The 64,827-nt window shown below is 43.0% G+C and overlaps 1 protein-coding gene and 3 long non-coding RNA genes across 4 annotated transcripts; 2 read left to right on the top strand and 2 right to left on the bottom strand.

Annotated features, from left to right (window-relative positions):
• The first annotated feature begins 20,459 nt into the window (after positions 1-20,459).
• LOC134201432 (uncharacterized) lies at positions 20,460-22,302 on the top strand. Its single transcript, XR_009976723.1, has 2 exons — positions 20,460-20,819; positions 21,153-22,302. It is a non-coding gene; the product is annotated as an uncharacterized LOC134201432 (long non-coding RNA).
• A 10,361-nt stretch (positions 22,303-32,663) lies between these two features.
• FIBH (silk fibroin heavy chain) lies at positions 32,664-49,732 on the bottom strand. Its single transcript, NM_001113262.1, is given in 6 exon segments — positions 32,664-39,734; positions 39,737-39,743; positions 39,745-41,293; positions 41,558-46,165; positions 46,226-48,719; positions 49,691-49,732. Coding segments are annotated over 6 exon segments (15,771 nt in total).
• Positions 49,733-51,198: 1,466 nt separating this feature from the next.
• LOC134201425 (uncharacterized) lies at positions 51,199-52,326 on the top strand. Its single transcript, XR_009976710.1, has 2 exons — positions 51,199-51,888; positions 52,043-52,326. It is a non-coding gene; the product is annotated as an uncharacterized LOC134201425 (long non-coding RNA).
• A 10,096-nt stretch (positions 52,327-62,422) lies between these two features.
• Positions 62,423-62,984, bottom strand: LOC134201430 (uncharacterized). Its single transcript, XR_009976717.1, has 2 exons — positions 62,776-62,984; positions 62,423-62,599 (listed from the first exon to the last, which is right to left on the bottom strand). It is a non-coding gene; the product is annotated as an uncharacterized LOC134201430 (long non-coding RNA).
• Positions 62,985-64,827: the final 1,843 nt, after the last annotated feature.

A 64,827-nucleotide genomic window follows, 5' to 3' on the forward strand; every position in this document is an offset into this window, starting at 1 on the left:
AATTCGGGTCTTGGAGGGTCCGCACTCACACTAGTTTTAGTTGGATCTATTGATTTACATAAGTACACGCTGAGGGAAAGCAAAATGATGAGCGTAATTTATGTAGTTTTGAATTTAGTCTCTATTAAACAAATTTTAATGAAATTTTCGATCATAATCGCATGCAAAAACTTAAGCCTTAGCTTAAGGTGTAATTTCGTGGGACTTCAATTTGTCTTTTTATCATTCCTTATATACCTATTATAGCTGGAAATTAAAGCAGAAATAGTTTTTTTTTCTAATGATTTAGGCGACTTACCTAAACGGAGCGTAAACTTTTACAAGAATATCATCGGCAAGCTTGGCGTCAAAAACAGCCTGCTGGATATTACGCATACGTAATTATATAATATTATTTCAATATAGCATATTATCTATACAAATAAATAAAATTGGGATGTATGGTTGTAATAATAAAATAACTACTTTTTTCTAGATGCGTAAGTATGTATACCACAGTACATATACCAAAATAATTTCTTTTTTATTTTTGTCCGTCTGTCTGTTTGTCGGTCACTCTATTCGTCGGTTTGTTCCGGCTAATCTCTGGAGCGGCTAGACCGATTTTGACGAGACTTTCACTGATATAGGTAGCTGATGATATAAGAAGTAACTTAGGCTACATTTTTTAGACTAGTTTCGCCCCGTGGAGTCACGGTTATTGTCGTACCGCGGGTAGCATCGCGGGACTCAGCTAGTATATTAGGTATATATTCAATAGGACATCCTCCACATTAATAGTAGGTTAAGTAGTATAATTGTTTAATGTATAATATATTGTGAGTAAAATTATTTACTTAAATAATAAATTAGATTAGTTTTCGTTATCCTGTTATTTTGTCGTATAGTTCTAAGGATCATTGTGTACAAATTCACCACTTTGTCGTGCTTAGTCGTTTTTTTTTTTTTTTTTTTTTTTTATTTTTTTTATGATTGAAAGTTTACTGGTGGCCCGAAGGCCTTTCCAGTTTCACCAGGACAGGTGGGCGAGCAAAGGCTCAGCCAAGAGGGGTGGGATTTGCTAACAACTGCCCGAGCGCCTCCGAAGGAGACCTAACAACTCAAGAGCAATTGTTTCGCGAATGAATCTACTACCGGATCGGAATCGCGACCCGCTGAGAAGATCCGGCGAGAAACTCAGCGGGCTGATGCATGGGTTAGGTTGCACGTCGACCTCTTTGTCGAGTTCGACGAGTACGGTTACCGGGGTCCCTAAGCCTGCCCCTAGTATTAGAGCTGAAGGCATCTAATGCAAAGGTTATTGGATCTGATGGATCCGTAAGGACGTGTCTAGGGCGTCGACGGTGACTGGCTCCTGCATGATCAGGATTCGGGGAGTAGTCAGCGGCGGCAACGATAAGGCGATTATCATGACGCATAGCCTTATCGAAGTATCGTTCCGACGCTGACTTCATGTATTTCCGAATTGATTCGAGGCCCAGGTCGTCGTGTAGGTCAAGCTTAGTCGTGCGCACATACATGGCTTTTGTTGCAAGCCAGATTTTGTTTATTTTTACTTGTTGTTATTTTTTATGTATCTTTTTAGCTTGTTATCTGTATTGTGTGCATAATAAACAAAAAAAAAAAATATAGCGTCTATAAAGAAAAGAACGTGTGAACCAAGAGTTTTCAATCACAGCATTAATATCTAATTGAGTGGTGGTTAATACAGTAGTTAGCACTCCGAACTGCCGGACTGAGGGGTCTTAAATTCATTTGCAACATCTATAAGAGTTTGGTCTTGTAAATTGTTTAATATTAAACTTTCGGTAGGCAGCGGCTTGGCTCTGCCCCTGGCATTGCTGATGTCCATGAGCGACAGTAACCACTTACTACCAGGTGGGCCGTACGTTGATATGCATGCTCGGGCAATAAAAAAAAACTTAGCATACAAAGTAGGTAGTAACTTTTTCGAATAAATCAATTCAGGATACTAATCCGTGCCACGGTTTAAAAGAAACAAAATGGCTTTCGCACTAATACTATTTTATTTATTTTAAAACGTATGACGATCCTACGTATGATTATAAACGTATGATTAACCTATCTTTCACTTAATTAAAACCATTTTTACGGTTTAATTTCGCGTTTTTTGTTGTCAGTTTATTATTTCCAACGCTTCGAATACTCTGATAAAATGTTGAAGAAAATACTACACCTTTCACAATACAATCCCGAGTATTAATTAGATACAAAACAACCAATTTTCGCTATAGAGTGAAAACTAAACAGCCATTTTGGAAATTAACGAATTCCCTTTTACAATGGCGTGTGTGAAACAATGCGGTGAAATACTTAGTCCTCGGGTATCGAATCGACTTAAAATTATCGTTTGCGAGCAGACGATGTTAGATTTTAAATTAATGTAGTTAAAGCGCATTTTAACTTGTAAATGATGTTTTTTTGTTTGAAGATTAGCAAAGGCTAACACGTATTAGGGAGCTAATGAATGCCACAAGTCAACGTTGCATTCGTCGAATAAAAATGAGGTACAATCTTTTGCGATTGTCTGTACTTAAAAATACTCAGTATTAATATTTAGTTATTTTTCACACTAAAAATTAAAATAGAGGGTTTTTTTTTATTGCTTAGGCGGGTGGACGAGCTCACAGCCCACCTGGTTGTTAAGTGGTTACTGGAACCCATAGACATCTACGACGTAAATGCGCCACCCACCTTGAGATATAACTTCTAAGATATCAAATATAGTTAGAGTTTACTTTTTGCAGTTTGTCGTTTCAAACAGCTGAAGTTTCATCGTATTTAATTCTACGCTAAAACAGAATGTAGGTTTTTTGTTTGTAAATCCATTTTAGTATGTAATGATTTCTTTGTCGTGTTTAATTTTGTCACAAAACCATATATGTACATGTATCTAAGTGTGAATTGATGTGCAGATACAAAAGGGTGTAGCGTGAAAATTCCACGGATCCTATTAACCAAAATTCTCAGGCGTGGTTGAAGTTTGTTGTATTTTCAAGGTGATTATAAAAATAATTATACAATACAATGTGTATTAGGTACGTATAAACCACGGACACAGCCCACTGAGTTTCTTGCCGGATCTTCTCAGTGGGTCGCGTTTCCGACCCGGTGGTGGATTCTGCGATGCACTGCTCTTGCTAGGGCCAGCGCTAGCACCACTCCGGTTTGAGCCCCGTGAGCTCACCTATATGTTAGGGCGAAGCTGAAATAGCCTCTGAAGGCTATCAGCATAGGTAAAAAACCGACCTGACCAGACCAATGCAAACACCGTGATTTGGTCTCGCTAATCATATTAGGCATAGTCAGCAGTTCCTGAATGACGGCTTTTTCTTTCATCCTTAATCTACCATTTACCCTCTTTTAAGGCTTATAGACCTTATATTTCTTGTCCTTGTTGAGTGTTAGTGTCCAAAACTCACAGTCGTACGTTAAAACTGCCCTTAGTACGGTTTTATAAATTCGCAATTTATATTTGAAGCAACCTTAGAGCACAGATAAAATATTTCTGTGACAGGCTTAAGACTACATGTTCCCTTCGCACAACTTACTAACATTGTAACTGACTGAGTTTAAGCAAATTGTATTCATTCTATCAATTACCTTTAAGATTTTATGTTACTTCGTTACGTAATTAATTAATTTAAAAAAGTTTTAATTCTGGTATAACCTATAAAAATAGTAATTTAACCAAAGCGTTTTTGCGGTTGCTATGTACCGTCTGCATTTAAATTTGTTACCATTATGTATGATTTTTTTTTATTGCCCTTGTAGGCAGACGAGCATACGGCCCACCTGATGGTGAGTGGTTACCGTCGCCCATGGACTTCAGCAATGCCAGGGGCAGAGCTAAGCCGCTGCCTACTGCTTAATACTCTCCACAAGCCTCGTTTGAAGAAGGACATATCATAGCGCTCGGGAAACACCGTGGAGGGGAGCTCATTCCATAGCCGGATGGTACGTGGCAAAAAAGATCTCTGGAAACGCACTGTGGATGACCGCAGTGGCTCCAGGTAGTATGGATGAACTCTACTCCGGTGGCGGGCGGTGCGATGGTAAAAACGAGATGCCGGTATCATCTCGAACAATTCCTCAGAGCACTCCCCATGGAACATACGGTACAGAATACAGAGGGAACCGAAGTCCCTCCGCAGATTCCAAACGATCCGTGAGAATGTACTAGTAACTGCGCCCAATTTAATAGTAAATAGCAACTAAACGTCCACAATTGTAATAACAACAAACTGAAACGGCTCAACTTCTCTCTGCTTAGGTAATTGTTATACGTACCGTGCCCGGTTTTTCCCGCTACATTACTCGCGCGGCTCGCGAAAGTTGGCAACTGACTACGGAACTACGGTTCTAGAACTTTCTAGACTACATGCCGGCCACAAAGGTGCGCTGCATCTGTTATCAGAACATCAGCTCTATCTGCTTTTCAATGCAAATGAGTTGGAAAAGTTCGCCCGACCAAGAAAACAAGTGAAGTTGTGATCGCGATAAAATAGCGCTTCCAGTATGAAAATACGTTCGTTTTGTACGTTTTTCTATTAAAATATGAAGCGGCTGTCAGGTATGTGAGCTATGAGATCGAGATTTTTAATTTCTTGTACACGGCTGGCTCGCGATCACTGTACAGACACAGTAGTTAGTGTAGTCGAGAAATTTCGCGGTAGCTAACATAATATCGAAATATCGACGAATACTGGTGCTAGGACCTCTTGAGAACTGGTGGTAGGACCTCTTGAGAGTCCGCGCGGGTAGGTACCACCACCCTGCTTATTTCTGCCGTGAAGCAGTCATGCGTTTCGGTTTGAAGGGTGAGGCAACCGTTGTAACTATACCTGAGACCTTAGAACTTATGTCTCAAGGTGGGTGGCGCATTAACGTTGCAGATGTCTATGGGCTCCAGTAACCACTTAGCACCAGGTGGACTGTGAGCTCGTCCACCCATCTAAGCAATAAAAAATAAAAAAATAAAAGAATAAGATTTTAGTCATCCACAAAAACTGAAAAGTATTCGTAACACTGGAAAAATAAAGGTTAGTTTAAGTCGTAAAAATAGTTTAGTAGGTAATAAAACATTGTAACAAACTATATAAAACAGTTTAACTCATAGAATAAACCAAACTATTTCTACAAACAGATAAACTAATCGTTTGGAAACTATTAAAACAATACAGTAAACTTAGTTTTAAAATGAATATTATTTCCCACAGGCAAATCGATTTTGACAACTTTTCGAGTAGGTATTTGAATATTTATTATTAATTGAAATTTATAAATGTGTACCTTATCAGGGTTCGTACAAATAAATGAATTATTTTATTAAATAATTTATTTATTTTAAATGAGAGAATATAAATATAATATAAGACACAATATAATAAAAATAAAAAAACGAGATTAAATCCTAAAAGTAATTTTATTTATGTAGACATAATTAATTATTTCTACGACTTGTAAATAAAGAAAATATTTAAATAAATTTCAATGCGCTTAAATAAAAAAAAAAAGCTTTCAGTTGAATTCACCTAATGCAACTATTGGTTTATTTTAAACATTGAATACATTTACCGTAGGGTTCATCAACGCACGTTAGGGAATGTCTATAAAAACACATTAAAATAAAGGAGACTGCAGACTGTAGTTCAGAGAATATTGAGCTGTGTATATTCGCGGATCTCCCGAGAGGTGTCAGAGGTACTCGCAATAAGGGGTGGAGCGCGATTGAAAGTCGGACGATAGTTTTGTATAGTAGCACCGCCCACGAGTGAACTTCTATAGTGCGTGTTAAAATTAAATGTTTGTTTAATCATGAGCCGGTCTGTGTAAAAATGGTGAACGCATGGCGTTATGCTTACGAACTTTTTTTATTGGGAAGACGAGATGATGTAGATGGGTGTAGGCAACGGCTTAGCTCTGCCCCTGGCATTGCTGAAGTTCTTGGGCGACGGTAACCACTCAGCATCAGGTGGGCCGTATGTTGGTCTGCCTACAAGGGCAATAAAAAAAAAGAGCTCACGGCCAACCCGGTGTTAACCGGAGCCCATAGACAACTACAGCGTAGATGCTGCCACCTACTTTGAGACATGAGTTCTAATGTCTCAGTTTTTACAGCTGCTGCCCCACCCTTCGAACCGAAACGCATTACTGCTTCACGGCAGATATAGGCAGGTTGAAATCTACCTGCGCGGACTCACAAAACGTCTTACAACCAGTAATAATTCATAGAGCACTCTGTGTCTTTTGAAACTTGAAGTCGAATTCTCAAATATAAAACACCTTTTGGAGAAAAAAAAAATCGGAATCTTAATAAACTTTAAGGCTGTAATGAAGATTTTTCTTTTTACAATAAAAATGCTATGAACCGAAATTCAAAACTCGAAAAAGCTCGCAACGATCTTACCGGCCCATCTTTCGAGTGCACTGACCCCTGGGCCCTTCACGATTAATGTCCAAGGGTGGAAGGACCAAGACTACTAATACGGAGAAATTAAGACGACCCTTCTCCGCCATGTGTGACCCCCGCCCTTTTGGCTATTTCGCAAAATGGACGCGCGACGTGACTATTGTTATTTGGTTAATTATTCCGGCGGGACCTACGTGAATGCGAAATATTCAATATTGTGAAACAGCGGATTCTTTAACGGACCTTTTAAATAATAAACATTTTCATTCAACGTTATGAGATTAACAGCAATTAGCTTTCAATTCTGTCGCGTAGATTTTACGAAGCGCGTCCGAAGGCAACTTGTGTGATGTCCCAGTTGTATATTAAAACCGCTTTTTCAACCTATGAACCAATGAAAGACTGTTTTTCAGCAAAAACAATAATGATAAATAATTAGCCGTATGTATCATCGAAGTAATCGCCGCTACCCACCTTGAAACATGAGTTCTAAGTCGCAGTATTACAATACAACGGCTGTTCTGCCTTTCAAACCTAAACGCATTACTGCTTCACGGCAGAAATGGGCAGGGTGGTGATAATAACTTGGGCGGGCTCATTAGACTTCCTAACATCAGTAGCTAAATTGGCCTGCCCGAAAAATAGAATTCCCTATGAAAAGAGATCGACATATAAATACGTATATACGTTTTGATTAGTAGTCGTCGTGGCCTAACGGATAAGACATCCGGTGCATTCGTGTTGAAGCGATGCACCGGTGTTCGAATCCCGCAGGCGGGTACCAATTTTTCTAATGAAATTCGTACTCAACAAATGTTTACGATTGACTTCCACGGTGAAGGAATAACATCGTGTAATAAAAATGAAACCCGCAAAATTATAATTTGCGTAATTACTGGTGGTAGGACCTCTTGTGAGTCCGCGCGGATAGGTACCACCACCCTGCCTATTTCTGCCGTGAAGCAGTAATGCGTTTCGGTTTGAAGGGTGGGGCAGCCGTTGTAACTATACTTGAGACCTTAGAACTTGTATCTCAAGGTGGGTGGCGCATTTACGTTGTGGATGTCTATGGGCTCCAGTAACCACTTAACACCAGGTGGGGATATGAGTTCGTCCACCCAACTAAGCAATAAAAAAAAATTAAAAAAAAATCATCATATACATCTATAGATATTGAACATATTTTACATCATTTGAGCTGTTTGATTATCTGCGCTTCTAGAGGAAAAAATAGTATAGTAATTTAAAAACTCATAGTTTAAATTACTTGGTGCAACAAAATTTAGCAGTTTCGCGTTCATTGGTAGATATTCTCCGTTCGCCATTGGCCAGATTGCTTTTCTAACTAAAATTAGATTCCATCTGCCCCTTCGAAGCCGAAATTAGAATTCCCGAGGCATTTGAGTGTACTGGAGTTTGTGGTTAGTCAGTTTATTACGAACATAAGTGTAAAAACAATTGATTTCAAATTATTAACTAAATTGTATCTTGTAAATAACTAAGCTTCGACGTTTACATAAACTTATAGGCTTTGCGGGTGATTAACTGGTGCGTAGCTGCATGACTTAGTCCATAGGTTCTTGCAAACACTAAACACCTAAAAAACTTCCATAAAACTTTCACTGCTCGCACATAAGCAACGTTAGTTTATCATTTGGAAAAGATCTTAGACAGAAGGCAGGGGCCCAGCTATGCTCCTGGCAGTGGTCACGTCCACGAGTATACGTGATCACACACCATTTGATATGCGATTTATCTTGGCCCATTGCCTTCGCCTATCCTTGCCTATTAAAGCAATGAAAACAAGAAAAAAAACACGCTTTACTGTTAACTTGATCGAGATTCTCGCCAGACCTACTCAGTGGGTCGCGATTCCGATCCGGTAGTAGATTCTGCGAAGCACTGCTCTTGCTAGGGCTAGTGATTGCAAATTCTCTAAGGTTGGGGCCGCGAGTCCACGTAGCTGAAATAGGTCCTTAGGCTACAAACGAATAGGCAGGGGGAAAAAGTTGATTATGCACACGGCTAGCTACTACAGAATTGTGTAGATTAGGATTCATGATATCTTTGGAAAACAATTAAACACAGATGAATCATGTGCCTAGCTTTTATAATGCTTAGATTTTCATAAAAATGAAATAGTAGTAAGTAGGTAAGTAAGGTAGACAGTAATTTTCAAGCACCGCACGAGTCCGTTAACCCCGTGCGTCAACTAGCCTGTCTTGTATGTAGTACACTGCTTGTTTTGTAACCTCTCACCGTATTGACTTGATTGATTTTTACTGGTGGTAGGACATCTTGTGAGTCCGCGCGGGTGGGTACCACCACCCTGCCTATTTCTGCCGTGAAGCAGTAATGCGTTTCGGTTTGAAGGGTGGGGCAGCCGTTGTAACTATACTTGAGACCTTAGAACTTGTATGTCAAGGTGGGTGGCGCATTTACGTTGTGGATGTCTATGGGCTCCAGTAACCACTTAACAACAAGTGGGCTGTGAGCTCGTCCACCCATCTAAGCAATTTAAAAAAAAAAAAAATTGACACTAAATCGTGTTACATAACAAGAAAGTATCCGATACAGACCGAGCTAATCAAAACACAAACAAATTAAAATATATAGTTTAGTTCTAACATGTAAAACCCATCACCACATGATTTATATTGAAAAAAATTAAAAAGAAACTATACGAAAGCACGCATTGAAGTAATATTATGAACATAGGAGCCCAAATAGTGTGCTCAAGTTGATTGCTAGCGCGAAGTGTAGCAATTAAAACTTCTTTGTGCGGGTGTACAGTGGTAGGGGTGGCCCTCGCCTCAGCGACGTAATTGGAAAAGTTTATGTTCGCCGCCACTGATGATAAAGGTTGCTTGTGTCAATTCATTAAGCCGGTGTCTTCGGGCGAGAATAAGCTAATGACACAGTAGCTGAGTACAATTATATGATTTTACTTTTAAAAAAACACCACATCAACACACAGCCCACCTAGTGTTAAGTGGTTACTGGAGCCCATAGACGTTTACAACGTAAATACGCCACCCACCTAGAGATATATAAGTTCTAATGTCTCAATAAAGTTACAACGGCTGCCCCTTCAAACCGAAACACATTACTGTTTCATGATGGTACCTACCCGTGCGGACTCACAAGAGGTCCTACCACCAGTACCTAATTACGCAAATTATAATTTTACGGGTTTCATTTTTATTACACGATGTTATACCTTCACCGTGAAAGTCAATCGTGAATATTTGTTTAGTACGTATTTCATTACAAAAAATTGTACCCGCCTGCAGGATTCGAACATCGTTGCATCGCTACATACGAATGCACCGGACGTCTTATCCTTTGGGCCACGACGACTTCAAACAACACTTTCAGAATGTTGCAATTCCGAAGGCACCTTTAATCCTCCCGCTCAAAAATCGTATTATATATGAGTCGTCTATTATCAAAGGTGGCAATCTGTGCATTTGGACAAAAAAAAATTATTGATATGTCAATACAGATTGATTTGAATATAATCGTCTCCTTCAAAGAATACGGTTCAAAACCTGCATTAAATAAAGGTTAATAGTTAACCTGTTATTTATCTAAGATGTCGTTCCGAAGAGTTTTGTGACTGCCAATGGAATACAAAGTCAATAATTCGTTTTTCTGATTTACCAATCATTGTCCAAAAGTCAGATTGCCGGCTTTGATAATAGTCAACTCATATTATGTATTATGTATAACGCCTAAACATTTTCTTTTTGAAGCCATCGCTTGCAACTTGAGGATGCTATTGAACTATTGTGACCACGCCTTTTGTTATTAGAAAAGGACTGTTCTATTCGTAGGTACTTGTAGTTTAATTATGTTGGCTATTCAGAACACAGCTTTGTCTCCCAGCATCGTTCATTGGTTGGCAACTATTGTCTTAGAACATTGTGGGGGGCTTTTAAACGGCTTCTCGTCTCTTACTTGTTTGCTTACGGCTTTGTTAAATATATAAACAGCCCGTAGTCGGTTTGCGATACTGAAAATTATATCGACCGTTTTCGCTTCAAAAACCCACTGGACATTAGATTGTTCGAAGACAGCAGTCGAAATGTACAGTTATAAAGAAATCTATATATTAATACGTGAAGCAAAAACTTTGTACCTACCCCTTTTTACGAAAATTGCGCGGACGGAGGAGTATGAAATTTCTCACACTTATAGAGAATATAGAGAAGGTGTGCAGAATGTTAATAATTTTTTTAAATTATGCATAAAAATACATTAAAGCAAATTAAAAAAAAACATTACACACACTACATACCATGTATTTGACGCACACACGCATGCATACTATTTGTTTATTGGCAAACTTTTCTTAATGCCTTCAAGTGGTCAAATTGAGAATAGAATAAATATTGTTTGTCTTCACTACACAGTATAAAACAATGACGCTTTCTCTGTCCCTATATCCCTATGTATGCTTAAATCTTTAAAACTACGCAACGGATTTTGATGCGGTTTTTTTAATAGATAGAGTGATTGACGAGGACTGTTTATATGTATAATAACATCCATTAAATAGTGGAGAAATCAATAATAAATTACAGTTTCCGAAGCGAAGCGAGGGCGGGTCGCTAGTTATTAATATTTGTCTAAAGTGTAGTATTGGCGAAATCTGTTATTATTGAAGTATCATAAATAGTCTTTGACAATAGAACCAATAAGAATGTTCAAACTTATAATTTCAATTAATAATAGTCGAATTTCGACTACTGCGGGGACCACTAGTATATGATAATTACATGATTTGCTAGCTTTCTATTAGTCTGTCTAAACCTGCTCTTAATTTACCGAGTAATTTCGACATATGCGTGTAGTGAACGTAAACAACGGTCTAGTTTTGGGATTACGAAAGCTGTAAAGTATTTTGAACATTAAAGTAAACGTTGGAAATATTATAATGCAATAAGCGCAAGATTAAGGCGTAAAAGTCGATGATTTTAATTTTATACCTACCTAGTAACTATACTGGTGGTAGGACTTCTTGAGTCCGCACGGGTAGGTACCACCGCCCTGCCTATTTCTGCCGTGAAGCAGTAATGCGTTTCGGTTTGAAGGACGGGGCAGCCGTTGTAACTATATTGAGACCTTAGAACTTATATATCAAGGTGGGTGGCGCATTTAAGTTGTAGATGTCTATGGGCTCCAGTAACCACTTAACACCAGGTGGGCTGTGAGCTCATCCACCCATATAAGCAATAAAAAAAAACAAAAAAAAACTCATACGAAACTGTTAAATAACCGAAACGTCGGAAATAATAAATAAGATGATAAGATATATATAAATAACGCGAGAATAAGCCTTAAAAGTGTTAATTATGTCTGCGACTTACTAATACCTCAGAAAAACCTAACCTATGTTATATCGTATTTATCATTATCACATCTAACAGTGAAAGATAATGTATAATTTCCAAAAATTACTTGAACAAGGAAATAGGTAGGTATATAGTAATTTTGTTTTATTGCACTTTCTGAATCAATATTCCACGATTTGCATAGTAGTCTTGAAAAAGAGAAATATAACCACAGTGAAACAAAAGCGTTAAATTTAGAAGAACGCCATTTGTTTTAAAATTTTCATAGTATTTAAGTCCCTGTCTTGAGATGATCCAGAAACAATGCCGCTCTTTTGAAAACTAAAATAGTTGCTTTTTATAAAAAAAACTTAGACCACAATGTCATATCTTTAAGCGGCAAGATATTCAGGTAACCATTTAACATCAAGCCGGCTCTGTATTTGTTACAATCAACCAAGATACAATTAATTATTTCGACAACCAATTATGGCTATACGTTTTTGTTTGACCAATAGGTTTAATAAAATACATCACAATTATTCCTACGGAAGTAACCCAGAGGCAATTGTGTTCTAATCGTTCCACATAAGCTCATTGCTCTTACATTTTTCTGTTCTTAATCCAGACAAGTTCTATGTTTACAGATAAGTACAAAAACATTGCTTAATATACAAATGTCGAACAATAAATAAACGGCTTCAGATTTGCAAACATTACGTAATATATTAATAAAAGCAGTCCAGACGTATCCTTAAAGCCGAGCCCTGTGAATAAACACAATGTATATACTACATAACAAAACATAAAATGTACATTCTCGAAATTAATCCCAGCAACCCTCGTTAAACTACGCCTCGAAACTAGCAAATTAATTATAAAATACGTCAAAACAACGCGCAAAGTTAGAGCGACCCATCTGAGATATAGGACAAAGGGTCTTTTGCACCCTCGTGGGCGCTGTATCCCTCTTCATCGATCTTAATACGAAGTAAGGGTAACTTGACCCCTAACGGGTGGGATGAAAGAAAATTGTGAGGGTAGTTAGAGGATCGTGCGGGCCTTCCAAGCTTAACGACGAAAGGGTAGTTTTTGTTTGTCACGTTTTGGTTTAGGAATTACAAGGAGTTTTGTCGATGTAACGGAAAATTAACAAAAGAATTCGCTGTTAAAAATTGTACCGAGTAATACTTTCGACAACTGATCTTCGTTGTATCGCATAGATCTTAACAAAAGTAAAAATAAAATGCGGCACTAAAAATTTAATTAAAACTAGAGGTCGCCCAGTAGGCGAAATTCGAACATAATTAATAATTTATATTATAAGTTTGAACATTATTATGGTTCTATTGTCAAAGACTTTATACTTCTATATTCACAGATTTCGGTAAGACTACACACTATATAAAAATAATATTAAAGACAAAAAATATCTATTCTCAATTTAACCACAGACTTTAACAATAAACAAAAGAGTATAACTATATATGCGTGCGTATGTCAAATACATGGTAGTGTGTGTATGTTCTTTTTTATTGATTATTGATTTAATGTATTTTTTATGCATAATTAAAAAAAAACATCAGCTTTCTGCACTCCTCTATATTCTTTATAAGTGTGGGAAATTTCAAACTCCTCCAATTGCAATTTTCGTGCTTCAAAGGGCTTCAAAGTTTTTGCTTCGCGTATTCATTAAATAGATTATATAGATAAAAACAAGGTAAATAATATATACAGTACAAAGGAAAAACCTCTCAAAGTACTTGTACATATTTGGCGTGTAAGTTCGCAAAACATCATCGTGACTCAACGAACATCTAATATCAAAATTCCGAGGCGAGTCACGAATGTATGTACGAAAATTGTCCAATATAACTGGAGACATCTTAGTGTGGGTGGGCAGAGGGGTGGATGAGGAGGGTTTTATTATAGGGCCGCGGAACGGTTGGGCAGGAGGCGGACTTCTTACGGCAATTGATGCTAGGGCTGCTAGCTGTGTATTCACTCAACATTTTTAATTTAAAAAAAATCCCTACCTATTTGCTAGTAGCCTAAGAGGCTATTTCAGCTACGCCCGTACGGGTAGGTGAGTTCACGGGCTCAACCTGAGAGAATTTGCTAACACTGACCCTAGCAAGAGCAGTGCTTCGCAGAATCTACCACCGGATCGGAATCGCGACCCACTGAGAAGATCCGGCGAGAAACTCAGTGGGCTGTGTCTGTGGGTTAATTCGCTCGTCAATCTCTTCGTCGTAATCGATAAGTTCGACGAGGACGGTGACCGTTGAATTCAATCATACATATACAATAGCATATATGACGTAACTTTAATGTTCTATTCTTATTTGTTATTTATTTATTTATGTACACACAAAAAGGAAGACATAGTACAGAGTAATAGGAAAATTATGTACAAAGGCACTGCTTATTTCTATAAGAAATCTCTTCCAGCAGACCTGCGAGAGGATTATGAGAATAATAATTAAAAGTGATGAGTGTGTGTGTGTGTAGAACAGCTAAAATAACAAATACAACATGAGAATTATAGTAATGCACATACACATAGCAAATATTGTTAAACTTGAATACAAAATATTTTAAGTAACACAGTATATACGAAGAGTATTGAACTATGATCATTCGGTTGATGAGAGATAGAATTGTTTGACCTTGTATTTAAAAACAGAAACAGACTTGCAAACTCGGATGTCAGCCGGCAACGAATCTGACCGCGTGCAAAGGAGTGAGAATAGAAATTGCTTTTGTGGGAAGGGAATAACAAGACAGAACATTATTTATGGGGAAACAGGAGTATCATTGAAACATTGAAACATTGGTGAGGAAACTACATCACTATGGTATTAGGGATGGTGCATTGGAACTTATTACTTCCTATTTATCAGGACGGATACAAACAGTAGATGTGAAAGGTAATAGATCTTCAGGCACCTTGTTGAAAATGGGTGTACCTCAGGGTTCCATTTTGGGTCCTTTTTTATTTCTAATATATATAAACGATTTACCTAGTTTTATTGAGTCCCGACACGAGGTCGTATTATTCGCAGATGATACATCTTTATTATTTAAAATTAAACGACAACTACAAGTCTATGACGAAGTGAATGATGCGATTTCGTGTGTGGTTCATTGGTTCCGTATCAATAACCTATTATTGAATAGTAAGAAAACTAAATGTATTAAATTTACTTTAAAATGTATTAAACCATCTTTAAATGTGAGACAAGTGGATAGTGATGTAATTGTTTCTGAGGAATCATTGGAGCTTGTTGAGTCAACCGTATTTCTTGGTATAACAGTGGACTCCAAACTGCAGTGGGGACCTCATATTCATAAATTGGCGAGTAAGCTCAGCTCTGCAGCATACGCAGTAAAAAAAATTAGAATGTTAACAAACGCGGACACGGCTCGTTTAGTTTACTTTAGTTACTTCCACAGTGTCATGTCCTATGGCATTTTGCTATGGGGCAATGCGGCCGATGTAGAAATGATATTTATTCTGCAGAAAAGAGCTCTACGTGCTATTTATAACATGCACTCAAGGGAATCCCTGAGGGAGAAATTTAAAGAAATTAAAGTTCTCACTATGCCATCCCAGTACATTTTTGAAAATTTGATGTATGTTCGTAAACATATTGAGGAGTTTCCTAAACAGTCGGACATACATAATAGAAATACTAGGAACAAACACAAGCTTGTTGTGCCGATGAGTAGGTTACATAAGATACGAAATTCATTCGGGTGTTTGTCTGTGCGCCTGTACAACAAAATCCCACATGATGTTCAGAACCTACATATACATAGGTTTAAGAAAACTATTAAAGAACATCTGTGCAATAAAGCTTACTATAAAGTCAATGATTATCTAGAAGATTGCACAAAGTGGGAATGAGTTGCTCGCTCCAGGCATTTCAATATTGTAGTAATTGTTACGTTATAATACTCAGTGTAAAAAATTCATATTTAAAAAAATAATAATATTAAAAAATAAATAAATAATAATTCTATATGTAAAAAAAAAGACATGCCCGCTGAGTTTCTTGCCAATTCTTCTCAGGACGGAGGCTAGTTCTTGTGAATTGGCGGTAGTTCTTTTGACGTTCAACAAGTATGTACTTTCATTTATGTTGAATAAAAATTTTTTGATTTGAAAAATTTTTTGATTTGAAAAAAAAAAAAAAAAATTTTTTGATTTTGATTTGATCTATACCACCTGTTTATTTATTTTTTCAGATATTTCTGAACGCTTTCGGTTAATAAATTCGTAATGTCAGTAGTATGAAAATGCGACATACCAAGATGTTGTTTTAGAAATAACGCATTTTGATTTCATGAAACTATTACAAAAAAATATAGGATTAATCCAGATAAGGTATTTTTTTTGAGACAATCTCAACCTCTTTCGAGAAGTAGTTTAATAGTATTTGTTTAATGCGGATATGTTACTAAAATATATAATTAATAATAATGTAAATATTAAAATAAGACGTATTAAAATAACATAAAGGTACATTTTGAAAGTAGACTTTTTAATCTTTTTTCACAAAATAACAACAGTTTATGTGCATATAAGTAATCTTAAATATTTTGTTATTAAAATTCTAGATTTAGAATTTAAAAAGCTAGGTATGAATCTGAATAATAATATGTTCTTGTATCGAAAATCAACAAAAAAACGTTCAACTTACAGCCCTACGGTTGCCTCCCGATATGAAATCCTCCCACAGCGGGCACAAGAAATTACACACTTTAATCTTATCTACCGAATAAAATGGAATATGTAATCGTCCCGCAGAAAAACCAGGGACCGTACTAAACAACGTCACAGAACGTACTCATTCGATTTGAAAAAGTGGACGCGCCATTGCGGACAAGAATTACGGTTGTTCCCTCGGGAATTCAAATTAAGATTTCTGAGGAGAAACTAGAATTGTGCATGAATTAAAATTTCAATGTTATACAGACGAGACGGTCCAGCGAAATCACAGGCGTAAGCGCTAATAGAATGGACCGTGGACGATAATTTACATAGCCCTTGTATTTTTAAAAATTAATTCGGTATCTATCACGCACCCTTAAATTTAAATTCTATTATGAATTCATAAAAAAACGTATATTAAAATTGTTTCTCAAGTTTTATTTTAACTTGAGATACATAACTACATCTCACGTGATGTTAAGGTCATCATGTCACCTTAGTTCACAACGTGATTACTACTGTCCTATCACTACATAGTATAAAACAAAGTCGCTTTCTCTGTCTCTATATCCCTATGTATGCTTAAATCTTTAAAACTACGCAACGGATTTTGATGCGGTTTTTTTTAATAGATAGAGTGATTGAAGAGGAAGGTTGATATGTATAATAACATCCATTAAATAGTGGAGAAATCAATAATAAATTACAGTTTCCGAAGCGAAGCGAGGCCGCGAGGGCGGGTCGCTAGTATTATTATAATATAAAATTGCAGTACCACTGATAAAAAGACTATCACACTCTTTAACCAGAACTCATGATTCCTTCCTTGAAATAAGCATGGTAGTGGTAGCAGCTCGTTCAGACCTACTACCTACATCTACAACGTAAATGCGTCACCCACCTTGAGACATAAGTTCTAAGGTCTCAAGTATAGCTGCAACGGCTGCCCCACCCTTCAAACCGAAACGCATTACTGCTTCACGGCCGAAATAGGCAGGGCGGTGGTACCTACCCGCGCGGACTCACAAGAGGTCTAACCACCAGTACTAATAATAATGTCATTTTTACTAGTCTTTCAAGGAGAGATAATTTTTTTTTTTTTCACTGTTGATAAAAACATATTTTGTTACTATGCGGCTTCCATTCACTACTTCGACCTACTAATTTTCATTACTCTACGAAGGAATGAGTTTTTTTTAACTTTTTTTTTAGTTTATTGTTGCACAAAACAAATCACAATCATTACGGTAGGTACATTACATATGAACTAAATCGTACTGCTTTGATAAAAGTGCTTGTTACTGTGTCGCTACCATCTACTACTTCGATCTTCTATTAATATTCATTAATCTTGGAAAGATTTAGAATTTTCGGTTCGATTTTTTTCACTACTGATAAAAATGCTTTTTCATAATGCTTTGTCGCGTCCGTCCACTAATTTCAAGCGATATCCTTATTATTTTACATGGCTTCATAAACATCATCACTGGAGACCTACAATTACGCACACATTCGCGACTCCTATCTTTTGGTGCCGCATCGCACAAATACATCTAAGTGTCAGGGGTTCGGTCGCTCCTTATCCTGTCCCCCTTTCACTATGAACCCTCCGTTCCCCCCTTAAAGCCCCTCATAAACACTGCTAAACATCGACGGACAAAATTGTAAAATTTGGACATACCTAACTGATTTTGTCTCTGTGTAGCCGAGCGTCAATTTGTTAAGATAATATTGTTACGAAGGCCGGTTATTTACGATTGGTAAATTAATTTAAAGTTAGTAATTTGGGGTGGAAGCTCCGATCCCGTTACGTTATCCACGTGTATTATTAGTAGCTATGTCTAGTAATTTACTTTGGTAATTGTTGTTTCGAGGTGTTTTTAGTTTTATTTTGACGACATTAATTTGAGACTTTTAATATATTTATCAACGATGAGAGATCCTCAATAATAATTAATTTGCATATTATTCAGGTTTAGTGTGAGTGTTCCGTCGGTAGCATCGGCAATTGCACCTATTATCTTACTCATTATTTTGATTAATCCTATATAACTGACAATCGGACGTGCAAGCCCTGCCTATATTTGTTGTAAATGAAACTCTTCTACCGACAATATCCTCATTGTTTGATTGTATTTGAAAGTCTTATGACTCAGAATTATCGGCATTCATATTGTGCCCTGTTTGGTAATTGATTAAAGGATTCTGTGAATAACCGAAATTACAATTTCGTTTTACGTATTTTGGAAATTATATACCTACCTATCTACAAACTCTTTTAGAACGGTGTAGTGAAGATACGAAGGAAAATAAAACAAACACGAATTCTTCACGGATTCAAACCCAATTTTTTTTCTACCTAGTCTGATGGTCTAGAGTATAAAGATACCATATCAGCGTCACTGGGCTAGTAGGTGAGCTTACGGGGCTCAAACCTGACGATGTTGCTAACACGAACCCTAGCAAGAGCAATGCTTCGCAGAATCTACCACCGGATCGGAAACGCGATCCACTGAGAAGATCCGGCGAGAAACTCAGTGGGCTGTGTCTGCGGGTTAATTTACTCGCCGAGCCATTCGTCGCAAGCGACGGGTTCGACGAGCACGATTACCGGTGCATGTGGTACTTAAAAGCACCGTTAGTAGATCAGGAGTGTCCGAGATGATGTGTTTTTAACATTACACTACATAATAATATCACAATGCTTACTCCGCGGTTCAATTTATCATGGAGTTGAATCGATCCGCGGTTCGAATCGCATAGATTGGATTCAATCTTCGAAAATTCTGTATACTGCTTGATTAACATAATCTCTATTTATATTACCTTTTATCAATTTACATTCATAGATGATGTTTAAAATATTTTGGTAACGGTTAAAGCGGCGTATACGACGGCACAATTGCGGTAACAGTGCTGCCATCTAGTTAGAATTGTATTAACAATTGTGAAGAAAGAGATAACTAAAGGGGATGCCCATTTCAAGCCCAAAGCGGACAATAGATTAGAAAAAAAAATACTTATATAGTGCATTAATTTTTTCATAAATAAATATGCATTTACTTTCTTCCAAATAAGCGTCACTACAGTTTACAATAAGTAGTTTAAAAAAAGTAACTGTATTGAAAAAACCAAGGTTTTTTTTATTTTTGCGGGAAAAATATTGCCAGCATCAAAACTTTTTACGTATTAAGTAAACATTTTATATTTTATTTTAGTATATAAATAAAACATATAAATAAATCATTTTAAGTATTATCATTAATCAATCGATTTTAATGGATTATAAACACATAAAATAACATCAAAGTCATACCCACTGGACTTCAACTTGTAACTATACTTGAGACCTTAGAACTTATATCTCAAGATGGGTGGCGCATTTACGTTGTAGATGTCTGTGGGCTCCAGTAACCACTTTACACCAGGGTGGCTGTGAGCTCGTTCACCTATCTAAGCAATAAAAAAAAACTTTACTAGTATTGTTATTTAAATATATTCAACTAAAAAAAACATAAAAAATAAAAAATAATGTGTACTCGTAAAAAAAAGATTAAGAATTAAATCAATTATCGATTTTATAAAAAAATAATTGATATATGAATTTCATGTAATTATTTTTCTTTATACTGACAACACTGAATTTAATCTGACTGACTGAGACTTTTTGGCGGGAACGCGAGGAGTGAAGTTGTGTGATTTATTTTATTTTGTCTAATTAGTGTTTCTTCAGGTTTAAATGTGTAATAACGGTGGTTTATTAACTGTTTAGTACCTATCTGTGTAAGTGCACAAATGTGGGAAAATGAAACAAAGCCACTGAACGTAACTTCTCGGCATCTTCTAAAAAGTCCACTGAAAAAATCTCAATAAATGACCACCATTTTACTGAGATTATATTTCATCCCATATCATCTCATCTCATTTCATTTCATTTCGTTTTCATTTCACTTCATGCCATGTTTCATAATAATCAACTTCATTTCATTTCATAATATCATTTTCATATAAACAAGTTACGTGTATCATTAAAATAAGACTTGACCTAAAGGTCTTAGTTACCAGGTCATCAAATCCCTTAAAAAAAACTGACTGACTGACACTTCGCTTCGCTTGCTTGCTGCTTGTGTTGTGCTTGCGTTCAAAATTGTTGTGTTTTGATTTTTCTTCGATTTATTTTACTTTTATCAATAACGTTTCGTACTACGACTGAAAAACATTGTGTGAATTGTGATTTAACTTGACCGAGATTTAAAACCGTGTATTCTTGTGCTATTTTTAGATGATTTACTAATTGTGTATGAAGATGAAAAAAATATAGATATTTAAAGAAGTATGTGTGTGTTTTTATACCCGAATAACTACAAACTACAATTGGATAAAAATACATTAGGAACATCTTAAACATTAAGAAAAGAAAAGTTCTTAAAGTATCTCACAATCTGACACTTATTTATATAGAAAATTAACCTCAAAACAAAACTTTTTTATTTTTATTATATTTTTTATAATAGTGCCGTCAATTTCAATATATTTTTTAGATATCCAATACATTTAAGATTTTGAATCAGTCCAGTTTTATAGTAATTTTGATGTCCATCTTGGGCCCAGCACACATTGAGAGTGGGCGTTTCCCTTATTAATATTTTTTTTTTTCATTTCACAGCGCGATGGACGAGCTCACGACCTCTCTTGTTGTGAAGCGATTATAGGAGTCCATAGACAACAACATGACTACCGCAACTCATCCTAAGATTGTCGTCTATGTCTAATTGTGTTTGTATATTTTTACACGATTTTTTTTTTGGTGTACCTGCTGACGGCCCATCTGGTGCTAAGTGGTTATGGGAACTCATAGACATCAATAACATAAATGGGTACTTACGTATTAACGAGACCGCGGCAAAAATTCTATTAAAAAGCCGATAAAAAGCAATATTTATGTTTTTATGTAATAGCCTATCTTTTGGTTTTCTTATTGTTTGCTGATTTTTGAGCTTAAGTTTGAATCCGCCTTATCTCCGGCGCTGCGGCAAGAGCAGCCCTTCCGCACTCCCTCCGCGCCTCCGGTTTTTATATACACGCCAGGGGTAGGACAGACAAGACCAGGTGGAAAGTGGAGTGCTCTGATTCGCTTTTCCATATTTTTCGAATATTTATGCAATTTTATTACCAAAACACGAGCAATTTTACTATTGCTAACCATGAAATTTTTGGCGCGGTGGCATTAATACGTAAGTACCCGTAAATGCCGCAACCCACCTTGTTACATCGGTATTAAGACTTAGTTTTGTAGTACAGCGGCTGCCGCACCCTTCAAGCCGAAACGCATTACTGCTTCACGGCAGAAACATTCAAGATGGTGGTACCTACACGTGCGGGCCCACGAGACGCCCTACCACAAGTCAAAATTGTCGATTACAGATGTTATCAACAATAATATTATTCCATGATAAAGCAATAAGATCAGTTACTACTTCACCGTGGAAGTTTTTCGTGAACATTAACTTTCGTTAAGTAAGTCAAGTAATCAAACCATTACAAAAATTGTTACCTATCTGCGGAATTTGAAGACCGGCATAGTCATATCCATCGATACGTGTACACCGGGAATCTTACCTTTTAGGGCAACTCGACCTAAATATTTACAATATTTAAACAACTAATTTATTTTAGAAAAAAAATTAAACTGTAATTAATCAGTTACTAAACTAACTACTATATTGATTTTTTTATTCATTATTAGTGTTTCCGATAAAAAAATATGATTATTAACTAAACAAATAAATAAAATGTCTTCAAACTGTTTGTTGTAATTACGAATAGTATTATTTTATATTATTCTCGTAGTTTTAGTGACCAAACAACAGACTATATTCGTAACGAAAGTTGTAGATTTAATTTTTGTATAATTATAAAAATATGTATAAAATAACTTACTACAGTTTACTACGTAATAGAAGTTCAAATAAAGGACTCTTTGTCATCGTTGTAGCGAAGAATTGTTCCTTACTTAATGAATGCATTTTATCTATCTATCTATCTCTTAGGTTTATGGCGTTTCCTTTTAGATTTCGCCAATGTCAAGTGTATTTAATACTCTACTTTCTATAGCGGGATTCGTGAACGAGCAAGGTCACAGATATTCACTAAGAATTAAGTGAGTAGCTAAGAATGTATTTTTTCTGTTCTTTTGACAATGTTTATTTATTAATTCAACGTCAAACGTCAATTCAAAGACAATAACAACGCCAAAGTCAATATAAACGTCCTAACACCAGTAAAAATGTAACTCGAAAAACGTTACCATTTTTCGAAATCTCATAACCATTAGATTAAGTCGGACCATTAAAATTGTAGCGCAACGCAGGAGAGGAGGCCGAGGGGATAGTCCACTGTCCATAAAAGCCGACGAAAGGGTATCCAACATCCACGTTCTGGGTGTAACTAATTTTTAAACTGCTTTTTACTACTTCAAATGAGCAGCTTTTTTTATTGCATAGAAGGACGGACGAGCTCACAGCCCATCTGGTGTTAAGTGGTTACCGGAGCCCATAGACATCTACAGCGTAAATGCCGCCACCCAGCTTGATATATGAGTTCTTAGGTCTCAGTATAGATACAACGGCCGCCCCACCCTTCAAAGCGAAACGCATTACTGCTTTACGGCAGAAATGGGCAGGGTGGTGGTGCGGACTCGTGCGACCCGTGCGGACTCACAAGAAGTTCTACCACAAGTAATTACGCAAATTATAATTTAGCAGGTTTGATTTGATTACACGATGTTATTCCTCCACCGCGGAAGTCAATCGTGAAAATTTGTTAAGTACGTATTCCATTAGAAAAGTTGGTACCCGCCTGCGGGATCCGAACACCTTTGCATCGCAAGATACGAATGCACCGGAAGTCTTATCCTTTAGGCCACGACGACTTCTTCCATGGGGTTCCAACATCCACGTTGTAAATCAAACTAATTTTTAAACTACTTTTTACCGCTTCAAATGGGCAGCCGAGCTCACGGCCAACCTGATGTTAAGTCGATATTGAAAACAAGAGAAAACAGAACGAAAGCGGATGCATCGCTATTAATCATAGAAAATGACGGAGCGCATTGTGCCCGACCAACTCAAAATTGTGAAAACCTCTCCCTGGTAGTGCAGGCCGACTAATAACACAGCGCTCACACTTCTGAAAATGCCTGCAAGGGGGGTACCGTGTGCAGAAAAATACCAAATATGCACAATTAACAAAAATAAGCCTCATTGAAAATGTTCTTTATGCGGCTCGCCGAACGTTATTACATTAAAATTGAATTAAGTTTCCACTTGTAAAATTCGGTTACACTTCGCTGTTAGTAATCTAAACGTATATGAAATATGAAAAGGGCATCTTGTAAGTCACGTATACGTGATCCCATCTTACCTATTCCAGAAGCGAAGCAGCAACGTGTTCCGATTTGAAGGGCGGGATAGCCCTTGCACTACATAACTGGGACTCATAAGTCCTGAAGTCGTCGTAACTTAAAGGACGTCCGGTGCAGTCGTATCAAGCGATGCAACTTAATGATGCGACTAAGCGATACTTAACAAATGTTCACGATCGACTTCCACGGTGAAGGAATAAAATCGTCTAATAATAATCAGACCCGCAAAATTATAATTTGCGTAATTACTGGTGGTAGAATGTGTTGTGAGACCGCACGGGTAGGTACCGCCGCCCTGCCTGTTTCTGTCGTGAAGCAGTAATGCGTTTCGGTTTGAAGGGTAGGGCATCCGTTAGAACTCATTTCTCGAAGTTGGTGCCGGCATTTGCGTTGTTGATGTGTTCTGGCAACCAAAAATAAAAAAACAATAAAAAATATTTTATTTAAAATAAATTTTTAATAAAAAAACTGTCCTTTGCAATTACGAACATTAAGAAGAAAAATCTGTAATTTTAAACATTGTTCATATAAGTCATACGGACTGTCTTCTAGAATAGTCTAGAACATTGTTAACTCTAAAGCAAGACGATTCGTGATTTAAAGAACAAAAAAATATTTTAAGGAAAAAAAAACGATTTTCTGTTTTTTTTTTCATTTGTTTTTTAATGTCGGTACAGTTCGTGGAGCTTGACGATGACGCGGTCTGTAAGTGTGCGTGTTGACCGTTGTGTGTGTGTGTGTGTGTGCGACGCGCGTGACACTCTGCAACCGACGCGGACGTGATATATTGAGAACACTAAAAATCACCTAGGCATATATATGTACGTTAATAATACTAACCACGAATTACATAATGCGGCCTGAGTTTTTCGTTTGTGGACGATTTGATGTTCATCGTAACATCGGTGACCACGAAAACTAGTAATTGTTCGATTCTTTTCTTTTAGATCTTCTCTTTGTCGGAGTATTTATTATCTATTTAAAGTACATACATATTTAAACATAATATGTACTTAAGTATGTTTCTCAGTCTCTGGTGGCTATCCACATAACACAGGGAATCCTAAATTGGGGCCAGATGACCGTAAATGATTTATTATTATACAATTTTCATCGAAATCAAACAAACATAAAAAAAAAAGAATTCAGGATTTGCGATTACATTTTTTTGCCCACATAATATGTCTGAGTGTAGCCTCGAGGGGCTATTCTGGCTCCACGTTGACTGGTGGACGAGCTCACAGGGCTCATTTCGAGATGTCAGAAACAATACGGTCAAAATAATAAACCCCAAATTAAACAGTAAAAGTAGTTTGAATTAGTTGAGTACACCCGAAGAAGGTCATGAAGATGATTATGTATCTCATAGTACGTTTAGTTTTTGTTAATATTTCTTTTTGAATTGATGTAAAGAAATTAAAATCCACAAATAAAGGAATCAAAACTTGTTACGCGTCAACCTAAAAAAAAAAATACATTTTCTCGTGATTCAATTTATATGTAAAATAAACCTAGAAACCATATAGACTTATTTAGTAGGTTGATCCTTGATTTTTCTAAACTAACCCAAAAATATTTAATTTCTCTGCTTCGTCAGCCTCTGATCTGTTTCCTATTCATTACAATTGCACTATTTAAAACTTTGAATCAGATCGACAGTATTTTTGAAGACATCAGAACTGACAATTTTACGATGAGCGACGGTTTGATTTGTTTGCAGACTTTTTAACTTTGATCAGAATGAACTATAAGTTTTCCCGTCCCAGCCGGAATAGCCCCCTGGGCTACCGGTAATTAGGTAGGGTAAAAACATAAGTTTGTGTGTGTTAGCTAAAATCAATTAAATTTTGAAGTGAATTTGTCTGACATTTTTCTCATTAATAGGGTTACTTAAATAAGGAATACCTAATACTTTCGAATCCTTATTATAGAACTTTTTTTTTATGATTGATTGATTACTGGTTTCCCAGAGGCCTCTCCAATTTCACCAGGACAGGTGGGCGACAGCAAAGGCTCAGCCAGGAGGGGTCGGATTAGCTAATAGCTGCCCGAGCGCCTCCAAAGGAAACCTAACAACTCAAGAGTAGCTACTACGTGAATGAATCTACCACCGGATCGGAATCGCGACCCGCTAAGAAGATCCGGCGAGAAACTCATTGGGCTGATGTGTAGGTTAGGTCGCACGTCGAACTCTTTGCCGAGTTCGACGAGTACGGTTACCGGGGTTTCTAAGCCTGCGCCTAGTGTTAGAGCTGAAGGCGTCTAAGGCAGAGGTTATTGGATCTGATGTATCCGTAAGGATATGAGAACATAATTAAAGACCATTGTAAGGTACTGTGAGCCTATTAAAGCGTAATAGAAGTCACAAGACAAACAGTATTTTTTTAATACCTTTTTTTTTTTTTATTGCTTAGATGCGTGGACGAGCTCACAGCCCACCTGGTGTTAAGTGGTTACTGGAGCCCATAGACATCCACAACCGTAAATGCGCCACCCACCTTGAGATACAAGTTCTAAGGTCTCAGTATAGTTACAACGGCTGCCCCACCCTGCAAACTGAAACGCGTAACTGCTTCATGGCAGAATTGGCAGGGTGGCGGTACCTACCCGCGCGCACTCATGAGGTCCTACGTCTAATTTCAAGTCAATTAACTTTTCGCTAAACTTATACCGGTATTTTCATTTCGCATATAGATTTCGTCTCCCCGACCTATTGAAAGAAATGAAAGCATCACCTTACTTTGTCATTTAAAAATAAACCGCATTTGTACTACAGGGGACTAAAGAGAACGAGTACCCGACTTTGTTGGGGCGCAAAGAACAAAATATGATTGTTTTAAAATTTTAAGTTTTCCTATTCTAATATGCTCAAAACTGAATAAGCAGAATCGACCGGAAACATTAATCGTGAAATCATTTGTATAATACACAACTGCGCACGCCATCTCTGTGGCGCATAGAGGAGAGAAATAACGCAACCATGTACCTACATACGTATATTTTCGAATTTTACGCGTCCAATATACTACCCCTTGCCTCTTTCTGTGTGCGTGTAGTTTTTGCCGCGGCCGTGTCTCTGTCCGATTTAGTTTGGTACGTCAATATGCTTATGGGCTGCGGGATTGTGGACTCGTTCCGAGCTCAAGTGGTGGTGGTCGGTCGCATTGTGGAATGATAGTGCGGTCCACCCGCGGCCGCGTCATCGTACCGACTATCGCGTGTGTGTTAGAATCGTTCAAACTCCGACCCCCTTGACGATTACTGGCGGCCATTTTATTTTTCCATTGAATAATTTTTTATTTTGAAAATTAGCTCTAAATTGTTTAAGGGAGCCTTTTTACTCAATCCAAATTAATTTAGATCTGCTCCAGCAACTAAACTAGATTAACTCCGTTAGATCGTAACTACAAGCTCTTTTGTGAACTACATACAATAAACTATTATAAACTAGAAATAGGTACTCGGTTTTTCCAAAAAATTATGTTCCGCTTAATTAATTAATTACTAATTAGTACTATCTTTGTTTCATTATTTTTAACAAACATTTAGGGTGAGTGGGGGGAAGATGAAAAACGGGGTAACACAAAAAGGCATCAATAAAGACAGATTTTGTGTAATTTATCCAATGCAGGCAACATTCATAAGACATGCATTTTGTTACGTCCCACACCTCAATCGGCGCTTGTCCTTTTGAGGGATTGGTTGTGTGTTATAAGGGAATATCTACGCTATGAATTTTACGCGAGCAAGTCGGGTGTTTTAAGCTTACCCGGTGTCGTGTAACTTCATTTACGAGGTAGGTAGGTACGAGTTTTTGATGTGAAACATCTATAGCCGCACGTAAAACCGATTTCTGGCGTGGCGACGCATGCCGTGGCGACACGTCGCCATGCATATTTTATCATTATGACATATTTAGTTTCTATCACAATCTGTTCTTTTCTGCATATTACTTTTACAAAATAATGTCGATGTTTCACATCAGCTGTCAGTCACATTTTTTATTTGTATACATACTTATTATTTTTAACTGGTAGTTATGTTGCTATGTCTAAATATCGTTACATTTTGTGTTTTAGGATTTATTGTAACATTCCGTCTTTACCAGCCAATAATTGACGGGGTTATGATAAACATATATAAGTTTCCATCTTGCCCGTTTTTCAAAAGTCATACTAATGGTCTAATGTTCTCAAAATGTACTCGAAAAAATATTTTCTTTTGTTACAGCCATTATATAAATTGTCAGCGGCACAATTTCAGCTACTAGGTTTTTATGTTAATTTCATTCTTCTAATGAAATATGTACTCAACAAATGTTCACGATTGACTTCCACGGTGAAGGAATAACATCGTGTAATAAAAATGAAACCCGCAAAATTATAATTTGCGTAATTAGTTGTGGTAGGATCTGTTGTGAGTCCGCGCGGGTGGGTACCACCGCCTTGCCTATTTCTGTCGTGAAGCAGTAATGCGTTTCGGTTTGAAGGGTGGGGTAGCCGTTGTAACTATACTGAGACCTTAGAACTTATACCTCAAGGCGGGTGGCACATTTACGTTGTGGAGGTCTATGGGCTCCAGTAACCACTTAACAACAGGTGGGCTGTGAGCTCGTCCACCCATCTAAGCAATAAATAAAATATTTTTGTATATTATAAGAGAGGAAAAAAGAGCAAGCGGGTCACCTGATGGTTAAGTGATTTCACCGCTACCCATAGACACAAGAAACAACATGAGTGTTACTTGTGCGTTGTATAAGAACAGGGTTCATAGGAATGGGAGTAAGTAGGAACTTAAAGAAAGGGGAAATACCACCAGACACTCGCTAGTAAACGCAACATCACAGCATCTAAAACAATGCAACGTCACATCGGTCTATCTATCAAACGTCAACATTCGGCCTTAAGGAAAAGGAAAGTGCATCCGGAACTCTCACTTACCAGACGAAACATGGCGGCCACTAAGAAGCTAACCACTTCACGCTGATTTTCTGCGAGACGGTATGTGTTACAGTGAACTGTAGACGTGGATCTACTACCAATTTTTTATTTATTAATGTAGGTATATATATGTTAGGGCGGCCCGAAATAAACGATTATTTATTTTATATATATATATATATATATAAAAATTATTATCTTAAAATTATCTTGGCATTAACAATAAAAGATTTGATATGACTGATATCTTTCATTTTCTATATAATCTTATCTGAGTAAAGTGAAACGTTTGAGAGCCTCTGGTTCAATCTTTCCCCGGCGAGGCAAGATTGAAATTATAAAAAACAAATAATTTATGTTGTCTGTGTTATTTGAAGGTATTTTGATATTATAGACAGTTCTGAAGTGTTTGGAGAGTTAAAATTGTAGCCTACTTACTGACTGTCAATATCGTCTGACATTAATTCGAACAATTTTAGAAATTACTTCGATCTTTGACCACCACCCTTTCATCTTTCCCCCTGTTTTTTTCTCTCGATATTGTATTTTTTTTTTATTTCATATAAATATAACAGGGATTTATAGATATGACATAAAAATATGCTCTTTGGACTTTATTCACTATAGATAATGATGAATATCTTTTAGCTTAAGTTAATAATATGTACTTTTCTACAATACTTCAAACACATCACTGCTCATTTCATCAAAAAACCGTTCGATCTCCCACTCATCCTAATGAAATTCGTAACATCTTCCAAAAACCATACGCATCATACAATTGGAGAGACAGCGCAGTGAATATAAAAAAAACAATTGCTTTCTTTATGTATTCATATTATATGTAAAAATTACAAATTCAAATTCAAAATCATTTATTTCAACTTAGATGTCAGTTTAACACACTTGTTGAATGTTAAAATATAAATAACAATGCTAACTCTACAACCGGTTCCAAAAAAAGCTACAGTCCTGAGAAGAACCGGCGAAACAAACTGAGCGGGCTTTCTTTTTCTTTTGTTTTTTCTCAATTTTTTTTTTAAATAAGTAAATATATTTACAATAAACGAAAAAACAAGTTAAAAAATGCAATTAAAAATAATAATAATAATAAAGAAAAATGAAAAGGCCAGGAGCGAACGCCTCATTCCCACGTAGTGCCATCTAGTAAATAATCCTTAACTTTATAATATGCTTTGTTGCACAAACGTTCCTTGACAGTTTTTTTATATCTATGAACAGGTAGTAATTGAACGTTTTGTGGGATCTTGTTGAAAAGTTGTACACCCAGCCCCCTAAAAGGGTTGCTTATTTTCTTAATTCGAGCCGCCGGCAACGCAAGCCTATGTTTGTTCCTAGTGTTCACATTGTGCAAATCGCAGACTCTGGGGAATTCTTCAATGTTTTTACGCACGTACAATTAATTTTCAAAAATGTATGGGACGCTAAAGATAGAATTTTGATTTCTTTTTAAGCCTGTCCCTCAAGGATTTCTTCGGGTGCATATTATAAATAGCACGAATAGCCCTCTTCTGCAGGATGAAAATCGTTTCGACATCGGCAGCATTGCCCCATAGCAAAATGCCATAGGACCAAAAAGCTTTTATCAGAATACAAATTAAAATCGCCTAAATGTGTGAACAAGCTCATGGCCCGTCTGGTGCTATGTGGTTACTCACTAAGTGAATGCCGCCACCAATCTTGAGACATAAGGTCAGATTTCCAAATGTACTATTTATTAGTTATCATCATTCAAATCGTAATACATGGCTGCTATGCGGCAAAAAAGGCTGGATGTACCATTTTGGTACCACAAAAAAATCCCAAGCAAGATCTGGTAAATACCCTAGTCTTTTACGATATCAACACGAACCTATCACAACAATCTTACGAATACGGAGAGCGAGCAATCAATTGCGAAAAGAAACAAAAATGAACTCACTGTACAGAATTTACCATCGCGGTAAAGACGCTGAATAATGATTTATCGATATTGTCCCGTTGGAGTAATTCGCATGAATTTAGGTTTTTATTTTTTATTGCTTAGATGGGTGGACGAGCTCACAACCCACCTGGTGTTAAGTGATTACTGGAGCCCATAGACATCCACAACGTAAATGCGCCACCCACCTTGAGATATAAGTTCTAAGGTCTCAAGTATAGTTACAACGGCTGCCCTACCCTTCAAACCGATACGCATTACTGCTTCACGGCAGAAATAGGCAGAGTGGTGGTACCCACCCGCGCAGACTCACAAGAGGTCCTACCACTAGTAATTACGCAAATTATATATTTGTGAGTTTCATTTTTATTACACGATGTTATTCCTTCACCGTGGAAGTCAATCGTGAACATTTGTTGAGTACGTATTTCATTACAAAAATTGGTACCCGCCTGAGATTCGAGCACCGTTGCATCGCTCAACACGAATGCACCGGACGTTTTATCTGTTAGCCCATGACGACTTCAAAAAGTTGAACCCGTCGAAAACACAGGACATTGTTGTCAGTAATTCAAGAATGTGTTCGAAAATTAAATAGTCGCAGCTTCCGGTTATTTTATTTGACGGCGTACAAATTCCTATCAGTGATACTGTGAAAAATTTGGGAATCTCAATTCATAAAAACTTATTGTGGAACGCACAGATAAAAGGGGTTAGTCGGAAGGTGTTTCCATCAGCTGAATCTTTAAGACGGTTACGAAATTTTCTTCCAGCCGCCACTAAAGCTGCGCTTGCACAGTCTCTCCTTCTTCGAATTCTTGACTACCCCGATTCGTAATACTCGTGTCCTTTCTTTACCATATTGTATTCTTTGTACCCTCATACCTCAAAGAACGACCCATATCTCAAAGACCGTTTCGAGTTCCAAGGTATTTTATGTATTACTAGCTGTGCCCGCGACTCCGTCCGCGTGGAATAGCGACTTTGGGCAGCAGTTTTAGGACATATCTTTTGGTTTATAAGCACCGTCATTTAGGTATTTAGAAAAATGTAATTTAAAGTAAAGCTTCTCTATACACGACGTAGACGTATAGCCATCGGGGATCAAAGCATACAGGTTGCTAGGATTGCTAGCATGTGACAGAGCTACATAACCGCGTGACCGAGTTGACTGTGTGAAAAGCAGTTAACACTTATATCTACACCCACAACTTTTAGCGTCTGACCTTGGGCTTTATTTATTATTATCACGAAGCATAGGCTCAATGGAAACGCGATCGGTATTGAGTTATGCTTCCCGTTCTTCTAATGTCTCCTGAGACCGGGCAAGCTTTTGCTGTCCGAACCCTCTGAGAGCTCAAACGGATTTCCCTATCAGTAAAGGTCTCAGACTCAAGCGATAGTGCATGAGCCTCGCAATCGACAGAGAGACGTGCTTCTCGTTCTTCAAGTGTCTCCTGAGACCAGGTAATTGCTGTCCGAGCCCACACTTGTAAGTGCTTGCTGACTGTTTTTTTAATATTAGATGTGTTTTGATATACAGAAATATGACTTTTTTTACGGTTTAAACAATATAGTATTCTTAGTTGAGAAGGCATACTTGTTGTTTTTATATGAACCTATTGTAATTTAGTTTTGTTTTAAATGTGCATGTGAATTCATGGATTATTGTTATCCCTTAAATAAATGAATTCATTGATTAATTGATTATATTAGTACATTCAAATAAAATGCATACAAAAAATCCGAAATCTGTTTTCTAAAAAAAAGTAATTAAAAACAATAACTTAAATGCTCTCATTTATTAACGAAAAAAAAAACATAGATGTATCCAGGACGAAGTAAGAAACAAGGGTTATTTTATATTAAAAATTAGCAATTCACACAAGGCAGTGCTCTGAATTTAACAACTAGTTGTCTTCTAGGAATTCCACAGTTTTTGCGGACGTTACGACGAGAATAGTCGTAACTGCGAGATGAAGCAGATGACACAGAGGAAGCTGCACTTCCTGCACCTTGTCCGTATCCCCTGCCAGCTCCGTAACTGACGCTACCACCAGCACCGGCACCTGAACCAGCACCAGCACCTGAACCAGCACCGGCACCTGAACCAGCACCAGCACCTGAACCAGCACCAGCACCAGCACCAGAGGCAGCACCGCTTCCAGTTTCAAAGTCAGATTTTGACGACCAAGCGTATTCGTAGCCTTCACGTCTGCTATATCCGCCATTTGCTACATATGGTCCAAATCCAGAAGAGCCTGTTCCTGCACCAGCTCCAGCACCAGCACCAGAGGCAGCTCCACTTCCTGCTCCTGCTCCGTATCCAGCACCAGCTCCTGAACCAGCACCAGCTCCTGAACCAGCACCAGCACCGGCACCAGCACCAGCACCAGCACCTGAACCAGCACCGGCACCAGAGGCAGCTCCGCTTCCAGCTCCTGCTCCGTATCCAGCACCAGCTCCTGAACCAGCACCAGCACCTGAACCAGCACCTGAACCAGCACCAGCACCTGAACCAGCACCAGCACCTGAACCAGCACCGGCACCAGCACCAGCACCAGAGGCAGCTCCGCTTCCAGCTCCTGCTCCGTATCCAGCGCCAGCTCCTGCTCCGTATCCAACGCCAGCTCCTGCTCCGTATCCAGCACCAGCTCCTGAACCAGCACCTGAACCAGCACCAGCACCTGAACCAGCACCAGCACCTGAACCAGCACCAGCACCTGAACCAGCACCAGCACCTGAACCAGCACCAGCACCAGAGGCAGCTCCGCTTCCTGCTCCTGCTCCGTATCCAGCACCAGCTCCTACTCCATATCCTGCTCCGTATCCAACGCCAGCTCCTGCTCCGTATCCAGCACCAACTCCTGCTCCGTACCCTGCTCCGTATCCAGCACCAGCACCTGAGCCAGCACCAGCACCTGAACCAGCACCTGAACCAGCACCAGCACCTGAACCAGCACCAGCACCTGAACCAGCACCAGCACCTGAACCAGCACCAGCACCTGAACCAGCACCAGCACCTGAACCAGCACCAGCACCTGAACCAGCACCAGCACCAGAGGCAGCTCCGCTTCCAGCTCCTGCTCCGTATCCAACGCCAGCTCCTGCTCCGTATCCAGCACCAGCTCCTGAACCAGCACCAGCACCTGAACCAGCACCAGCACCTGAACCAGCACCAGCTCCTGAACCAGCACCAGCACCTGAACCAGCACCAGCACCTGAACCAGCACCAGCACCTGAACCAGCACCAGCTCCTGAACCAGCACCAGCACCTGAACCAGCACCGGCACCAGAGGCAGCTCCGCTTCCAGCTCCTGCTCCGTATCCAGCGCCAGCTCCTGCTCCGTATCCAACGCCAGCTCCTGCTCCGTATCCAGCACCAACTCCTATTCCGTACCCTGCTCCGTATCCAGCACCAGCACCTGAACCAGCACCAGCACCTGAACCAGCACCAGCACCTGAACCAGCACCAGCTCCTGAACCAGCACCAGCACCTGAACCAGCACCAGCACCTGAACCAGCACCAGCACCTGAACCAGCACCAGAACCTGAACCAGCACCAGCACCAGAACCTGAACCAGCACCGGCACCAGAGGCAGCTCCGCTTCCAGCTCCTGCTCCGTATCCAGCGCCAGCTCCTGCTCCGTATCCAACGCCAGCTCCTGCTCCGTATCCAGCACCAACTCCTGCTCCGTACCCTGCTCCGTATCCAGCACCAGCTCCTGAACCAGCACCAGCACCTGAACCAGCACCAGCACCTGAACCAGCACCAGCACCTGAACCAGCACCAGCTCCTGAACCAGCACCAGCACCTGAACCAGCACCGGCACCTGAACCAGCACCAGCACCTGAACCAGCACCGGCACCTGAGGCAGCTCCGCTTCCTGCTCCTGCTCCGTATCCAGCACCAGCTCCTGCTCCATATCCTGCTCCGTAACCAGCACCAACTCCTGCTCCGTATCCAGCTCCAGCTCCTGAACCAGCACCAGCACCTGAGCCAGCACCAGCTCCGCTTCCAGTTCCAAAGTCAGATTCTGACGACCAAGCGTATTCGTAGCCGCTATATCCGCCATTTGCTACATATGGTCCAAATCCAGAAGAGCCTGTTCCTGCACCAGCTCCAGCACCGGCACCAGCACCAGAGGCAGCTCCGCTTCCTGCTCCTGCTCCGTACCCTGCTCCGTATCCAGCACCAGCTCCTGAACCAGCACCAGCTCCTGAACCAGCCCCAGCACCTGAACCAGCACCAGCACCAGCACCTGAACCAGCACCAGCACCTGAACCAGCACCGGCACCTGAACCAGCACCAGAACCTGAACCAGCACCGGCACCAGAGGCAGCTCCGCTTCCAGCTCCTGCTCCGTATCCAGCGCCAGCTCCTGCTCCGTATCCAACGCCAGCTCCTGCTCCGTATCCAGCACCAACTCCTGCTCCGTACCCTGCTCCGTATCCAGCACCAGCTCCTGAACCAGCACCAGCACCTGAACCAGCACCTGAACCAGCACCAGCACCTGAACCAGCACCAGCACCTGAACCAGCACCAGCACCTGAACCAGCACCAGCACCTGAACCAGCACCGGCACCTGAACCAGCACCAGCACCAGCACCTGAACCAGCACCGGCGCCAGAGGCAGCTCCGCTTCCTGCTCCTGCTCCGTATCCAGCACCAGCTCCTGCTCCATATCCTGCTCCGTATCCAACACCAACTCCTGCTCCGTATCCAGCTCCAGCTCCTGAACCAGCACCAGCACCTGAACCAGCACCAGCACCTGAGCCAGCACCAGCACCTGAACCAGCACCAGCACCTGAACCAGCACCCGAACCAGCACCAGCACCTGAACCAGCACCGGCACCTGAACCAGCACCAGCACCTGAACCAGCACCGGCACCAGAGGCAGCTCCGCTTCCTGCTCCTGCTCCGTATCCAGCACCAGCTCCTGCTCCATATCCTGCTCCGTATCCAGCACCAACTCCTGCTCCGTATCCAGCTCCAGCTCCTGAACCAGCACCAGCACCTGAGCCAGCACCAGCTCCGCTTCCAGTTCCAAAGTCAGATTCTGACGACCAAGCGTATTCGTAGCCGCTATATCCGCCATTTACATATGGTCCAAATCCAGAAGAGCCTGTTCCTGCACCAGCTCCAGCACCGGCACCAGCACCAGAGGCAGCTCCGCTTCCTGCTCCTGCTCCGTATCCAGCACCAGCACCTGAACCAGCCCCAGCACCTGAACCAGCACCAGCACCTGAACCAGCACCAGCTCCTGAACCAGCACCAGCACCTGAACCAGCACCGGCACCAGAGGCAGCTCCGCTTCCTGCTCCTGCTCCGTATCCAGCACCAGCTCCTGCTCCATATCCTGCTCCGTATCCAGCACCAACTCCTGCTCCGTATCCAGCTCCAGCTCCTGAACCAGCACCAGCACCTGAGCCAGCACCAGCACCTGAACCAGCACCAGCACCTGAACCAGCACCAGCACCTGAACCAGCACCAGCTCCTGAACCAGCACCAGCACCTGAACCAGCACCAGCACCTGAACCAGCACCGGCACCTGAACCAGCACCAGCACCAGCACCGGCACCAGCACCGGCACCAGAGGCAGCTCCGCTTCCAGCTCCTGCTCCGTATCCAGCGCCAGCTCCTGCTCCGTATCCAACGCCAGCTCCTGCTCCGTATCCAGCACCAACTCCTGCTCCGTACCCTGCTCCGTATCCAGCACCAGCTCCTGAACCAGCACCAGCACCTGAACCAGCACCAGCACCTGAACCAGCACCAGCACCTGAACCAGCACCAGCACCTGAACCAGCACCAGCACCTGAACCAGCACCGGCACCAGAGGCAGCTCCGCTTCCAGCTCCTGCTCCGTATCCAGCGCCAGCTCCTGCTCCGTATCCAACGCCAGCTCCTGCTCCGTATCCAGCACCAACTCCTATTCCGTACCCTGCTCCGTATCCAGCACCAGCTCCTGAACCAGCACCAGCACCAGCACCTGAACCAGCACCGGCACCTGAACCAGCACCAGCACCGGCACCAGCACCGGCACCAGAGGCAGCTCCGCTTCCAGCTCCTGCTCCGTATCCAGCGCCAGCTCCTGCTCCGTATCCAACGCCAGCTCCTGCTCCGTATCCAGCACCAACTCCTGCTCCGTACCCTGCTCCGTATCCAGCACCAGCTCCTGAACCAGCACCAGCACCTGAACCAGCACCAGCTCCGCTTCCAGTTCCAAAGTCAGATTCTGACGACCAAGCGTATTCGTAGCCGCTATATCCGCCATTTGCTACATATGGTCCAAATCCAGAAGAGCCTGTTCCTGCACCAGCTCCAGCACCGGCACCAGCACCAGAGGCAGCTCCGCTTCCTGCTCCTGCTCCGTATCCAGCACCAGCTCCTGCTCCATATCCTACTCCGTATCCAGCACCAACTCCTGCTCCGTATCCAGCTCCAGCTCCTGAACCAGCACCAGCACCTGAACCAGCACCAGCTCCTGAACCAGCACCAGCACCTGAACCGGCACCTGAACCAGCACCAGCACCTGAACCAGCACCGGCACCTGAACCAGCACCAGCTCCTGAACCAGCACCAGCACCTGAACCAGCACCGGCACCTGAACCAGCACCAGCACCTGAACCAGCACCAGCACCTGAGCCAGCTCCGCTTCCTGCTCCTGCTCCGTATCCAGCACCAGCTCCTGCTCCATATCCTACTCCGTATCCAGCACCAACTCCTGCTCCGTATCCAGCTCCAGCTCCTGAACCAGCACCAGCACCTGAACCAGCACCAGCTCCTGAACCAGCACCAGCACCTGAACCGGCACCTGAACCAGCACCAGCACCTGAACCAGCACCGGCACCTGACCCAGCACCAGCACCTGAGCCAGCTCCGCTTCCTGCTCCTGCTCCGTATCCAGCACCAGCTCCTGCTCCATATCCTACTCCGTATCCAGCACCAGCACCTGAGCCAGCACCAGCACCTGAACCAGCACCTGAACCAGCACCAGCACCTGAACCAGCACCAGCTCCTGAACCAGCACCAGCACCTGAACCGGCACCTGAACCAGCACCAGCACCTGAACCAGCACCGGCACCTGAACCAGCACCAGCACCTGAACCAGCACCAGCACCTGAGCCAGCTCCGCTTCCTGCTCCTGCTCCGTATCCAGCACCAGCTCCTGCTCCATATCCTACTCCGTATCCAGCACCAACTCCTGCTCCGTATCCAGCTCCAGCTCCTGAACCAGCACCAGCACCTGAACCAGCACCAGCTCCTGAACCAGCACCAGCACCTGAACCAGCACCGGCACCTGAACCAGCACCAGCACCTGAACCAGCACCAGCACCTGAGCCAGTTCCGCTTCCTGCTCCTGCTCCGTATCCAGCACCAGCTCCTGCTCCATATCCTACTCCGTATCCAGCACCAGCTCCTGCTCCATATCCTACTCCGTATCCAGCACCAACTCCTGAACCAGCACCAGCACCTGAACCAGCACCAGCTCCTGAACCAGCACCAGCACCTGAACCAGCACCGGCACCTGAACCAGCACCAGCACCTGAACCAGCACCAGCACCTGAGCCAGTTCCGCTTCCTGCTCCTGCTCCGTATCCAGCTCCAGCTCCTGAACCAGCACCAGCTCCTGAACCAGCACCAGCACCTGAACCAGCTCCAGCTCCTGAACCAGCACCAGCACCTGAGCCAGCTCCGCTTCCTGCTCCTGCTCCGTATCCAGCACCAACTCCTGCTCCGTATCCAGCTCCAGCTCCTGAACCAGCACCAGCACCTGAGCCAGCACCAGCACCTGAACCAGCACCAGCACCTGAACCAGCACCAGCTCCGCTTCCAGTTCCAAAGTCAGATTCTGACGACCAAGCGTATTCGTAGCCGCTATATCCGCCATTTGCTACATATGGTCCAAATCCAGAAGAGCCTGTTCCTGCACCAGCTCCAGCACCGGCACCAGCACCAGAGGCAGCTCCGCTTCCTGCTCCTGCTCCGTATCCAGCACCAGCTCCTGAACCAGCCCCAGCACCTGTACCAGCACCGGCACCTGAACCAGCACCAGCACCGGCACCAGAGGCAGCTCCGCTTCCAGCTCCTGCTCCGTATCCAGCGCCAGCTCCTGCTCCGTATCCAACGCCAGCTCCTGCTCCGTATCCAGCACCAACTCCTGCTCCGTACCCTGCTCCGTATCCAGCACCAGCTCCTGAACCAGCACCAGCACCTGAACCAGCACCAGCACCTGAACCAGCACCAGCACCTGAACCAGCACCAGCACCTGAACCAGCACCGGCACCTGAACCAGCACCAGCACCAGCACCTGAACCAGCACCGGCACCAGAGGCAGCTCCGCTTCCTGCTCCTGCTCCGTATCCAGCACCAACTCCTGCTCCATATCCTACTCCGTATCCAGCACCAACTCCTGCTCCGTATCCAGCTCCAGCTCCTGAACCAGCACCAGCACCTGAACCAGCACCAGCTCCTGAACCAGCACCAGCACCTGAACCGGCACCTGAACCAGCACCAGCACCTGAACCAGCACCGGCACCTGAACCAGCACCAGCTCCTGAACCAGCACCAGCACCTGAACCAGCACCGGCACCTGAACCAGCACCAGCACCTGAACCAGCACCGGCACCTGAACCAGCTCCAGCTCCTGAACCAGCACCAGCACCTGAGCCAGCTCCGCTTCCTGCTCCTGCTCCGTATCCAGCACCAGCTCCTGCTCCATATCCTGCTCCGTATCCAGCACCAACTCCTGCTCCGTATCCAGCACCAACTCCTGCTCCGTATCCAGCACCAACTCCTGCTCCGTATCCAGCACCAACTCCTGCTCCGTATCCAGCTCCAGCTCCTGAACCAGCACCAGCACCTGAGCCAGCACCAGCACCTGAACCAGCACCAGCTCCGCTTCCAGTTCCAAAGTCAGATTCTGACGACCAAGCGTATTCGTAGCCGCTATATCCGCCATTTGCTACATATGGTCCAAATCCAGAAGAGCCTGTTCCTGCACCAGCTCCAGCACCGGCACCAGCACCAGAGGCAGCTCCGCTTCCTGCTCCTGCTCCGTATCCAGCACCAGCTCCTGAACCAGCACCGGCACCTGAACCAGCACCAGCACCTGAACCAGCACCGGCACCTGAACCAGCACCAGCACCAGCACCTGAACCAGCACCGGCACCAGAGGCAGCTCCGCTTCCTGCTCCAGCTCCGTATCCAGCACCAGCTCCTGCTCCATATCCTGCTCCGTATCCAGCACCAACTCCTGCCCCGTATCCAGCTCCAGCTCCTGAACCAGCACCAGCACCTGAGCCAGCACCAGCACCTGAACCAGCACCGGCACCTGAACCAGCACCAGCACCTGAACCAGCACCGGCACCAGAGGCAGCTCCGCTTCCTGCTCCTGCTCCGTATCCAGCACCAGCTCCTGAACCAGCCCCAGCACCTGAACCAGCACCGGCACCTGAACCAGCACCAGCACCTGAACCAGCACCGGCACCTGAACCAGCTCCAGCTCCTGAACCAGCACCAGCACCTGAGCCAGCTCCGCTTCCTGCTCCTGCTCCGTATCCAGCACCAGCTCCTGCTCCATATCCTGCTCCGTATCCAGCACCAACTCCTGCTCTGTATCCAGCTCCAGCTCCTGAACCAGCACCAGCACCTGAGCCAGCACCAGCACCTGAACCAGCACCAGCACCTGAACCAGCACCAGCTCCGCTTCCAGTTCCAAAGTCAGATTCTGACGACCAAGCGTATTCGTAGCCGCTATATCCGCCATTTGCTACATATGGTCCAAATCCAGAAGAGCCTGTTCCTGCACCAGCTCCAGCACCGGCACCAGCACCAGAGGCAGCTCCGCTTCCTGCTCCTGCTCCGTATCCAGCACCAGCTCCTGAACCAGCACCGGCACCTGAACCAGCACCAGCACCTGAACCAGCACCTGAACCAGCACCAGCACCTGAACCAGCACCAGCACCTGAACCAGCACCGGCACCTGAACCAGCACCAGCACCAGCACCTGAACCAGCACCGGCACCAGAGGCAGCTCCGCTTCCTGCTCCAGCTCCGTATCCAGCACCAGCTCCTGCTCCATATCCTGCTCCGTATCCAGCACCAACTCCTGCTCCGTATCCAGCTCCAGCTCCTGAACCAGCACCAGCACCTGAGCCAGCACCAGCACCTGAACCAGCACCGGCACCTGAACCAGCACCAGCACCTGAACCAGCACCGGCACCAGAGGCAGCTCCGCTTCCAGCTCCTGCTCCGTATCCAGCACCAACTCCTGCTCCGTACCCTGCTCCGTATCCAGCACCAGCTCCTGAACCAGCACCAGCACCTGAACCAGCACCAGCACCTGAACCAGCACCAGCACCTGAACCAGCACCGGCACCTGAACCAGCACCAGCACCAGCACCGGCACCAAAGGCAGCTCCGCTTCCTGCTCCTGCTCCGTATCCAGCACCAACTCCTGCTCCGTATCCAGCTCCAGCTCCTGAACCAGCACCAGCACCTGAGCCAGCTCCGCTTCCTGCTCCTGCTCCGTATCCAGCACCAGCTCCTGCTCCATACCCTGCTCCGTATCCAGCACCAACTCCTGCTCCGTATCCAGCTCCAGCTCCTGAACCAGCACCAGCACCTGAACCAGCACCAGCACCTGAACCGGCACCTGAACCAGCACCAGCACCTGAACCAGCACCGGCACCTGAACCAGCACCAGCACCTGAACCAGCACCGGCACCTGAACCAGCTCCAGCTCCTGAACCAGCACCAGCACCTGAGCCAGTTCCGCTTCCTGCTCCTGCTCCGTATCCAGCACCAGCTCCTGCTCCATATCCTGCTCCGTATCCAGCACCAACTCCTGCTCCGTATCCAGCTCCAGCTCCTGAACCAGCACCAGCACCTGCGCCAGCACCAGCACCTGAACCAGCACCAGCTCCGCTTCCAGTTCCAAAGTCAGATTCTGACGACCAAGCGTATTCGTAGCCGCTATATCCGCCATGTGCTACATATGGTCCAAATCCAGAAGAGCCTGTTCCTGCACCAGCTCCAGCACCGGCACCAGCACCAGAGGCAGCTCCGCTTCCAGCTCCTGCTCCGTATCCAGCTCCATATCCAGCACTAGCTCCTGAACCAGCACCAGCACCTGAACCAGCACCAGCACCTGAACCAGCACCAGCACCTGAACCAGCACCGCTTCCTGCTCCTGCTCCGTATCCAGCACCAGCTCCTGCTCCATATCCTGCTCCGTATCCAGCACCAACTCCTGCTCCGTATCCAGCTCCAGCTCCTGAACCAGCACCAGCACCTGAACCAGCACCAGCACCTGAACCAGCACCGGCACCTGAACCAGCTCCAGCTCCTGAACCAGCACCAGCACCTGAACCAGAACCGGCACCTGAACCAGCACCAGCACCTGAACCAGCACCGGCACCTGAACCAGCTCCAGCTCCTGAACCAGCACCAGCACCTGAACCAGCACCAGCACCTGAACCAGCACCAGCACCTGAGCCAGCACCAGCACCTGAGCCAGCTCCGCTTCCTGCTCCTGCTCCGTATCCAGCACCAGCTCCTGCTCCATATCCTGCTCCGTATCCAGCACCAGCTCCTGCTCCATATCCTGCTCCAGCTCCTGAACCAGCACCGGCACCTGAGCCAGCTCCGCTTCCTGCTCCTGCTCCGTATCCAGCACCAGCTCCTGCTCCATATCCTGCTCCGTATCCAGCACCAACTCCTGCTCCGTATCCAGCTCCAGCTCCTGAACCAGCACCAGCACCTGAACCAGCACCAGCTCCTGAACCAGAACCGGCACCTGAACCAGCACCAGCACCTGAACCAGCACCGGCACCTGAACCAGCTCCAGCTCCTGAACCAGCACCAGCACCTGAACCAGCACCAGCACCTGAGCCAGCTCCGCTTCCTGCTCCTGCTCCGTATCCAGCACCAGCTCCTGCTCCATATCCTGCTCCAGCTCCTGAACCAGCACCGGCTCCTGAACCAGCACCAGCTCCTGAACCAGCACCAGCTCCTGAACCAGCACCAGCACCTGAACCAGCACCAGCACCTGAACCAGCACCAGCACCTGAACCAGCACCAGCACCTGAACCAGCACCGGCACCTGAACCAGCACCAGCACCTGAACCAGCACCGGCACCAGAGGCAGCTCCGCTTCCTGCTCCAGCTCCGTATCCAGCACCAGCTCCTGCTCCATATCCTGCTCCGTATCCAGCACCAACTCCTGCTCCGTATCCAGCTCCAGCTCCTGAACCAGCACCAGCACCTGAACCAGCACCAGCTCCTGAACCAGCACCAGCACCTGAGCCAGCACCAGCACCTGAACCAGCACCAGCACCTGAACCAGCACCAGCTCCGCTTCCAGTTCCAAAGTCAGATTCTGACGACCAAGCGTATTCGTAGCCGCTATATCCGCCATGTGCTACATATGGTCCAAATCCAGAAGAGCCTGTTCCTGCACCAGCTCCAGCACCGGCACCAGCACCAGAGGCAGCTCCGCTTCCTGCTCCTGCTCCGTATCCAGCACCAGCTCCTGCTCCATATCCTACTCCGTATCCAGCACCAACTCCTGCTCCGTATCCAGCTCCAGCTCCTGAACCAGCACCAGCACCTGAACCAGCACCAGCTCCTGAACCAGAACCGGCACCTGAACCAGCACCAGCTCCTGAACCAGCACCAGCACCTGAACCAGCACCGGCACCTGAACCAGCACCAGCACCTGAACCAGCACCGGCACCTGAACCAGCTCCAGCTCCTGAACCAGCACCAGCACCTGAGCCAGCTCCGCTTCCTGCTCCTGCTCCGTATCCAGCACCAGCTCCTGCTCCATATCCTGCTCCGTATCCAGCTCCAGCTCCTGAACCAGCACCAGCACCTGAGCCAGCACCAGCACCTGAACCAGCACCAGCACCTGAACCAGCACCAGCTCCGCTTCCAGTTCCAAAGTCAGATTCTGACGACCAAGCGTATTCGTAGCCGCTATATCCGCCATTTGCTACATATGGTCCAAATCCAGAAGAGCCTGTTCCTGCACCAGCTCCAGCACCGGCACCAGCACCAGAGGCAGCTCCGCTTCCTGCTCCTGCTCCGTATCCAGCACCAGCTCCTGCTCCATATCCTGCTCCGTATCCAGCACCAACTCCTGCTCCGTATCCAACTCCAGCTCCTGAACCAGCACCAGCACCTGAACCAGCACCAGCTCCTGAACCAGCACCAGCACCTGAACCAGCACCGGCACCTGAACCAGCTCCAGCTCCTGAACCAGCACCAGCACCTGAACCAGCACCAGCACCTGAGCCAGCTCCGCTTCCTGCTCCTGCTCCGTATCCAGCACCAGCTCCTGCTCCATATCCTGCTCCGTATCCAGCACCAGCACCTGAACCAGCACCGGCACCTGAACCAGCACCAGCTCCTGAACCAGCACCAGCACCTGAACCAACACCGGCACCTGAACCAGCACCAGCACCTGAACCAGCTCCAGCTCCTGAACCAGCACCAGCACCTGAGCCAGCTCCGCTTCCTGCTCCTGCTCCGTATCCAGCACCAGCTCCTGCTCCATATCCTGCTCCGTATCCAGCACCAACTCCTGCTCCGTATCCAGCTCCAGCTCCTGAACCAGCACCAGCACCTGAGCCAGCACCAGCACCTGAACCAGCACCAGCACCTGAACCAGCACCGGCACCTGAACCAGCTCCAGCTCCTGAACCAGCACCAGCACCTGAACCAGCACCAGCACCTGAGCCAGCTCCGCTTCCTGCTCCTGCTCCGTATCCAGCACCAGCTCCTGCTCCATATCCTGCTCCGTATCCAGCACCAGCACCTGAACCAGCACCGGCACCTGAACCAGCACCAGCTCCTGAACCAGCACCAGCACCTGAACCAGCACCAGCTCCTGAACCAGCACCAGCACCTGAACCAGCACCGGCACCTGAACCAGCTCCAGCTCCTGAACCAGCACCAGCACCTGAGCCAGCTCCGCTTCCTGCTCCTGCTCCGTATCCAGCACCAGCTCCTGCTCCATATCCTGCTCCGTATCCAGCACCAACTCCTGCTCCGTATCCAGCTCCTGAACCAGCACCAGCACCTGAGCCAGCACCAGCACCTGAACCAGCACCAGCACCTGAACCAGCACCAGCTCCGCTTCCAGTTCCAAAGTCAGATTCTGACGACCAAGCGTATTCGTAGCCGCTATATCCGCCATGTGCTACATATGGTCCAAATCCAGAAGAGCCTGTTCCTGCACCAGCTCCAGCACCGGCACCAGCACCAGAGGCAGCTCCGCTTCCTGCTCCTGCTCCGTATCCAGCACCAGCTCCTGCTCCATATCCTGCTCCGTATCCAACTCCAGCTCCTGAACCAGCACCAGCACCTGAACCAGCACCAGCTCCTGAACCAGCACCAGCTCCTGAACCAGCACCAGCACCTGAACCAGCACCGGCACCTGAACCAGCTCCAGCACCTGAACCAGCACCGGCACCAGAGGCAGCTCCGCTTCCTGCTCCTGCTCCGTATCCAGCACCAGCTCCTGCTCCATATCCTGCTCCGTATCCAGCACCAACTCCTGCTCCGTATCCAGCTCCAGCTCCTGAACCAGCACCAGCACCTGAACCAGCTCCAGCACCTGAGCCAGCACCAGCACCTGAACCAGCACCAGCACCTGAACCAGCACCAGCACCTGAACCAGCACCAGCACCGGCACCTGAACCAGCACCGGCACCTGAACCAGCACCAGAGGCAGCTCCGCTTCCAGCTCCTGCTCCGTATCCAGCACCAGCTCCTGCTCCATATCCTGCTCCGTATCCAGCACCAACTCCTGCTCCGTATCCAGCTCCAGCTCCTGAACCAGCACCAGCACCTGAACCAGCTCCAGCACCTGAGCCAGCACCAGCACCTGAACCAGCACCAGCACCTGAACCAGCACCAGCACCTGAACCAGCACCAGCACCTGAACCAGCACCAGCACCTGAACCAGCACCAGCACCTGAACCAGCACCGGCACCTGAACCAGCACCAGCACCTGAACCAGCACCGGCACCTGAGGCAGCTCCGCTTCCTGCTCCTGCTCCGTATCCAGCACCAGCTCCTGCTCCATATCCTGCTCCGTATCCAACACCAACTCCTGCTCCGTATCCAGCTCCAGATCCTGAACCAGCACCAGCACCTGAGCCTGCACCAGCACCTGAACCAGCACCAGCACCTGAACCAGCTCCAGCTCCTGAACCAGCACCAGCACCTGAACCAGCACCAGCACCTGAACCAGCACCGGCACCTGAACCAGCACCAGCACCAGAGGCAGCTCCGCTTCCAGCTCCTGCTCCGTATCCAGCACCAGCTCCTACTCCATATCCTGCTCCGTATCCAGCACCAGCTCCTGCTCCGTATCCAGCACCAGCTCCTGCTCCGTATCCAGCACCAGCTCCTGAACCAGCACCAGCACCTGAACCAGCACCAGCACCTGAGCCAACACCAGCACCTGAACCAGCACCAGCACCTGAACCAGCACCGGCACCTGAACCAGCACCAGCACCTGAACCAGCACCGGCACCTGAGCCAGCACCAGCACCTGAACCAGCACCGGCACCTGAACCAGCACCAGCACCTGAACCAGCACCGGCACCTGAACCAGCACCAGCACCTGAACCAGCACCGGCACCAGAGGCAGCTCCGCTTCCTGCTCCTGCTCCGTATCCAGCACCAGCTCCTGCTCCATATCCTGCTCCGTATCCAACACCAACTCCTGCTCCGTATCCAGCTCCAGCTCCTGAACCAGCACCAGCACCTGAACCAGCACCAGCACCTGAGCCAGCGCCAGCACCTGAACCAGCACCAGCACCTGAACCAGCACCAGCTCCGCTTCCAGTTCCAAAGTCAGACGACCAAGCGTATTCGTAGCCATCACTTCTGCTATATCCGCCATTTGCTACATATGGTCCAAATCCAGAAGAGCCTGTTCCTGCACCAGCTCCAGCACCGGCACCAGCACCAGAGGCAGCTCCGCTTCCTGCTCCTGCTCCGTATCCAGCACCAGCTCCTGCTCCATATCCTGCTCCGTATCCAGCACCAACTCCTGCTCCGTATCCAACTCCAGCTCCTGAACCAGCACCAGCACCTGAACCAGCACCAGCTCCTGAACCAGCACCAGCACCTGAACCAGCACCGGCACCTGAACCAGCACCAGCACCTGAACCAGCACCAGCACCTGAACCAGCACCAGCACCTGAACCAGCACCGGCTCCTGAACCAGCACCAGCACCAGAGGCAGCTCCGCTTCCAGCTCCTGCTCCGTATCCAACGCCAGCTCCTGCTCCGTATCCAGCACCAGCTCCTGCTCCGTATCCAGCACCAGCTCCTGCTCCGTATCCAGCACCAGCTCCTGAACCAGCACCAGCACCTGAACCAGCACCAGCACCTGAACCAGCACCAGCACCTGAACCAGCACCTGCACCTGAACCAGCACCGGCACCAGAGGCAGCTCCACTTCCTGCTCCTGCTCCGTATCCAGCACCAGCTCCTGCTCCGTATCCAGCACCAGCTCCTGAACCAGCACCAGTACCTGAACCAGCACCAGCACCTGAGCCTGCACCAGCACCTGAACCAGCACCAGCACCTGAACCAGCACCAGCACCTGAACCGGCACCGGCACCTGAACCAGCACCGGCACCTGAACCAGCACCGGCACCTGAACCAGCACCGGCACCTGAACCAGCACCAGAGGCAGCTCCGCTTCCAGCTCCTGCTCCGTATCCTGCTCCGTATCCAGCACCAGCTCCTACTCCATATCCTGCTCCGTATCCAGCACCAGCTCCTGCTCCGTATCCAGCACCAGCTCCTGCTCCGGCTCCTGCTCCGGCTCCTGCTCCGTATCCAGCGCCAGTTCCATAACCTGCACCAGCACCGGCTCCAGCCCCAGCACCGGCACCAGCACCAGCACCAGAGGCACCTCCGTAACCAGCTCCGGCACCAGCTCCATAACCTGCTCCAGTACCAGAGGCAGCTCCATAACCAGCTCCGGCACCGGCACCTGCACCAGCTCCGTAACCTGCACCAGCACCGGTACCAGCACCGGCACCTGCCCCAGAACCAGCGGCAGAACCTGCTCCTGCACCTGCACCAGCTCCAGAAGCAGCTCCGCTTCCTACTCCTTGTCCGTACCCAGCGCCAGCACCAGCACCAGAGGCAGCTCCATAACCAGCCCCGGCACCGGCACCCGCACCAGCTCCATAACCAGCTCCGGCACCTGCACCTGCACCAGCCCCATAACCAGCTCCGGCACCTGCACCTGCACCAGCTCCATAACCAGCTCCGGCACCTGCACCTGCACCAGCCCCATAACCAGCTCCGGCACCTGCACCTGCACCAGCTCCATAACCAGCTCCGGCACCTGCACCTGCACCAGTTCCATAACCAGCTCCGGCACCAGCCCCAGCACCGGCACCAGCACCAGAAGCAGCTCCATAACCAGCTCCGGCACCCGCACCAGAACCAGCGGCAGCACCTGCACCAGCTCCTGCACCGACTGCAGCACTAGTGCTGAAATCGCTCGTATATCCTTGATGAGTGCTGTATCCACTGTTTGATACGTATGGCCCGCTCTGAGAATATGCTCCCGCATCAGCAGCAACATAACTTTGAGCAACAGTACCATCGGAAAGTGTCTTCATGAGCACATCTTCCTCTACAATGGACTCGTTACCGTCGGAATCCGTGGTTATAACGAACGTCTTGATCATTTTTTCATTTTTTCCAAGTATTCCATGGTTTTTATTTTTCCGTTGCATTTTTTTAGTTGTAATTTGTTCTTCGATAACTGCCCCAGATGCATCTCTAATTATTTCATCTGTTGTATTACTACTTTGGACAGTGACATCACTCCCAAAATAGTCCTCATCAAAATCATTGATGTTTGCATTTGTATAAGCGACATACTGAAACAAAATGTTAACAATTTTTTCTTAAATCAATACGATAAGTGCTAAAATATTGAGCTATAAATTTCGCACATTCAATCGAAGTTAGCGCTGATCTGGAACGAGTTAGGACATACTGCCTTAGTAGTGGTAATAGTAATAATTGAATGTTCTAGCTGGGGCGTTAGGCAAGTTGAACAACATTCTAATTATGTAAACATTTGTGGGAAAGTACATAATTGTATCTCATACACCACGAGATTTTATGGTCACATTATGTTGTTATTACTTGAGCTTGTTTCGAGCTTTGTTTTCCCTACCTATTAGCTGGTAGCCTATTCCAGCTACGCTCCGATGGGTAGGTGAGCTCTCAGACTCAACCTGAAAGAATTTGCTAACACTAGCCCTAACAAGAGCAGTGCTTCATAGAATCTATCACGTGATCGGTAACGCGACCCACTGAGAAGATCTGGCGAGAAACTCAGTGGGCAGCTCGTGTTATAATCACATACCAATGTATTAAAATGTAACAGAATGCTACCTCGAGGTTATGAAAATGATTATAATTTGCGAAAAAAAGGCAATAGCAATTGTTAATAGATATCATAATAAATTAATAATGCGGTTATAATTTTATGCAATTTCTTTCGTCTATTTTCTAATGATGCTTTACGAATTGTTTTACATATTGTTGAATATGCATTGCATATTGCAATGCTGATTTACCGGTGAAATAGGATATTGCAAGTCTGCCCAGGTATTTACATAGATTCATCTTGCCTACTTTTGACGCAAATAAATCACAAGTTACATAATCTAAGGTTCATTTTTTAAATAAATAAATGTAGTTTATTCCGTAGCCCCCCCGGGCGTGACAAATCAAATGGCACAATTTACGATATCTGTGCGTTTTGGCGACCACTTATTATCAGGTGGCCCGTGATATCGTCTGGCCACCTTCTGAAATAATAGTAAAATAATTAACTCACCTGCAGAGCGCAGCACAAGATCACAAAGGTTTTGACTCTCATCTTGAGAGTTGGAACCGAACTGATGCTGATTTGAAAAAGTTGAACCTTTTTATACTGAAAATTTTCGAGTTTTGACGTATTTACTTTCGATAGAATAAACATCTACACATTGTATTGTACAGATACAATTACATAGAAATTAATCTTTTTATTTAACATAACAATACAACGTATGAAGTAAATTAAATTGTGATCATGAACAATGTGATTAATTATGATTTAATTGATCTTATTGTTCTTACTTTTAATATTTTAAAGAATTTTATAATATCGTTCAATTTTTTTGTAATATTTAAAGAACTTACTTCATGCTTTCTCCCACTAGAGGAACGGGACAGCGGAAACTGTTTCTTTTTAGTTTCATTTTAGTTTTTGTTTGCCAATCGGCGTGATGCCACAACCATCCTGGAGAATGCCTTGGATGGGTAAATCACCAAAAAAACATTTGTAAATCAAAAATACAAAGCCAAATCTGTCCAGACATTCTCAAGTCAATGAAGAGGTTTTATTATTGTCAATACAGTGGAACTGTTATACAATGTGTCCAGTAATTAGCACGACATACTGCAGGAGGTGATAGCTTGGGTCAATACTTACCAAAACAACACAATATATGTTTAGCAAAATTTTACGGATTTACAGTTTTACAAAATTTTCCGAAATATCGAAAAATCTCTACCTTGAAACAGATTTTTAAGCATCTCGTAATGAAAAATTCCTTTTCTAGTATTTTTTTTTTACATGAAATTATTCATGAATTGTTACTTTACTCATTGATAAGTGTTTTTACGAAAAAATATTTTTGTTTGAATTTTCACAGAACGATTTTGTTTTCGCGTAACTACAACCTACAGTGGAGAAAAAAATGCGTGTGGCAGTTTTGTACAACAAGCTTAAACACTACCTAATTAATGGTGATTTTGGAAAGGTATAACACTAGAGCATTTTTCATTAAAAAAATTACGAAAAAAATGATATTTTAGTTCTAAAGAAGCTGATTTTGTCAAAAACCACTACGAGATTAAGTAATAGCTGCTCATTTAAGCGAATTATTATAAAAACAAGTTGTGATAAGTAAAATGTGACAAAATCGTTAAGCTTTCCACATTTTTCCTGATCACGCAGGAGCTAGTCACCGTCGACGCTCTAGACACGTCCTTACGGATCCATCAGATCCAATAATCTTTGCATTAGACGACTTCAAATCTAACACTAGGACCAGGCTACTAAGCCTGAGTTAGCCTAGTGTTAGAGCTGAAGTCGTTTAGGTCACTAGACCCCGGTAACATAAATCTGTGTATATAAAAATGAATTGCTGTTCGTTAGTCTCGCTAAAACTCGAAAATGCTAGACCGATTTGGCTAATTTTGGTCTTAAATTATTTGTGGAAGTCCAGAGAAGGTTTAAAAGGTAAAAAAATAAAAAAGATGTTTTTCCTTTGATGTGTCTCCCGTCGGACGGATTCCTTTTGTTTGTTTTATGTTTATTTTATACAGAAGCATAGGTATTTTATTTATCGATTGAGGCACCACGAAGTCTGCCGGGTCAGCTAGTATAAGATTAAAAAAATGTTAAAGAATTTGTATGGTTTATTGGTCGAATTTATTGAGGACCGAACCCTAAAACATTGTTACGTTACTTGCAATTAAGCACTTATTCAAACTTTCCGTACAAAACATCTTTCGAATTAGAACGTTTTGTTCGTTTTGTTTGCGAAAAAAAGACAAAAGACGAAGAACGGATAATGAAAAGTTATTGATATAGTTTCAAAAACAAACTTCGACGAGAATCTGTCTTCATTGTGATTGAAAGTCGGTTTAAAAAAATTAATGCAATTTATATTAGGATATTTTTTTTATTTCCCTTGTAGGCAGACGAGCATATGGCCCACCTAATGGTGGGTGGTTACCGTCGCCCAGCAATGCCAGAGGGTGTAGTGGTAAGTGACATTGTCACTACACAAGGGGGTCGCGGGTTCGAATCCCGCCAAGGGAAGATATTTGTATGATAAATATAAATGTATTTTCCAGGGTTATGAATGTATATGAAATATATGTATGTGTATAATAAAAATCTTACATTTATATCCGTTATCTGGTACCTGTAACACAAGTTCTTTACGAACTTATCACGGGACCAGTTAACGTAGCGTGATTGTTAGTAAATATTTATTATTTATTTATTATTATTTATTATATTTCTATTTTTCATTTGCATTTTATATTATGTTCTAACTGCAGGAAAGAATGACAAACGAAAAAATGTATCATCAAGACAACTTACAAAATTAAATATCGATTTATCTTTCAGCTCTTCTAAATCTAATAAATAAAATTCTCGTGTGACGGGGTGCGTGATTGAACTCCTCCGAAACGGCTCGACCGATTTTTGTGAATCTTAGCGTGCATATCGGCCAGGGTTGAGAATCGAACAACATTTATTTTTCATCCCCCTATTTTTATTTTTTGTTTTTATTTTTTTATGATACAGCATACAAAAATACATAAAACCCTAAATTTTCACCCCTCTGCGATCAACCCCAATTTTTTATTTGTTAAACTTAATTTAATAATAAACTTAAATTTTTTTGGCAAGATCTTATTTTTATTTTGTCATGACTTAAAATAAAAAAATTCCATATTACTCTCAATTTTCACTCTTATACGATCAACCCCTATTTTTCCATCCCGATTTTTTTTTTTTTTCTATTCACAGATCCGCAATAAGGTTGCAAGATGGCAATCAAATATTATAATTGTAGTACGATAAATTATTATTCAGAGTTTATAGTTTCAAATTCCTTTAATTATGTTTTATTTTAAATTCAATTTGATCTCCCGCCCTCGCCGGTCCACTACTGATCAACTATCTATTTATTTATTTTTATTGCTTAGATGGGTGGACGAGCTCACAGCCCGCCTGGTGTTAAGTGGTTACTGGAGCCCATAGACATCTACAACGTAAATTTTTTATTTTTTTTTTATTGATTTTGTAGGCAGACGGCCATACGGCCCACCTGATGGTGAGTGGTAACCGTCGCCTATGGACTTCAGCAATGCCAGGGGCAGAGCCAAGCCGCTGCCTACCGTAAAAAAATGCGCCACCCACATTGAGATATAAGTTCTAAGGTCTCAAGTATAGTTACAACGGCTGTCCCGCCCTTCAAACCGAAACCCATTACTGCTTCACGGCAGAAATAGTCAGGATGGTGGTACCTACCCGCGCGGACTCACAAGAGGTCCTACCACCAGCCACCAGTAATTACGCAAATTATAATTTTGCGGGTTTGATTTTTATGACGGTTTTTATGACGGATGAGGACGAAGCCGGTCTCCTGTCTTACTTACTCATATACATCATAGATTATACACTTAATAATACAATACCTACTATACATTTTTCAGCCATGTTTTTTTGGTTTTATTTGTGTATCAATAGTATGTTCAGTAGGTCTGAGAATCGGCTACTATCTAATTTTCATACCCCTATGTGATAAGGGTTGTCCACCCCAAACATTTATTTTATATTTTTATTTTTTGGATATTATTTTTTTTTGGTTATAATGAGGTATTATGTGGTTGAATGAGGTTATTTTTCTACACTAGAATTTCCCTAGAAATCTTATTTAAGGCAACACAACGTTTGCCGGGTCAGCTAGTAAATATATATAAAAACATAATTACATTGAAGGCTATCTCAAAAGCTATTTTTGTGTGCCGTGTGCCGAATCTTCCACGAGATCTACTCGTCTAGGGAGCGCGAGGTATTACGCTCTTGCCTCAATCATTAAGGTCGAGTATCTTCGCCTTCAGATCACAAGGTGGCGTCGAAAAAGATGGTGCGGTACCGCCCTGCCACGACAGTACGCTGCAGAAGACAAGCCATCGCAACGGTGTTAAGGGCAGGACTTTTTTTTTTGTTTCCTACCTAGCTGAGAGCCTTGAGAGGCTATTTCAGCGTAACCTTAACTAGTAAGTGAGCTCACGGGGCTCAAACCTGACGACGTTGCTAACACGAATCCTAGCAAGAGCCGTGCTTCGCAGAATCTACCACCGGATCGGAAACGCGACCCGCTGAGAAGATCCGGCGAGAAACTCAGTGGGCTGTGTCTGAGGGTTAATTTGCTCGTCGAGCCCTTCGTCGCAAGCGACGGGTCCGACGAGAACGATGACCGGTGCTTGAGGTACCTAAAGCACCGTTAGTGGATCGTGAGGATCCGAAATGACGTGTTTGGGGCGACGTCGACTGCTTGCCATTCTGTCCGTAGGATCGGGAATGGGCGGGCAGGACGCGTCAAAATCGCCCTTATTCAGGTCCCATATTTTCGATACAATAAAGAGCAACCCTGTAGTTTGTGCGTAAAAGCTTACGTCTGTAACTGCTGTTCTGGACTAATGAGAGACAATAAACCTATGGAGTGACGGCGAAGTAGATTTTTGTCAATATCAAACCTTTAGTGCTCTTGTTTTCTTCTCAACTAATAGTTTCTCTATGTCCATCACTCACGATTGATTCGTGGCAGAAATAGGCTAGATGGTGGCCCGACAGTATGGTTAAGTGAGATTACAATGTGCCCTATTACCAGTAAATAGCAGTTAGCGATGGCTGTATGCTGGTATGACACTCTGAGGATTCTGCTACGTTCTTGGTGGTTCTCTAAGTCGCCCTTTAACGACACCCACGGAAAGAGATGTGACCGTAGGCTATTTTACTTAGTTTTCTAATATCAAAAAGGCTGTTTGTACCTACCTAGTCAGGTCATAAATTCTGTCACATGTTTAATGTAAAATAATTGAAACAAGTTTATTCATTATGTAACCATTCATATACCAAAATGAACTTAACAAAACATAGATTCTTATGACACTAAAGTTTATTCAAAATGACCTCCGTGATTTTGAATACAGGCCTTCAATCTGCGCGGCCAGTCGTCTATCGCAGCACGAACGAGGTCCATGTCAATATCGGCAGCTGCCTTAATCAAGGATGTCTTGAGTGACTCCAAATTGGGATGAGGCTTTGAGCACGTCTTTTCCTCCAAGTGTTGCCATATCTTGTAATCTAACGGATTCAACTGGACTGGAGGAAGGCCAGTCTTCGTGCCGGATGAAGTCGATTTCACGCGCCGCCAGGCAGTCTTGTGTGCTCTTCGCTCTATGAGCTGGCGCCCAATCTTGTTGGAATACCCAGTGCCTGGTATTGAACATGGTATGAGAAACTGGTTGCACAAGGTTCGTCAGGACTGTATTTTGATACACAACTGCATTCGTTTTTACACCTTTCTCACAAAAATGTACCTCTGTTAAGCCCCAATAAGAAACTCCCAACCATACCATGAGCGAGGATGGAAAATGACCTCATTGGACACGCGGAATACGGTTGCTCGCTTCTTCACTACTGTGTGCGTACACGTTATCATTTTGTTTGTTGTAGCTCTCTTCTACGGTAAAAATTTTTTCATCCGAAAAAAGAATTTCCCGATATTTTTTTCCCGCGTACCGCTTCAACAAAGCGCGGCATCTCTTCAGTCTCAGGTCCATTAGACGAGCATTCAAACGTGTCCTGTTTTTCTTCGATATCCCCGAAGCCCTAAGTCTTCATTTAACACCCTTTTCACCGTGGTTCTGCTTAACCCCATCTGAAGGGCCAACAGTTTCTGCTTACGTTTGGGATTTCTTTGAATTCGCGCCTTCACAGCTTTTATCACTGCTGGAGTCCTAACAGACCGAGGGCGACCACTTCTTGACCTGTCATCTACACTAGAGTCTTCATTGTATCGTTTGATGGTACGATAAACGAATCTTTTGGTTATATTCAAATTATTCAGTATAATAAAAATTTGAATTGGCGCGTAACCGCAACGATGCAACGCAATAACTGCAACACGGTCTTCTTTAAGCGTCCACTCCATATTTAAAAATGAGTAAAATTCTAAAAGTATACATTTTTATTTTCATGAACAATTCGAAATTCGAATTCAATAAACTTTTTTGTGGCCAGCATTCTAAAAGAAAAGTTTTTACTTTGTGACAATACTTATGACTTGACTAGTTATATTTAGTGTAGTCTATTTCAGTATTGTGCCAAAAACACGCATCGGTTTCAATCGAATTCCGACAACGCCACGCCGAGATTCAAATCCCTGAAGCAGATACCATTTTATTTTCTAAGCAAACATTTTAATGCGTGCTCGCGGACTTCATAATAAAGGTGTAGTAACATCGTGAACTAAAAATTATATTTGTATATTTTTAATTTGCGTAATTAGGGTACTGCTTCTGTGTACTGTGAGCACGTAGGTACATCACGTGAATCCATCCCACCAATTTCTGCCGTGATACAACGCGCGTCCCGGATTGAGCTCTTCAAGCTGAAACAGCCGGACAGAAATACTTGTCATATCTAAAGGTGGTGCGAGAAACACACGTCATGATGTCTACAGACTCGGGTAACGAGTAAATATCCAGTGGGCCAGTGATTTGGTACATTAAAATAGCTAAATTGCTTTATTTAATTCATGATTGCTTTAATTCGGAGTCGTCGTGGCTTTAAGGATAAGACGTCCGATGCATTCGTATATAGCGATGCAACGGTGTTCGAATCCCGCAGGCGGGTACCAATTTTTCTAATGAAATACGTACTTAACAATTGTTCACGATTGACTTCCACGGTGAAGGAATAACATCTATACTAATCTATACTAATATTATAAAGAGGAAAGATTTGTTTGTTTGTTTGTTTCGAATAGGCTCCGAAACTACTGGACCGATTTGAAAAATTCTTTTTCCATTAGAAGCCGACATTGTCCCTGATGAACATAGGCTACTTTTTTTTATTTTTTATTTTTTGGTTTCATGTGTCTTTTAATGTTTCCGAAGCGAAGCGAGGGCGGGTCGCTAGTCGTGTAATAAAAATCAAACCCGCAAACATTTTAATTTGCGTAATTACTGGTGGTAGGACCTTTTGTGAGACCGCACGGGAAGGTACCACCGCCCCGCCTATTTCTGCCGTGAATCAGTAATGCGTTTCGGTTTGAAGGGTGGGGCAACCGTTGTAACTATACTGAGATCTTAGAACTTATATCTCAAGGTGTGTGACGCATTTACGTTGTAGATGTCTATGGGTTCCAGTAACCACTTAACACCAGGTGGGCTGTGAGCTCGTCCACAAATAAAGGCAATAAAAAAAAATTTCAATGATTCAAAGTACACATATGGTTTCAAAAACTAATTATTTTTAATGAGCATTGCGTATACTTTATAGATTTCGTATCCACGTAGGATGGTCGCACTTCAAATTACTTTTAATTATGTCTCGTTGCGATATCAGAAGGTAATAATAGCACTTGATCATTCAGGTCGACGAGCATCTTGTATGCGCCGTGTTATCTTGTTAAAATTAAAACGTTCTCGACATGTTTGGCGTGTCCTACAAACATCGTAACTTCTCGTAGAGCGACCCTCTATGTCTCGGTCGAGCCCTTAATTAACACCCCCCGATTTATTGCCGACTTGAGCAAGCAAACTGTTTGTGTTAAGCTCTATACAATTCAAAGCGAAACGCGTCCTATCATGGCAAATTGTTTTCGTTGCAAACAGGAATTATATTATTGTTGAATTGACGGAGCAGATCGCTATTATTGGGGACTATTAAATGTTGGTGTGCATCAGCATACTTACATAGTTTCTATCTATTGAGGACTTCGTAATGAGATTAACTTTATTACTCCTTCATAGGCGATTACCCTTGATTCTGGAATTTAAGGCGGTAGATGCGGCCGATGGCTCAGTGTATACTGATTTTTAATACGCTTTTATTAGCTTCAGACGTATGTATGTTAGTAAGTATGTATTGGAATCTTTGAACATGATTTTGACTCCCTTCAAAACTTCGGATTAACTCGAAACTTGGTATACTTATTGAGGACCGATGACAATTCACTAATAAAAAAATATATGTGTCACAAAAGGGTGAAGTAAAACTTATAACATAAAATATAAAAATAATCGCAAGGGTCAGCCACTTCGTAGTGCAATGGAGCAGCCTCACCCTGGGGGACAGCCTGCATGATCACGGTATACCTAGGCCAGTTAAGTATGATATAGCAAGAGAAATACGAGAAAGTCTATCAACTGTGTAACATCTCGTCACCGCGATTCAGGAATTGTTGAATTTACGTGCAGCGACATCTGTTGATAACAAACTAAATAGAAATAAAATAAACATGGCGCGTAACGGAATAAATTAAGATGGCGCGTAACCGAAAAACGTTACACACGTTTTTTCTTCCCTACGTCGATAAGGAAGTTTCACTTCAAAAAAATTTTGAAAAAATAGAAATTCAACTAAAAAATAAAAATAAATAATAGTTTAAAAAAACTAACAAAATACTCTTTTATAGAAAGTCCAACTAAAAAATAGAAAATAAATTTTAATAAATTAGAATTAAAAATAGAGTAAGAAAAAATGATTTTATTGTAAAAAAAAAACGTGAGGTGCTTTTCAGGATATTATCAAAATAACCCTTCTACTCATATCTGTTCATAAATTATATATAACTACTGATACCATGTATTTATATTTATGGTATGGTACCATATTTATCGTTAGATAGGTGGTAGAGTTCACGGCTCATCTGGCGTTAAGTGGTAATCAGAGCCCATAGGCATCAATAACGTGCCGCCACCCATCTTAAGACATGAGTTCTGACGTCTAAGGTTTTACAGTACAACGGCTGCCCCGTCCCTCAAACCGAAACGCATTACTGCTTCACGGCTTTATAGAATTATATTGTGTTTTGAAGCTATTAATAACCTCTTAAAAAAACTGACAGTTGAGCTGTACACAAAGTTGATAATATATAAATAAGCCAAGGTATGTATCTGTTTGGATTAAGCCAATGATGAAGTCATTTGAAAACCAACATAATTATTAAATCAAATCTTATAGTATTTAAAGAATCACCTTCGTTAATATTTTTTTTAAATCAGATAGTCAACATGTCTTTCGATCAAGAAAAATTAAAAACAATAAGTTAAGAATTTTTTTAATTATATTTAAGTTTCAAGTCAATCGGCTAAACGCTTTGATCACGAACATAATATGTATAAAAAGTAAAAAAAAAGCACATAGAAATATTATTTACGTACATATTATATCATACTTCAATTAAACAGTAAACTTTATAAGGTCTAAACCCTATTGAACGAATATCTTCAATGAGTACTAAAACTATTCAAAACTGCTGAGAATCAATTCGAACCTAATGATTTTTATGAATTTACTAGTTGACCCGGCAGACTCCGTAGTGCCTTAATCGATAACTAAAAGACCTAAAGTTTTGTATAAAACAAACTAAAAACCAAACAAAAGAAATTCATTACATCAAAGGAAAAACAAAATTGTTATTTTTTATTTAATTTCGAGCATTTTCATATTTATCTAACTTTTAAACCTTCCCTGGACTTCCACGAATAATTCAAGACCAAAATGAGCCGAATCGGTCCAGCCGTTCTCGAGTTTTAGCGAGACTAACGAACAGCAATTAATTTTTATATATAGAGATTTTTAAATTTGAGTCGCATCTGGACCGACTAAGTTGATTCTTATTTTTATATCATAAATTTTTTCTATTATGTGATCCCGGTTTTAGGTTATTAGGAAAAGATTTATTGAGGATTTCTGACCAACATTATCAAAAACATTCTACCGACTCCTTTCGAATTAATAGAGCAATATCTTCAAAAGAAATACTCTCTCGACTTTTACAGAAGGAATTAATTACTTCATTTTACATTAAAATAAAAGTGTTTTTTTTGCTTAGATGGGGGGACCAGCTCACGGCCACCTGGTGTTGAGTGGTTACCGGAGCTCATAGACATCTACAACGTAAATGCCGCCACCTACCTTGAGAAATGAGTTCTAAGGTCTCACTTGTAACAGTACAACGGCTGCCCCGCCCTTCAAACCGAAACGCATTACTGCTTCACGGCAGAAATAGGCGGGGTCGTGGTACCTACCCGTGCACACTCAGTAATTACCACCACCAGTAATTACGCAAATTATAATTTTTCGGGTTTGATTTTTAGTACACGATGTTATTCCGTGGAAGTTAATCGTGAACATTTGCGGGATTCGAACACCGTTGCATCGCTCGATACGAATGCACAGGACGTCTTATCCCCTGGGCCACGACGACTTCGATTTCTCTTCCAGGCAACCGCTTTCACTCTGTCACATACTGTAGAGACAGAGATTTTGCAGATTTAGTTTCTTCTTCTTCAAAAGCTTATGCGTATGTTTTAGTTCGGAACTTGTATGCGTATACCTATACAATACTAGCAGCTCGCTCCGGCTCCGCTCGGGTCTTTAACAAAAATTTCAACGATATTTGACGCTGTTTTATTGTTTTTAAATAATAGAACACTTATTGCGGCATAACTACAATAACTAGACATATACTTTCGGTACACTTTTTGTAAATAATAATGTGTTCTACAAAGTCGTAGTACATTATTTTATTCTATCATCAATAGTTTTCGCAGGGCACGCGATGTAAAGAATATTTTAGGTAATTTTTTACACCTTGGGTTACATTATTGGAGGTATTGGTAAGGATCCCTAATTTTTTCAATAAGGATTATAGCCTATGTCACTCGGGAATAGTGTAACTTCCAAGCAGTGAAAGAATTTTTCAAATCGGTTCAGTATCAGCCGTTATCTCAACACTCACTCCTTTCTCTCTCATATCGTCATTCACACACTCCATCCATGTCTTCTTCGATCGACCTTTTCCCCTCTACCTTGCACTACCATTTCCATATATCTCCTGGTCACATCCATCTCCTCAGTACGCATCATATGTCCATACCACGCTTACACAAGGGGGTAAATATAATCTATCTTTATATATAAAAATAGATTGCTGTTCGTTAGTCTCACTAAAACTCGAGAACGGCTGGACCAATTTGGTTAATTTTGGTCTTGAATCATTTGTGGAAGTCCAGAGAAGGTTTAAAAGGTAGATAAATATGAAAATGATCGGAATTAAATATTTATATTAATATAAAAATAACAATTTTGTTTTTTCTTTGATGTGTCGGTCGGACGGATTTCTTCTGTTTGTTTTAAGTTGATTTTATATAAAAGTTTAGGTCTTTTATTTATCGATTGAGGCACTACGAAGTTTGCCGGGTCAGCTAGTATACAATACATAATCTGATCTTGAAAATGTCGTTAGTGAAATTCAGGAATCTGTCAAATATCTTGTGTTCTATGATGGCTGCCGCCATAAGTTTCTCGATTTTTCTGCAATCGCGATTCCGATCAGGTGGTAGATTTAGCGAAGCACTGCTCTTGCTAGGGATAGTGCTCGCTCAGGTTGAACCCGTGAGCTCACCTACTCGTCTCAGCGTAGCGTGAATAGTCCCTAAGACTAGCAAGGCTTAGGTAGGAAAATAAAACTTCTTCCGTTTCTTTTGACGTCGTTTAAATAGTCCATTGGACATGTAAAGGGATAGTATCCATATGGTCTAATATTATGTAGCAAAGGCTGAAATCGTTACCGAAATGCTGGAACAATACTTTAGTGTTAGATGAAATGAAATGAAATAAGCCTTCAGTAAAATGGTGGGAATTTACTGAGAGTTCAATTGACTTTTTGGAAGAACCTGCAAAGCCAGAGTGCTATATGGAATTGTTAAAGATGATCCCTCCATCTACTTTTTATCATCACACCTCCAGCCACCGGAGCAGAGTTCGTCAGAGACATGTCCTTCTTCAAACGAGGCTTACGGAGACTGCTCTGTAGTAGGCAGCGACTTGGTTATGCCCTGACATAGCTCCATGCCTCCAATGAACACTACGCTAACTCCAAATTCGTAGATTTACAGGAGGAGCGTTTAAACGAAAAAAGTTGATAAAATCTGTATTATTGCAGATATATTTATGGTTTTTTTTTGTGTAACTAGCTGATTTACTCTTGCTTCGAACCCCATCAATATTGATTAATTGTAATACTTTTAACATAGTGAAGCGATTTGCGTGGAAAAACAAAATTTCAAAATTTTGAGTTAGAGTAGTGTTCATTGGAGGCATCGAGCTGACATCCGTGAGCGCGGGTAACCAATTAATCATCAGTTAGACCGTTTGCTCGTTCGTCTACCTACAAAGACAATAAAAAACCAAAAAGGCTCCTTCAATGATTTTGTCATATTTTATACAGCTTGATACCTTATGTACCTGCAAAAAAGCTGCCTATTTTCACTTTCGAACAAATCGAGGTTTTAACGACGTTAATTCTTATTTTTATTTCATCTATACATATGAATAAAATTGGAGTGTCTGTTTGTAATATTGAAATAACTGATTTTTACTACATGCATATGAATACATACGGTACATACACCAAAATAGCATTTTTTTACAATTTTTGTCTGTCTGTCAGTTTGTTCCGGCTAATCTCTGGAACGGCTGGACCGATTTTGACGGAACTTTCACTGATATGTATAGCTGATGATATAAGGAGTAACTTTCTTAGACTTTTTTAAACTAGCTTCGCCCCGCGGCTTCACCCGCGGTACGACAATAACCGCGGGTAATATCGCGGGACTCGGCTATCAATAATAAAATTTAATGTTTCCGAAGCGAAGCGAGGGCGGATCGCTAGTTAATAAATAAAATTAGTTGTCAATCGTTGAGAAAGCAAATTTTTTATTCACTTAACAATAACTTTCATTCTATTTAATGAATACATCCAATATGACGAACAATCGTTGACAGCCGAATCATTATGAGAATCGATTGAGGCTCATCAACGTCATAAATCGATCATCAACCTGTTGTTTCGAAGGCGATTCTGGAACTAATCTGTAACGATTCAAAAATAACAAATGTTAATCTACATTGGTCTTTATTTGGTCGCTATTACAGTTCACGCAGCGCTTAAGTTTTTTTAACTTATAAAACCGTTGGAAGCAAAAAACGTGTAATTGTTTTTTTTTGTTTTTTTTGTTTTGTTTTTCAATTCACAAGTCATTCACAACCTGTCGCAGTTCTGGGTTTTCAATAAAAAACTTAATACTTCATAAAAAGTAATTTGTAAAGAAACTCGAATCGTCAGTATAATGCGTGCGTTTTTAGTACGCGTTTTTTTAATCTACGACTCAACAGTCGACGATCTGAACATCTGACATCAATTATTTACCATAGACACTAAAATGACAATGCCACTACATATCATCTTGGACATAATAGGTATAGCCACACTTTGAGCTTCTCGCCGGATCTCAGTGGGCCGCGATTCCGATACGGCAGTAGATACATTCGCGTAGGGACTTTTTGAGCTATTCAGTCTTCTTCGGAGTAGCTTGGACGGCTGTCAGCAAATCCCACCCCTCCTGGGTGAACACGTGGACGATCATTTATCCTGGCGAACCTTGAAAACCCAACCAACAGTTATCCTTCCATTCCAAAAAAAAAACTAGCAGCATAAGTTCGAAGTCTCAAATTTTTGTGTTTAACCGTTGTTAAGCTTTTTCAAACGGAACTTACCTGCGGCAGAAATACTCCTGGATATCACCAACGCCAGGGTGTGTCTACCGAATCACTGCGTACAGCTCAGGTACGATTTAAACTTAGTTTGAAGCAGCATAATATACAGCGCCCAGGAAAAACAGTGCATTTAGAGCTTGACGGTACGCGACGAAAAATATTTTTTTTTTTTTTTTTTTTTATTGATTAGATCGGTGGACGAGATCACAGCCCACCTGGTGTTAAGTGGTTACTGGAGCCCATAGACATCTAGAACGTAGACGTGCCACCCACCTTGAGATACAAGTTCTAAAGTCTCAGTATAGTTACAACGGCGGCCCCACCCTTCAAACCGAAACGCATTACTGCTTCACGGCAGAAATAGGCAGGGCGGTGGTACCTATCCGCGCGGGCTCACAAGTGGTCCTACCACCAGTAAGAAAGCCCCGAAAGTTATTACTGTATTCATTTTTTATTGTTAATTTTCGAACGAAGCATTGGCATTGGCCACATCTTGAATGATCTCACAAGGAGCGATTTTTTTTCCTACCTATGCTGATAGCCTTGGGAGGCTATTTCAGCTTCGCCCTAACGTTTGTAGGTGAGCTCGCGGGGCTCAACCGGAGAGTTGCTAACACTGACCCTAGCAAGAGCAGTGCTTCGCAGAATCTACCTCCGGATCGGAAACGCGACCCACTGAGAAGATCCAGCGAGAAACTCAGTGGACAAAGGAGCGAATACACCTAAGAATCAATTAGCAGACCTCAACTCAACCGAAACAAGATATTGTTCGTTGACCAATTAAGTTGTAACCGGCCGATAACACAACTTAAGAGCAATCTCGTTCATTGTTAAGATAGTTTTAATATGATTGTGATTGATTGTATTTGTGTAGTAGTAAATTGTATTATTGTTCTAATTTTGCCTTTATAATTGCGAATTCGATAACATTATAAGTTCACATTATCAAAACTACTTTTACACTTTTCGGTCACTGGTCACGGATAAATGGACTGTATTTGAAACGTCGATAATAAAATAAATAAATAAATATTTACTAACAATCACGCCACGTTAACTGGTCCCGTGATAAGTTCGTAAAGAACTTGTGTTACAGGTACCAGATAACGGATATAAATGTAAGATTTTTATTATACACATACATATATTTAATATACATCCATAACCCTGGAAAAGACATTTATATTTATCATACAAATATCTTCCCTTGGCGGGATTCGAACCCGCGACCCCTTTGTGTAGTGACCATGTCACTTACCACTACACCAGACGGCCGTTAAATGTAATGACAATTAAAAAAACGAGAGATTGAGACGTAAAATTAGTATTAACGCTATTACACCTTTCCACACCGGAAGGCATGATTAGTTTTTTTATATGTATATTTTTATAGATGGGTGGACGAGCTCACGGCCAGTCTGGTGTTAAATGGTTTTCGGAGCCCATAGACATTTACAACGTAAATGCCGCCATCCACCTTGACACATAAGTTGTAAGGTCTCATCTTTAACAATACAACGGCTGCCCCGCCCTTCAAACCGAAA

The sequence above is a fragment of the Bombyx mori genome, chromosome 25 (genome assembly GCF_030269925.1).
Source record: "Bombyx mori chromosome 25, ASM3026992v2".
In the NCBI taxonomy this organism is placed as follows: Eukaryota; Metazoa; Arthropoda; class Insecta; order Lepidoptera; family Bombycidae; genus Bombyx; species Bombyx mori.